This window comes from Balaenoptera musculus, chromosome 1, assembly GCF_009873245.2.
Source record: "Balaenoptera musculus isolate JJ_BM4_2016_0621 chromosome 1, mBalMus1.pri.v3, whole genome shotgun sequence".
Classification (NCBI taxonomy): domain Eukaryota; kingdom Metazoa; phylum Chordata; class Mammalia; order Artiodactyla; family Balaenopteridae; genus Balaenoptera; species Balaenoptera musculus.
The window spans coordinates 34317992-34382994 of record NC_045785.1 but is presented as its reverse complement, the minus strand read 5'-3'; the positions used below and the strand labels follow the sequence as shown (position 1 = coordinate 34382994).

At 45.5% G+C, this 65003-nt stretch overlaps 2 protein-coding genes and 1 pseudogene across 3 annotated transcripts; 1 reads left to right on the top strand and 2 right to left on the bottom strand.

The window, feature by feature from the left end:
• Positions 1-4493: 4493 nt before the first annotated feature.
• GUCA2A (guanylate cyclase activator 2A) lies at positions 4494-6439 on the top strand. Of its 2 annotated transcripts, none has more exons than XM_036868143.1 (3): positions 4494-4598; positions 5655-5844; positions 6302-6439. In XM_036868143.1, exons 1-3 carry the CDS (start codon positions 4524-4526, stop codon positions 6346-6348), a joined length of 312 nt encoding a protein of 103 aa, XP_036724038.1. In that variant the 5' UTR covers positions 4494-4523; the 3' UTR covers positions 6349-6439. The 2 variants fall into 2 exon arrangements, with proteins under 2 accessions (XP_036724038.1, XP_036724029.1); XM_036868134.1 differs by having other exon boundaries at positions 6198-6439.
• A 2234-nt stretch (positions 6440-8673) lies between these two features.
• On the bottom strand, positions 8674-12123 carry GUCA2B (guanylate cyclase activator 2B). The gene is made up of 3 exons (XM_036823999.1): positions 12010-12123; positions 10686-10872; positions 8674-8974 (listed from the first exon to the last, which is right to left on the bottom strand). Exons 1-3 carry the CDS (start codon positions 12100-12102, stop codon positions 8913-8915), a joined length of 342 nt encoding a protein of 113 aa, XP_036679894.1. The 5' UTR covers positions 12103-12123; the 3' UTR covers positions 8674-8912.
• Positions 12124-23887: 11764 nt separating this feature from the next.
• LOC118896280 lies at positions 23888-24330 on the bottom strand (annotated as a pseudogene).
• Positions 24331-65003: the final 40673 nt, after the last annotated feature.

The window sequence follows — 65003 nt, the reverse complement described above, 5'->3', positions numbered from 1 at the left end:
TTACGTATCCCCAGAGCTATTGGGAGGTTCACATACATCGTGATGCCTTCCTCAGGCAGTTCTGGGCTCTCAGAAGAACCTCCAGGACATGTTTGCAAGCAGGAGGCGGAGGCTGTAAAATGTGGGCCACACCCTCTTCATGGTCACACAGATCAACATGGGAGTCTTCAGACTCCCGCCTGGGCTCTGTTCAGGCCTTTCTTCCTAGGGTCAGCTGAGGCCTCCAGCCTGCAGGGAAGCAGAGCCAGGCCTGGGAGGGCTGGGCCTCAGTGGACCCAACTTTAACAGGCACACTGGAACCATGACGAGGTCACCCAAACACAAGAGTTCAACAATCTCCAGGCCAAAAGGGATGGCATCAGCATCCTCACAGAGAACAGAGGGCAGCCTGACAGCAGGGGAAACCCAGGCAGCTGCCAGCAGTGGGTGGCTGGGCTGCAGGGCTGGCTCTGGTTTTCACAACTGTAAAGCACGTAGCCTAGAGCGAGTGCCTGATAAACGTTCGCTGCTATTATTAATGTTAGGATTATTACTAATACCACAGCCTTCCTGGTCTCCTGAGAGATCAGGGGTACCCACTAAGTGCCAGGCCTTGTATGGGTACTGGGGCCACGATGGAGCAAGACACAGGCTCTGCTCTCAGAAGCTCGTAGGAAAGTGGGCAGGACAGATAGTTTGGTAGGTTTTATAAGGGGAAAGTATAGGAGGCTGGTGGAGATGGTCTTAACACAGGCTTGCTGGGGCTGGAAGTCAGTGAGGAAAGTTTTCTAGGCAACCCAAAATTCACAGTGTAGTTGTTATTGTCTCCATTTTTCTGACGCAAAAACTGAGGTTCAGAAAGGGCACACAGCTGTTCACTGATGGAGCTGGGACTCTAACCCAGGGCTGCCTGGCTCTAAAGCTGGAGCTTTTCCACCTACAGCACCCCAGGTATGGGCCCCTTCTTCCTGGCCCACTCCTAGGGAGTCTTTCGGGATCCTGGGCAAAGGGTGAGCAGGGGCCTGACCATGATGGGCCTTGAATGCCAGGCCAGGGAGTCTGGGCTTCCTTCTGAAGGTTTTGGGGCAGCCACTGATGGCTTTTCAGGTGGGGAGGCAGGTAGAGGTGGCATGGCCTGGGAGGCTATGGAGGTGTGAGAGTTTGCCAGAAGAGGTGGCCTTGGATGTGAGGCGCCCAAACAACCCAGACCCACTCGCCACCCGTAAGAAATGATGAGGGGTGTTGGGGTGCTGGGGAACCAAGGCCACAGGATTCAGGTGGGGGCCCGGGGCGATCCAGAACCCCAGGCTTCCAAGAGGACCCCAAGATCCAGCAGCTTTGATGCAGGAGAGGAGGGAGGGGGTCTGAACTCACACCTGGGCCCAGGCTGGGCCAGGGAATTGGCAGGGGAGGGAGGGGTGTTGGTTCCCATTTCCCAGGGGAGAAGTCAGAGGTAGGGTTGGGTAGGGCAGGGCCCAAAGTGCTAATGCCTAGGAGCCGTTTCCTCTTTCCCACAGTGTGGAGCTACATCACTCCCACACACCCACTCCACCCCAGCCTTGCAGCAGGTAAGCCCCGGCTAAGGGGTTATGGGAGAAAGAGGCTTCAGGAACCAGAGGCCCCTCCCATTACCCCCAATCCCACTGTAACTTAGGAGGGGAAAGACTGAAAAGCCAAAGGGAGCCAGAAACAGGGCTCCTGCAGCCCACAGCGGCCGCGCCGAACCCCATCCTTCATGCTAAACCAAATCCCAGTGCAGCCCGAGCCCTGCACTTCACCCCAGATCCAGCCCCAGTCATAAACCTGACCCCACCCACACCTCCAACTTACACTGCAGACTCAGCTCCCACCTTAACCCTACCACAGAACCCTAAGCTAACCCCAAACCAACCTCCGTGTCAGCTACAATCCCCACATCGACCCACTCCTAGCTGCACCCCTGATTCCAAGCCTAACCGTGACACTTACCCCACGCCCGAGCTCAGCTCCATCCTGACCCTGACCCAAACCCCAATCTGAGTCCTAACTTGAACTCCTATCACTATCTGCTACTTCATCTTGCCCTAATGTAACTCCAGTCCCAGTTGGTAACCTAAGACTGATCTTAACCCAGCTTTCACCCTAACCCAGCTCAAGTCCACCCAACCCCAATTCCAACCCCAGCACCAGCCTCAACTGCACTCCTGATCTCTACCTGTGCTCACCACCACCCCAATCACAATACATTCTACCCTTATGTGTATCTCTAGCCTCACCCTCAACCCAAACTCCATCCATAACCCTAAGGTATCCTATCCCATCCCTAACCCTCTGCTGGGGCTCATTCCCACCCAGCTCTCAGCTAGCAGCGGCCACCATGTGGCTGGACTGGACTGGACATGTAGGTTTCAGCGTACACATACACACACCTCGCATATACTAACACACTTCAACTTACACACATTCCTCAGTGTACACACACACACTAGAAAAGGGAGGGAATCTTAGTCTGGTTCTGAGGACTAGCCTGAGAGGGCAGGTTGACCAAGTGTTTCCTGCCCCTCCCTTGGGCTGAACCCCTTTGAAGGTCCCTCCAATTTCCCCGGCAGTGACTCTCCCCATCCAGGGATTCCCACCCCCATCCCTTTCTTTGGAGCCATCCAGGCTTGCAGCCAGATTGGTTTGTAGATTAGAACAAAGCAGCTCCCAGGGCTTCCCTTCCTCCGTGTCCTGGAGGCTCTGCTCACAAAAGAATACAATGAACACACACTATGCGGGGTACAGTCCTCATGGGGGTCAGAGTCTAGAGGGGCAGAGACACACACCCAAGTAATCCAACTCAACAATATCCCCAGTAGGGGAATGTATCTGGTTGTGTGAGAACAAAGAGAGGTTATTTAGCTGAGGATGCAGCGGGGGTTATTGGATCTGGGCCTTAAAGTTTAAGTAGGAGTTCACCTAGTGACAAGGAAGGAAAAGCCTTCCAAGCAGATGGAGTAGCATATTCAAAGGCAAGGGTGCTGGGAGAGCTGAGCCTGGCAGGAAAGGCCAGGGTGGGGTAGATTAGGCTGAGTTAGCTGGGGGAAGCAGAGCAGAAAGAGGAGGGACACGGTGCGGGCGGGGGGTGGGGGGGATGGTTAGAGGGGCAAGGGAATCAGGAGGGAGTGGGGAGAGCACATCCGAGGATGATCTGAGGCTGCAGGACAGGCAGGACAGCAGGCCCAGCACCGGATGAGAACAGGCTATGGCTCAGATGGGCAGGTGGTCTCCAGAGGGGCCAACGGGTGCCAGAAGCTGTTGTGGCTGTTGATCAAAGTAATAATAACTGAAGGATCTTCTACTGAGTGCTTTCTGTATGCCAGGCATTGAGGTAAGCATTTTTATAACCTCATTTAATTCTCAAAATAACCCTACGAGGTACGTATTATTATATTGGTCCCCAGAGAGGATACAAGGGGGACCTGATGTTCAGAGAGGGAAACAATTTGTCCAGATTCACACACATAGGAATGGGGCAGTAGGTGGGACTCGAACCAGGTCTGTGGATGGCAGAGCTGAGCCCTTCCTCAAAGTCACAGTGGCCAAACCTAATGCCTGCCTTGGTAATCTCATTTCTTTTTTTCTTTTTTAATTAATTATTTATTTATTTATTTTGGGCTGTGTTGGGTCTTTGTTTCTGTGCGAGGGCTTTTCTCTAGTTGCGGCAAGTGGGGGCCCCTCTTCATCACGGTGCGCGGGCCTCTCACTATCGCGGCCTCTCTTGTTGCGGACCACAGGCTCCAGACGCGCAGGCTCAGTAGTTGTGGCTCACGGACCTAGTTGCTCCGCGGCATGTGGGATTTTCCCAGACCAGGGCTCGAACCCGTGTCCTCTGCATTGGCAGGCGGATTCTTAACCACTGCGCCACCAGGGAAGCCCCGGTAATCTCATTTCTTAACACTTGAAGCCCCCTGGCAACCTCCTCCTCCCCCCAGGCTGAATTACTCACATTTCCTTGATTATTCCAGGCCTATTTCACCTCCCTGCTGTCTCACATGTAGTGTCCTCTGCAAGAAATGGCCTTCTACCCTCAGCCCCTTCTCTAAGAAAATTTCCACCCATTCTCTAAAGCTCCTTTGGGAAAGCTTCTTGAACTGCCCCGCCCCTTGGCTGGTTGAATGTCCCCTCCATTCCTCATGCCCACCCACTCCCCTAATCACCCTGCATTGCCACTGGGCCTCCCTCTTTAAGGGCTGGGCTGGGTCTGCAGCCCCACCCTGGTGCATGGCCTGGCCCAGAGCCATCAGTGAGTGTGAGTGGTTGGTCCTGAATGCAGGACCCAGCCCAGCTGTGGGTTAAAGTGGGAGCCCAGGGAGGGGCTGGGGCTCTGACGGCCTCCCCCCCGACTGCTTTCTTACCAGACAGGGCTGTCTTGAGCCTTATCTGATTAGGGTTAAGTTGACAAGCAAGCAGATGAGACACTGGCAGACTCCTGGGTTACTCAGTAACCCTGCCCTCTTTTAAAGTCCCACTGTTTTCCCCTGGCATCCAGAACAAAGCACTCTTCTCTCTTAGGCGCTGCTGCCATGAACACCCTCCTGCTCTCTGCACTGTGCCTCCTTGGGGCCTGGGCCGCCCTAGCAGGGGAAGTCACCGTGAAGGTAAGTTCTCTGTCCCTACTGTGGCCCAGCTGGCTCTCTATGTCCAGGGCCCAGGGCCTGTCCCCTGATAGAGCACCCCTCTGGGGATGGAGTGGGGGGTATGTCTAAGGCGTGACTCTTCCCCAGGGACCCCCTTCTCAGTCCTGCCTCTTACGCCTTCCTCTTCAAACTTGGAGAAAGTACATCAGGTAGAGAAAAGAGAAACAATTTGGGAAAGGCAGGTGATTAGCCAATGTACAGAGTGCCTGCCATGACCAGGTTCCTCCAGTATGTCACTGCGACGCCAGGATCACCGTGGCAAGAGGGATTATTAGTCTCATTTTTCAGAGGAGTCAAATAGAGTCTCAGAGAGATTCTGTAACTGGGCATGGGCACACGGTTGGGAAGTGAAGGAGCTTGATTCAGTTCCAGACCTTCCTCCTCAGCCAAAGCCCTGGCCTGGGTCTCAGGAATCACCTGGGCAGCCTGGAGGTCCTGACGGAAGGGTGTGCCCATCGGTGTGGATGCTAGCCGTAGGCCAGCCTGGTACTCATCGGGGGCCCCATTCTATCACAGCCAGGCCCCGGGAGGCCTTTTACTGCTTCTCAAACATCAGCCAGGCAGCAGCCTGGAGCCGGGGGCCAGGGGATCAGCCCACGCTGCTCTCAGGCAGGGGTGAAGACAACTGGGGCACAGCCACGTGGATTCAGGATGCCTGAGCCTTGGTCCCAGCTCTGTGCCTCTCCCTGAAAATCAGCACAGTGGCTCCCACTAATGGGCACCTATTGTGTCCCTGCCGCTTCAAATCTGTCTTCTCCATTCCTCATATAACAGGCAGACCCCAGGATCCCAGAGTGTAATGACCTGTCCATGGTCGCAGAGCAAAACCAGAATTCAAGCCCAGTGTCTGGCTCTGAGCCCTGACCACCTCATATTGCCCCGCAGTGGAGCACCTGGCTCCCGCGTGCCGCAAACACTGTTTGAGTGCCACCGGGGCTGGAGAGGGGGCAGTCCTCGGGGAAGCGGCCAGGGAGCAGGCTGTGGCCTGGCCTCACACCCTGCACATGTCTCTCTCAGGATGGAAAGTTCTCCTTTTCTCTGGAGTCAGTGAAGAAGCTCAAGGACCTCCAGCAGCTCCAGGAGCCTGGGAGGCCTAGAAATACTGGTGGATCCCTCGTTCCCATCCTCTGCAGCTCCCCGAGTTTTCCCGAAGAACTCAAGCCTCTCTGCAAGGAGCCCAATGCCCAGGAGATCCTGGAGAGGCTCGGTGAGTAACCCCCTCTCTGAAGGGCGGGGCCCAGGAATTCCCTGATTGGTGGCACTTGAAGGAGAGATGTGTTCTGATTGGTGGGATTCCGAGGATGCGCTCTGCTCTGATTGGCGGGTTAAGCCCTCTGCTGTGCGTCCTGGTTTGTCTGGTCTCAGCTGTAACGCCTTTCTGGGTAGGCTCTCCGCCCTGATTGGCTGGCTTGCAGTACTTGTGTCCTGGTTTGGGGTGGAAAGTGCAGATGGTCCGAGAGGACAGGCCTGGGTGGCGGTTGTTCAAACTCTGGCTCAAGGGAGGGCGGGAGCTTTGGGCAGAGGAAGCTGCTTTCACGGGGCCCCGTTTCTCCTGTCCAGAGGCCATTGCCGAGGATCCGAGCACGTGTGAGATCTGTGCCTACGCTGCCTGTGCTGGATGCTAGGACGGCGGGTGCTCACTACCTTCTGTCCCTCCCCCGCAGGCCGCTCTCCCTCCTCGCAGCTCCACCTACCCAGAATGGAGGAGTGACGAGAGGGCAGCCTGGGGAGGCCCAGCCCCTGCCCCCGGTGCTTTCCAAGATCCACCCCCACCCACGGCTAATAAACCAGATTCCAGAGTCCTCCTGGTGTTGCTTTCATTCCTTCTTTCATCCCACTTTATGGATGCCTACCCTGCCCTCGCCAGCTCAGGGTTTAGTGTGCTAAGTGCAAGAACCCTGCTCTTCCTGCTAAGCCAGCATCGGTACTGCCCCCCACTCACAGACACCGAGGAGACTTGAATCCAACGACCACCAATGGAGGAGGGGGAACTTCTGCTTTTCTTTCATGATCCCTAAGCCACATGTGAGCTCCTGTACTGGTTTGGATGACCAACACAAGCACTGAGGGGCTATGAGATCAGCCCCTGGCTGGAGAGTGTTCAAGGGGCCTCAGAATCTGGCCCCGTCCTGACCACTTCAGCACTGCCTCCTGCCCTCTCCCCAGGGCCCACACCGCAAGCCATAGTTCTCACTATGTCCTCTGCTCCTCTCACCCCTGCTCACCCCTGATCTCTTGGGAGATCCCTCCTCCCAAGGTTGCAGGGGTGCTTGATGAGATGGCTGGTGGCGTAGAATTATCTAATGCTCCTACTCTGGAGCCAAACTCTCTCGGTGTCAGTCCAGGCACTGCTTGTTACCAGCTGTGTGACTTTGGGCAGGTTACTTAGCCTGTTCTCTCCCCTACTTCATAGGGGTGAGTGAAGACTAAATGAGGTAATACAGGGAAAACTCTTAGAGCTCCACCGGGCCCAGCGTGAGTGAGCACTGTGCTGATGCTATTATTATTATTATTATTATTATTATTATTATTATTATTATTATTATTATTATTATTATTATTTCTGTCTAGATGGCTCTGCCTTGTGCCTGGCACATAGCAGGTGCTCACTCAGTGGCAGTTCCCATTATTGCCTCCTTCCCAGGCAGGTGGGAGACGAGGCCAGATGGTGAGTGGGCTCAGTTTAGACTTGAGAGTTGGTACTGGGGAGGCACAGAAGGGTAAGGGGCACTGTGGGAGCAGCGCTGTAATGTTTCTCTGGCTTGGTGGGCATGGAGAGCCTGCAGGATGCAGGGCAGGGAGGAAGCTCTGGCCTCGCTGGGGAGAGAGGATGGGGACGGGGAGGGAGGCAGTGATGATAGAGGGATGAGAGGGGCCCAGAGAGACGCAGGAGGCATTGCAAAGGCGCCTAGCCAGACTTGCCTGCGGGGGGGAGGACAGGAAGGAGCCAGAGCTCTGAGGGGTGTGGCCTGGGAGGCTGGGAGGTTACAGGACGATTGAGCACAACTGGGCAGGCAGGAGGGGCAGCTGGTCTGGGGGAATCCACCATGGCCTTGGCCCTGGGAGCTGAGTTCAGAGGGTGTGGCCCCTTTGTACCTGGCTTTTCTCCTCTCTGGCTGCCCGGGACAGAGGCCGGGGAGGAAGCCACCCTGTGGAAAGCCCTTCTCCCAGGAATTCCCAGTCTGGCTCTTGGCCTTTAGTAGAGCACTGAGGGCCCCTGGGGGAATGCGGTGGCTGCAGGGCATCCTCCCTTGGGTGTCATTAGCTGCAGCTGGGCCTGGAGTCACAGGGAGGCGGTAACATGATGGTTCAGAGCATAGACTCTGGCCCAGACTTCCTGGGAAGAAGCCTGCTTTGCCACTTTGCTGAGCCTGTGACCCTGGACTAATTAGTTCTCCCTGCACCTGATCTCCTCATTCGTAAAGGCAATACGAATGGTACCTGCTTCACTGAACTGTTGTGAGGACTCGGTGAGTTAATACCTACAAAGAATTTAGAACAGTACCTAGGGTATAGCAAATGCTCAATAGATGCTGGTATTATTAATATTCCTTAGGGCCACCAGGATGGAGAGAGGGAAGGAAGGCCTTCCATATGGAGCTGGCCAGGCAGTCCTGGGGAGCCCAAGAAGGAGGGTAAAGGTGAACTCAGGCAGGCCCGGGGGCAGAATCAGCCCCGAAGGGGCACCATGTGGTTCCTCCCTCCACCCCCTCCACCGCAGTCCCACCTACGGGAGGGGGCCCCCCGTCCTCCCCCCAGACCCATCAGGAGCACAGAAGCTCTGGCTCTGCAGCTGGGCCAGGCCTTGAGCTCAGCTTGGGGGGTCAGATGGATCTGGGTGCTCTGTGGCTTCCCAGCCCTGTGATCACGGGCGACTCATTTCCACCCAGAGCCTCACTCCTTCGATATGAAATAGAGCAACTCCTCAGGCAAGGAAACCAGGAAAATACCTGACTCAGGAGTCCAACCCACCCAGCTTCCTAGGCAGCTCTGCCTATGGCTCCTGGGGGTGAACAAATGGACACCTGACTCTGTGTGTAGGTGGGGAATCTTTATTCAGCAGCAGGGCTGCCTCAGGGGCCAAACTCTCCTCCAACCGTGGGTCCAACTGCTTTGTGCCAGATCCAGCTGCTCGGGCCCTGCAGGGCGGGGTGGGGGGCGGGGATGACTGTGGTGGCGGGGACCCCCAGAGCCTGGATGGGGGTGGGTGCTGTGAAGGCAGTGGGCTGGGGTGGGGCACGGTGTCCAGGGTGGGCTCAGGGCACCCAGGCCATCTTAGCTGCAGCCAGTACAGGCAACATTCACGCACAGCTCACAGTCATCAGCAGCGATGTTCCCTGGGCAGAGGAGAAAACTGGTCAGCTGAACCTGAACCTGAAACATCTGTGGTCCAAGGAGCCACTGACCAGGCAGCCAGAGAAGGCCTGCTTCTGAGAGGATTTGAGGCAGGGGCCTGGCATCCTTCTCATAGATTAAGAGCAAGAAAGTTTAGAAGAAGCGTGAGCAGCTTGGTCTCAAGTCCCAGGTTCTGTCCTCCTAGCAGTGCCTGGGCAAGTCACTTAAACTCTGTGCCTGAGTTTTCCTGCCTGCTCGACTGTATCAGCCTGACAGAGGGGTTGTGAGGAGAGCTTGCAGGCAAAGGGATTGACCCAGGGCCTGGCACTTAGTAGGTGCTCAATAAATACTAGCTACTAGAGATTATCATACTAAGTGAAGTAAGTCAGAGAAAGACAAATATCCTATGCTATCACTCATGTGGAATCTAATTTTAAAAAGTTACAAATAAACTTATTCACAAAACAGAAACAGACTTAAGAGATGTCGAAAACAAACTTGTGGTTACCAAATGGGAAGAGTGGAGGGGGAGGGATAAATCAGGAGCTTGGGATGAACATACACACACTACTATATATAAGGTAGATAACCAACAAGGACCTACTGTATAGCACAGGGAACTCTATTCAATATTCTGTGATAACCTATATGAGAAAAGAATCTAAAAAACAATGAATAGATGTGTATGTATAACTGAATCACTTGGCTGTACACCTGAAACTAACACAATATTGTAAATCAATGATACTCCAATAAAATCAAAAGAAAAAAAGAAAAAAAAAATACTAGCCAGTTGCCGCATTCTCCTGGCCAGCTGTTTCATCCCTCACATTTCAGCTTAGATGTCACCCCGCCTTGGAAACCTTTCAGATCCCGTTATGTAACAAGGAAGAGCCAAATCTGACTACATGTTGGATCTGTTGTTTCTTTTACTTTATCCTTTGCTTTCTGCTGCTTTTGTTCACTAAAAGGATACTGTCTATACATAATGGCCTGCCTTGGGGAAGCCTGCCCCTTTGCCTGAATGTTAAACCAAAGTGCCTTTGTTCAGGGACGCATCCTGACCCTGTCCACCCTGTGGATGGCTGCAAGAAAGAAGAAATTAACACATCCCCTCCCAGAGGCTGGCCATTCCAAGGGACATTTGCAAAACTTATGGCCTTTTTACTTTACTTCCTCATCTCCTCCCCCTCTCTGTTCTATAAAAGAAACTGGCACCCAAACCCCGATAAGATGGTTTTTTGGAGACCTTAGTCTGCCATCATCTCGGTCTGCTGGCTTTCCAAATAAAGTTGTATTCCATGCCTCAACACCTCGTCTCTGATTTATTGGCCTGTCGTGCGGTTGGACTCAGTAACACTTATGCCACCGTGGACGTGAGCCATCTCTCTCCCGTGTCCCCACTGTGCCTCCCCCATCATCCCACTGCATTGCAGTCATTTTTGTGGGTCCGTTTCCTGTGTCCCCTTCCCCCCAATCTGTGTAGTCTTGGAGGTAGGCTGATCACCCCGTCCAGGTTGCCGGGGACTGAAGGAGTTCCTGGCATGCCTGATTTCAGTGCCCAAACCGGGTAGGCCAGGGGCTTGAGTTTCTTGAATCTCCCTGTTCTCAGCCACTGGGTGTTTAACAGAAACCATAAGAGGTGGAGGAGCTGGGGTGTGGGGAGGGGAGAGAATGAGGGGCAGGAGGTTTGCCAGGGGTGGGGGGACTCACTCAAGGCCTGGAAAATGCTGTCCGCTTCCCCGGAGGCACAGATGGGCTGGAGGTCCAGTGGCAGGGCCGGGTGGTGGCAGACGGAGGGCTGGGGGCTCTGGGTTTGCAGGCCAGGGCTGGGCACCCATTGCCCCTCCAATTCATTCAGCTTCTTCACCGATTCCAGTTGGACCTGGAAGCCTTTGTACTGGGGGAGGAGGGAGAGGAGATGGGAGGGCATGAAAACCTGAGCAGGAAGGGGGTGGGACACTGCCAGGAGACCAGGGTTCCTCAGGCCCCCCAGGGCTTCCCTGTTCTCACGGAGTGGGAAAGTCAAGGTCATACTCGGAAGACTGCCTGCGTGGAAGGTGGTGCCTGGCACTTCACACCCCCGTGTCACAGGCTAACTGGGAGATGAGGTCGAGCAGGGCTGTGGAGCACATTGGTTCAAGGCGTGGGCTTTGAAGGCCAGGGGACTTCGGTTCAAATCCTAGCTCTTCCCGACTGGCTGACCATCTCTTCCCCACTCTGAGCCTCATCTGACAAATGGACATAATCAAACTCCACTGCTCTCTGGTGCCTGGTACCCAGGGCACCCTCGATAACTGCATGATTGCCCTTGAACTGACATGGCAAAATGATGGCAATGCCTAGTCTAGCCAGCTGGGCTCCAAAGCCAAGGCTGCAGGGGGAAGCTGACACCGCTCCCCAGGATTTCCTTATTCCTTCCCAAGGAGGCCCCGCCCAGAGTCAGGAATGTGCCGCCCAGGAGCCCAGCGGCATCCTGCCACGCCCACAGGCAGGTCCTGTTTCCAGAAGACTCCTTCTGTCTCACAGCTGCCCTGGAAGGAGACCCAGATTCCCTGCTGTCTTCTCCCTGGGCCTTTGCATATGCTGTGCCCTCTGTCCGGAGCAGTCGGTGACCTCTGTGCCTGGCTACCTCCTGCCCATCCTGCAATGTCAGCTCGAGTTACCGGCCGGGGCAACTTTTCCTGGTGACCCTCCACCCTCCTCCCCATACATGGGTGAATACAGAGAGTTGTGGGAGCATAAAAGAAGTCTCCCTGCCCTCTGGGCTCTTCAAGGGCACGGATCACGTCTTCCACATCTGATCTCTGACTGAGAGGGACATTTGAGGAGAGCAATGCTGAATGACCATAATTTATTGTTATTATCATCACCGTCATAGCCACCATTGGCATCCCAGCTGCTCCCCCCCACCAGCTGTGTCCCTGGGCTGTGATTGGGTGTTGGGCTGAGCCCTGGGTCCTCAGCTATCCTCAGTGAATTGCCCAGCATTCCCTCTCCATCCCAGCCTCTCACCATGGGGACCTTTAGGACAAACCTGGATGTAGACTGACTGTGCGCCCTGCAGCAGTACCAGGAAAACCGCAGCAACCCCACACAGCAGCAGCCCTGACACCGCCCTGCGAGCCATCTCGTTCCCTCTGTGTCTCGCCACCGTCCACCAGGCTTCCACTTGCTTCCCCAGCTGGCAGCTCTTTATAGGCCAGGTTCCAGCTCCCTGGTCACTCATTAACTGGCCAGCCAGGGTGGGGTTGACAGCTGGCTGGCATCCTGACAAGCCCAGAGCTCATCCCCGGGAAAGGGGTTGGGGATGATAGAGGTAAGGAGGCCCAGAGCACACTGGAGCATGATGCAGTGTTAAGCGCCTGCCTTGCGCGCAAGACAGCGAGCGAGTGGGATGAGAGGGAGGCCATTTCACAGACAGGGAAAGTGAGGCTCCAGAGGTAAAGTGCCTTGTCCCAGGTGACAGAGCTAGTGGATAGCAGAGCAGGTCCTCAGGCATCTGACCCAGCTCAGCCTAGGGTTCTTTCTCAGGTCAAAAGGTGCAGACAGACAGGTTGGTCCAGGGCAAGGTGGGCAGATACAAGGCTGACCTCAGAGTTCTCCATGCCCTCAGACCCATGCCTCTCCCACTCCCCTCTCCCCAGTTCTATTTAAGAACCATCATTCTGATCAGTCCCTGCCCAGGCCCTCAACCTGTCTCTGCCTGCCATTTCCCATGGTGATGGGTACACTCAGGCCAGGTATTGTCCATCTCACCTGTCGGTGCCTTTCAGAAGCCAGTAGCCTACCCCAGTATGGAGGAAAGCGCACCTGCCTTGGAGACAGATTGACCTGGGTTCAAAACCTGATCCTGCTGCATCTGCGTGATCTTGGCAAGTCACATCGACTCTGACTGAGCCTTAGTTTTCTCTTCCATCAAATGGGCATAGTGATAGAATCCACCACAAGAGGTTGCTGTGAGAGTGATGGGGCTGGGCCCGCCTGAGCTCGTCCTCGTCTGGGGGTGACTCGTGCTGTCACAGGTCCCTTAATTTCACAGTTGCCATTCGGGGCAGTGCATGACCTACGACCTCCGTGATTGAAGGTTGGGTCAGGGAGAAGTGGGCAAAGTCTGCAAGGGCGTCATCACCACTGCCAGCCCAGGCAGCTGTCAACAGCATCCATCCCAGGGCTCTGCTCTGCCAGGCACAGAGCCTGGCATGCAGTAGGTGCCCCATGCATAACATTGAATCGAAGCCCAGATAGCCCATCTGGCTCTCCAACCTGTGGCTAAAATCTGATGTCATTGTATTCCCTAAGGCTGATCCTCCTTGCACGAGCCTAATCCCATCTCGTGCTTTTGCTGCTGCTTTCCACCTGCCTGAAATGCTCATCTCCTTCCTTCTTTTCTTGGGGGATGAAATGAAAAAAGCTTGAGTGAACTTTGGTATTTCCTTTGTCTTGCTTTGAATATGGACTTTGACCTTTACTCTTATGAGTATGAAGAATTTAATAGACTTTCTTACGTGATTTCATATCTGTAAACTGAAATAACTGTCAGTAACAATAACTCTCTTTTCTCTAATATGCAGGCGCCATGCTGTTCTATGGGCATAATCCCATTCAATCTGACGGGACAGTGTAATAATTGTCTTCATTTTACAGATGAAGTTCATTTTACAGGCCCAACAATTTCAAGCACTGTGTGAGCAGCAGGTTTTCTCTCTGGAATTCTTGCCTCTGCTCAGCTTATGGTAGAAGGAACACAGGCCTTGGATGTAAGAAGATCTGGGTTCAAGCCCAGACTCCAGCACTTCTCACCTGTGTGACCTTGGGTGGCTTCTCCAAGCCTCCATTTCTTCATCAGTAAGTGGAGGAAGTAATGGACAACCTCACAGTGGCTATTGTGAGGAAAAACTGGACAGTCCCATCCCAAAGGAACCTGTGACTCTTCCTTTCCCCAGCATGTGCCTGGCCTGTGGGGGCCATGTCGTGAGTGGTGGTTTCCCTGCCTCTCCTTCCCCATGCAGCCCTCCCTGACAGGCCCCATCTCTGAACCTGCAGATGGGACACTTCTGATCTTCGAATCCCCAGTCCTTGCTCTCTCCACCAGGCAAGCTCAGCCCCACTGGCCAGACACCAAGAGACAAGGAACAAGCCTGTAGGTTTGGAGGCCCCGGTAGCCATGGCCTTCCCTCCTCTGTCTTTCGGCTCTGCCAGCCAGGGCCCATCATGTGTCACTCTTACCCTGGGAACAAGGTGTGGCTTCCCTGTCTGCCTAATCTGACTCAGATTCATATCTCAACGCTGCTCTTCCTAATCTCTTCACCAATGGCCTACCATCCATCACGCCACAGATGCACAGACACAAACCCTCGTTGCTACCCCCGTTCAGCCAGTGTGTGTTGACGTTTCTCAGGGCGCTGCCTTCTTGAGGGACATGGGAAGTGACTGTCATGCCAGCCTCGACTCTGGTCTCTGTGTGGAAACCTCGAACACGGAGGAGAGTGGGTGGCACTTTGCCTCTGTGTGTATTTGGGCTGCTCCTCTCTCCGCACTGGACTCCCTGCCCAGTGCCCACTGGCACGGTACATCCCTGCCCCCAAACTGACCATTTCCCAGCAGCATTTGTCACACCTGACCACTCCATCTTTCTTGGAATAAAACACCTTCTCCACTTGGCTTCTGGGACACACGCTCTTCAGATTTTCTGCCAATTTCATCGGCCCATCTTCTCAGTTTCCTTTGTTGTTTTTTTCTTCTCTTCTTGACCTCTAGAGCTTAGAATGTCCCAGGGGCTCCAGGGCTCAGTCCTTGGACCACTTTCCTCTGTCTATAGTCACCCCCTTGGAGATCTTATCCAGTCTCAAGGACTTTAGTGTCATCGGTACCCTGTTCACCCCCTAGCCTGATCTCTCCCCTCAGCTCCAGACTCATTTATCTACCACCTCAGCATCTCCCAGAACAGGTGAGGGTACTACATTCACTCAGTTGCTCAGGCCAAAAATCTGGGGGGTCATCCTTGATGCCTCCCTTTGTTTTCATTGCCAAATTCAATTCATTAGCAAATCCAGTTGGCTCTACCTTCAAAATATTTCTAGACTCCAACCATGACTCATCATCTCCATTGCCACGGCCAAGGTCCAAGCTATCACCATGCATCACTGGTCTCGTGGATTCTTGCAACACCCTTGTATTAGTCAGGATTCTCCAGAGAAACAGAACCAATCCTGTTATATATTTATATATATTCTGTCTATCTATCTTCTATCTCTGTCTAGATTTATTTTTTTATTAAATTTAATTAATTAATTAATTATTAAAAAAATTTTTATTGGAGTATAGTTGATTTACAATTCTGTGTTAGTTTCAGTTGTACAGTGAAGTGAATCAGTTATATATATACATATATGCACTCTTTTTTAGATTCTTTTCCCATATAGGTCACTACAGAGTATTGAGGAGTTCCCTGTGCTATACAGTAGGTCCTTATTAGTTATCTATTTTATATATAGGAGTGTGTATATGTTAATCCCAATCTCCCAATTTATCCCTCCCACCCCCTTACACCGCTGGTAACCATAAGTTTGTTTTCTACATCTGTAACTCTATTTCTGTTTTGTAGATAAGTTGTCTAGATTTATTTTAAAAGATTGGCTCATTCAATTGTTGGAGCTGGCAAGTTTGAAATCTGTAAGGCAGGTTGGCAGGCTGGAAATTCAGATGCAGTCATGAGTCTGAATTTTGCAGGACAAGCCAGCAGGTGGGAAACTCAGGCAGGGTTTCCATGTTGCAAACTTGAGGCAAAATTCCTTCTTCTTCTTCGGGAAACCTCAGTCTTTCTAAGGCCTTCAGCTGATTGAATGAAGCCCACACACATTATTCACTTAAACTCTACTGACTGTAAATATTAATCACATCTGAAAAAATATCTTCACAACAACATCTAGACTGCTGGTTGACCAAACAACTGGGCACCACAGCCTGGCCAAGAGAGGGCTCCAAACAGATCTCTCTGTATCCACTCTTGCCTGTCTTCAGGCCTCCAGGCGGCAGCCAGAGTGAGCCTGTTAAAATTTAAGTCAGACCATGTCTCTCCTCTGCTCAAACCCACTAATGGCTTCCCACTTTACTCAGGGTAAAATTCAAAGGCTTCCACTGGCCTTCCAGGTCCCTTTGGCTCCCCTTCACATCTCTGAGCTCATCTCTAAAAATTCTGCCCTTCACCCTCTGGGTTCCAGCTACACCAACTTCCTTGCTGTCGCCCAAACTTGCCAAAAGTTGCTTACCTCGGGACTCTGCTCTTTACCCACGCACTTATATAACTCACCTCATCACTCCTTCCAGGTCTCTGCTCATATGTCACTTCCCCAAAGAGATCTTTCCCGACCATCCTACCTCAGAAAGCTTCCCCACCACTCCTGGTTCCCTTAACCTGCTTTCTTGTAGCACCTGTCATATACACACATTTCACTTCTTGCATTTCTTTCACTACTAGAATGCAAGGAATTGGTCTATTTGGTTCTTCCCAAACAATATATGGCACATAATTGGTGCTTAATAACTACCTGATGAGTTGAATAAATGAATATGAGTCAAATGTTAACTCTACCAACCACTAGATGTTTGGTGTTGGAAAATGTCCTACTTCTCTGAGCCTCATTCATCTTGTTTGGCATCTTCCTGCCACATGTAAGGGGCCTGGTGACTGTTCAAAAAATGTGAAGACATTTGTGAACTAGTGTTCCTAGTTATGAAATCATCGTTTATCAAGAAACAAAATCCTCTTTGTGTCGTATGTGCATAGCAAACTCTAGGGTATATAATAATTGAATCCACACATATTTATTGACGGCCTATTATGTTCCAAGCACCATTCTAGGCACAAGGGACACAGCAACCAACAAGACAGACAAAGCCACTGCCCACAGAGCAGTGCTGGTGGCTTGGAAATGGTGGGTGGGGGGGGGTGGTGTCAGAATAGGGATGGTGAGAAGAAGTTGGATTCTAGACATTCGTTGAAGTCAGAGCCCACAGGATTCTCTGTTCCCTTGGATGTGGAGGGTAAATGGAGAGGAGTCAAGGACAACTCAACGTTGTTCCACGTCAGATGGGGCTGCCACTTACCGAGATGGGAAGCAGGGATGAGCAAGTCAGGTGAGGGTCTGGAGAGTCCAGTTTGGACATGTTGAGTTTGAGATGCCTGCTTGACCTCTGAGTAGAGATATGGTATGGGCCACAGATATACATGTGTGGTCGTCAAGGAGGATCTGATACTTAGAGTCTTGAAACTGGATTGAGAGAGTGACTGGTTGGAGAAGAGGCCAGTCCCAGGGCCGAGCTGCAACAGGGCCCTGCAGTATTTGGAGGTAAAGTAGAGCAGGAGGAACCGGCAAAGCCGATGGAGAAGGAGCAGTAGATGGAGCCCAAAGAGAGGGTTGTGTCTTCAAAGCCAAACGAAAAAGGTGTTTCAGGAACAACAGCATGCTCCCTGGGGTCAAACGCTGGCTCAGCTCTGATAAAGTGAAGACAGAACTGCCCCTGGATTTAGCTACATGGAAGTGGCTGGTGACCTTGACAGGATCAATTTCAGGAAAGCAGTGGATGTAAACCTGATTGGAGTGGGATCAAGAGAGAAGAGGAGGACAGGAAATAGACACAGTGAGAATGGAGGTCTGGCTCTAGAGCTAGAGAACTTAACTTTCACTTTGAATTAAAGGGTAAAATGGAGAGATGACAAATTTAAAGAAAAATAGGTGTATTGGGTTTAACACATAAGCAGAGTTGATCTAGAAGACCCTGTATGGGGAATTGTATAAACTAAAGTGTGGTGGTTTTCCAGCAGCTTCCCTAATGAAATTTTGGCCCCTCCCTGAAGAAGTGGGTGACCTAGTGAATGGTTCTATTTTTGCTACGGTCAATGGGAGACTCAGAACCAAATCTGTACCCCAATATAAGTAACTACACTGAACCCCATTCAACCTATGACTTCCCTTTTGACTCAATTCCCCAGTCTACCCATATTGTACTGATCTTGACACACACACACACACACACACACACACACACACACACAGCCCTTTCAGGTTGTATTCTCCCCAGCTCCAATTGTCTTTATGGACTGGGGTTTGGGTAGAGTGTTTAAACACAAATAAGTGGATCAGGGCTGTCCCCTGGTGTCAGGCAGGGAGCACTGCAGGCAGAGAAAGCCGAGCTGCCCTTGTCCTTAAGGCATCCTTCGCTGAGCCACCCCTTGAGAGTTAATGGATGAGGAGACACATACTCTCTGATTTGAGGGGCAGTGGAAAGCCTCTGTCCCCACGTCTCCTCCCAGGGGTGGAGGGTCCTGCCAATGTGACTGTGACAGTCTCCATAAGGGGAAGCGCATGAGGTCGTTAGGGAAAAACCCCTGCTTGTTGGCTGGTGTCTGCGTCCTGTGGTCTCCAGGCAGTGGGTGCTGAGGTGAACAAGAAGACTGCAGTGGCGAGGGGAGGGAGGAGAAGGTGCAGCCCACAGGCGGGACTGGGGCTTGGGAGCAGCTAAGGGGCAGCCCGAGGCAGCGGGGAGCCTCAGCAAGGGGGGGACACCTGGGCCTCCAGGGTCTGCTGTTGCCTGAGCTGCGCTGCTGTCTTGGGAGGAGATGGTGTGCCTCTGACCTTGGCTTTTGTCGGTGTGTTTCTGCCTTCCTCCCCCTGTGGTCAAAGGTGTGTGAGCACGTGTGTGCCTGCCTGCCTGCTGTGAGCACGTGTAGATATGTGTGCACTTTGTGTCTATAGGTGAGTGTGTGTGCACACGTGTGGTAGGTGTGTGTGTGTGTGTGTGCATGCGTGTGTGAGAGCATGTGAACACGGGTAGGCTGTCTGCATCTGTGTGGGCATCTGCACGTGTGAGTGTGGGTGGTGTGTGAATAGGTACGTGTAAGCGTGTGTAGGCATGTGCGTGTGAACATGTGCATGTTTGTGTCTGCGTGAGTGTGTAAGCGGGGGAGTGTGAGTGTGTGCCGGGTGCTGGAAGGGAGGCCTCTCTCTCCTGGCTGTGGACAGGGGCCGGGTGGCCGCCAGGGTCCCTCTGAAGCAGGATTGGGCCCGGGCGCGGGGGCTCGGGGCTGGGAAGGTGGAGGCCGGGCCTTGGGGGAGCAGCCTTCGCGCAGCTGCCTGGAAGCCGGGGGATTAACGGAGGACCCGGGAAGGCGTCCAGCCCAGGGCAGCCGGATCCGAATATTCTTGCGTCTTCAACTCCCCCAGCACCCTCCGGCAGCCGCCCGGATGCTGTGGTTTTGGAGTCAGGCAGAGCCGAGGTCACACTGCTGTGGGCTCTCCAGCAAATCATTCCCTTCACTGAGTGTCAGTTCTCTCGATGGTGACATGGAATCAGCACACTGTGGCGGCGGAAGGGGGACGACGAGGGCACAGCAATGCCAGCGAGTGTTCACTGGGGACTGACGATGGGCCGGCCCTGATCTAAGGGCTCTACCAGCGCAAGCACGTGGCTTCCTCACATCCCCCTCAGTGGCAGAAAGCGTTCCTTTTACCGAGAACACCCGGGCAAGGGAGGTTTTCTAACTCTCCTGAGGACACACAGCTTGTAAGTGGCAGAGCTCCCGATCTGGTGTCATAAGCACTATACACCTGGCCTGTGCGAGCGGTAAGTGGATATAAGGCAGCCCTTGCAGTGCTGGGCACTTCGTAGACCCTCAGTAGCCGTCCCCTCGTCCCCACTACCCTCTGTCCCTCCTAGGAGTTAAAGGCAACAGTTGAGGGAGAGGGTGAGTCCTCTTCACATCCCCCATGAATGGTCCCTCTCAGAAGTTCTGGGAGTCCTGGAATTTGCCAAAGAAATGACCTGGATGTTGGTTCATGTATCCCCACCACTGGCAATGTGACAGTAACAACAACATACTGCTATAGATGTATATGCATAATGATTAGATGCAGTCCTTCATTCGGCCAACATTTATTGAGCTTCAGTTCTTTGCTGGGCACCAGGGCTCAGAAATGGATAAGACAGTCCCTGCCCTCAAAGGGCTCATGGTCCATGAGGACAGGTGAGGTCAATGCCATGTGACAGACACGGGGCGTGGGGAAGCTCAGGAGGTGCCAGGAACCCCAAGGAGGCCCCACCTGCCTCCAGCTCGGAAGCGGGGGCCCTTCCAGCTGTTTGCTTACATCTCATGCCCGGGATGTTCCTGCAGCCCTCTCCCATGTCCTGCCCCAGCACGCTTCTTCCAGGAAGCCAGCCCAGACCACAGTCCTTCCTCTTCTTCTTGGGAACTTCCGTGGCCCTTGTGCCCCCTCCATGGAACCCAGCCCCTGCTACCTTAATTGTTTCCGGTTTGGGTGCAAGGGACCCGTCTCCACAGTTAGGCTGCATCCCCTCCAGGACACAGCCTCCATCTCACATTCCTGAGAGATCCCAGTGCCCAGGTGGTCCCACACAAGCCCAGGACACACCATCTTTAGCAATGCTCCCGTTGGGGGTTCTTTGTTTGCAGCCCATGGGTTGAGCTGCTGAGGAAATCCTAACTGCTGAGTCAGGGACCCCCGCTTTGCCAAGCAGGACTGAGTTTCATTAAGTGGGGATGAAATACAAATTCCCCACAGCATTCATGGGATTGATGTCCAAGGTGCAGCTGCCATTTATGTTTTGAAATTTGCAGTTGGGGATCATTGTGAAACTTGATTGCTCTGTCTTGGGGACTTCTTAAAGTCCAACTCCCACAATAAGGCCAATCAGACTCAACCATCAAATGTCAAATAGGAGCTAATGAACCATTCATTCACAGGCTGGGGAGAGAAATCAGGCAATCTCTTATTTCAGGATTATCCCTTCCAAATATTGAATCTGAACTGTAAGCAGAATTTGCTATAATTGTGTCCTCCTCCTCACGGGTGTGGAGGATCATTGGCATTCGCTTCGTGTCTCGGCTTTCCAGAGAGAGGCTTGACAAGCCAACCCGCCGCTTTCTAGAGGCACGGGATCCTGGGGTACCGTTCGACAGGGAGCGGGCAGGGGGTGCTGGGAGTCCTCCTGTCCCCCTGGCTGAGTCGGTTGAGCTCGATGTTGGCTGGGTGTCCCAAGTGCCTGTGTGGCAGCCTCTTTGTGGGAGAGGGCGGTCAGCATCGAAGGAGGGGGACACACTCACATAAGCTCCACTGGAAGCCTGGGTGTGGCTTCAGGAGGGTCGCTGGAGCCCAGGGACAAAGGAATGTGTCCGGTCTCTACTCCTTAATCTGTTGCATTGGGATCTGCAAAGGCTAGCACCTCAGCTGCCACCCTGTCGGCTGATGCCCAAGTACATATGCTGTTCTCTGGTGCCCCTTTGAAACATCTGGCTGGGTGAGTTGGGTTATAATAGAGGGTTTGCCATCACTTCTACCTGGGGCAGCACTATGATGCAGGAGGTGTTTACTCTCCTCTTGCTTCCTTTAGGAATTGAGGGTAGCACGGTGGTGAGTCATTCCCTGTGGCAGAGATGGCTGGCTGTCCATCAAAATTTCCTCTCCTCTCTCATACTACACAGTCCTGGATGGAAAGCAGCTATCTGGCCAGCGATATGCAACTAGGCTTGGTCACATAACTGGCTTTCATCACTGAAATGTGAGAAGAAAAAATGAGGGCTACTTACAGTTCAAGGCTCTTAAGAGGCAGCGCACCTTCCCCATCCCGATTTCCCCCTTTTACTGATTGGTTTCAGATGGTGACAAGGCTCTACAGGATGGCAGAGTCACAAGAAGGAAAGAGCCCGGGTCCCTGAATCAACACGTTCAGGATAGGGGCTATGTAAATAGAGTGCACTTAATGGTTCATCCTTCCCTGTAGCTATTGTCATGTGAACTTGGAGTACCTCCTGTAAAGGTGGAGTACGTTGGTTAAATCAATGGAATATATATATATATATATATATATATATATATATATATATATATATCCCATTGCTTTGGCCAATAAAATGAGGTAGAAGTGATGGTGTGCCAGTTCCAAGCCCAAGTCTTAAAAAATCCTGCATGTTTCTATTTGTTTGCATCTTTGCCATCTCCATATGAACATTTCTGACTGGTCTGCTGGAGAAGAGACACATGGAGTGAGCCAAGACACCCCAGTTGTGCAGCCAAGGCCAGCCTAGACCAGCCTTCAACCAGCAACCCATGAGCTGGTTGAACGAGCTGGTGAATGAGCCCAGCAAGATCAGCAGTGTTATCTCGCCAAGCCCCATCTGCTTCCAGATGCCTGTGCACTAAGCACTTACTGTTGTGTGCCACTGAAATTTTGTGGTGTTTGTTACGCAGCATCAGGACACTAGATAACTGATACAACAGTCTACCAACCAGGAATGAATCTATTTCTTGGACTCTGCTGTGAGTAAGAGAGAAACTTCTATTGTGATGGAATGTTGTACATTTTGGAGTTGATTTTTAATAGCAGTTTAACTTACCCTAATTAAAACAACCCACTACTTGCATGGCTTGCCCATCGCTTTATGATGAAGGATCCGGAAAAAATCTCTCCAGGTCCATCCAGCATATCTTTTCCTCTTTCTGCACACCAGTTGCGCTGGATTTCCCTCAAGTCCTTGAGTGCCCCAGGCAATTTCCAATATCGTGACCTTATCTTATGCATTTCCCTCTGCTTAGAACCCCACTCCTCACCACATAGCATAGCTAACTCTCAGCTAAAATTCCCCACCTCCCCACCCCCCTCCCCAGCCAGCAAGTTTACTCTAATTCTCAGAGGAGGTTACTCCCCTGTTAAGGTGGTCCCAAATCCCTGTGCACGCCCTTGGTGCCTTTGAGACTCCCAGCCCAGGTACATCCTCTCCATCATGAGGCAGGACCCCATCTGGTGTGCTCATGGTGGGTCCCTCCCATCGGGCACACACCTGGCGCATTGTATAGGCTCCATGAGTAGTTTTTGAATAAATGGGTTGGTGTAGGTAACATTTTCTGGACTAGGGTTACCAAGGCTTTTCAACAGAACACCTTTGAGCTTGTGAGGACATATGAGGGACCTCCCTCTCCTTCACAGGTGCTGTCTAGTTGTATGTTTATTTTTCTCTCAACCTTCCTTCCCAGCTCAGGCTCTTAAGTGGCCATCCAGTGAGGTGGTGGGCTCTGTAGTTAGTCTGCCTGGGCCCAAATTCTGGCTCTGCTCCTTACCAAATGTGATCTCTCTGACAGGTTTCTTAATCTCTCCTTGCCTCAGTTTCCTCATCTATAAAATGGGGTTTATGAGAGTACCCATCTCATAAGGTTGCTCTGAGGAATAAGTGAGTTCATATGTGTAAAGCATATTCACAGAGCCTCACATACGGAGAAAGTTATAAAAGCATAAGCTATAATTATTCAAGGTCAGGGACTATATTTTATTCATTTTTGTATCTCCCAAATGCTTAAATCTAGGCTGGCAAAAAGAATGTGCTCAATAAGTGCCTTTAAAGAGAAAAAATTCCAGAGGGTTAAAAAAAAAAAAGACTTCATTATTATTATTATTATTAATTACTTTTTTTTTTAGGCCGTGCTGAGCGGCTTGAGGAATCTTAGTTCCCTGACCAGAGATTGAACCTGGGGCTCCGGCAGTGAAAGCACAGAGTCCTAACCACTGGACCACCAGGGAATTCCCTCATTATTTTTTTAGAGCACGTTTACCACGAAATTAAGAGGAAGGTACAGATATTTCCAATACACCCTTGGCCCCAACATGCATGGCCTCCCCCATCATCAACAATACTTACCAGAATGTTACCTTTTTTTTAAAAACCAAGAATGAACCTACATTGACACATCGTGATCACCCAAAGTCCATTGTTCACCTTAGGGTTCACTCTTGGTGTTGTGTATTTGTGGGTCTGGACAAATGCATAATGACATCCATCCATCATTATGATACCACACAGAGTATCTTCACTGTGATTATTTTGTTTTGCTTTTTTCACCTCATCATGTCATGAGTTCATAGGGAATGGGTCCCAGCAGCTCAGGCTCCTCTCCATTGGTCTCACAAAGCCTGCCCCTCTGGGGGGAGTGGGCCGGTGCTTCCCTTGAACCTGGGCACTTTTCTCCTTGGCTCCCTCCTATCCCAGCTCTTAGAGCATTTAATACACTCAACACATATGCTCCTTCTCTTGGCAAGAATCTTGTCCTTCACCTGTTTGTTTACAATAATGCCAGCAGCACACAGGGCCACGTCATAGACTCCTTCAGTTTTGCCATGGTGACATTCATGGGTGTTCCCTTTGGAACAGTGCTAGTCCCTGGATGTCGATATCACCTTCCTTGTAGGTTCACGTGTATGTGGCCAAAGGAACAACTTCCGGTTTTCTAAAAGGCCTGGAGAACATGCAGCGGGTGCTTCTCCTCTTTCCCTTTGTGTTAGTCATTTTGGCGAAATTACTGGAAGATGGTGGTTCCGGCTGAAAGGCCATAAATGCTTTTCAAATGAATGAATCAAAAAAAGCCTCAGAAATAGTACTGGGAAAAAAAGATCAAAACGTATAAGCTGAAATGCCTGTTCAACAAGGTCCTACTGTATAGCACAGCGAACTAAATTCAATATCTTGTGATAAACCATAATGGAAAAGAATCTGAAAATGAATATATATGTATGTATAACTGAATCACTTTGCTGTACAGCAGAAATAAACACAGCACTGTAAATCAACTATATGTCAATAAAGTAAATTAAAAAAAAAAAGAAATAGCTGTTCAAGTCCAGAGTTGGCTCCTAGTTCACATATGGCTCAAATCAGCAATCAGGGAAGACTATTCTCGTGGTGTTTCACTACATCTTATTTGGACCCCAGTGGCACCCCAGCTTGGTCCCTGCCTTCCTTCCCTTGAAGACTTGCCACTACTGGGATCCTGAAGAAGTGGCCCAGGAATGACAGCGACATCGAAAATTTTCAAGCATCATTGAGTAGTCTGAGGTGATACACTTGATGGGGCAGAGTCCATCGATACGTGTTTTGACGTGTTTATTTATAAATGCACTGTGTTGAAAGTAGGCATAGAGGGAACTTACCTCAGCATAATAAAGGTCATATATGACAAACCCACAGCCAACATCGTCCTCAATGGTGAAAAACTGAAACCATTTCCACTAAGATCAGGAACAAGACAAGGTTGCCCACTCTCACCACTATTACTCAACATAGTTTTGGAAGTTTTAGCCACAGCAATCAGAGAAGAAAAAGAAATAAAAGGAATCCAAATAGCAAAAGAAGAAGTAAAGCTGCCACTGTTTGCAGATGACATGATACTATACATAGAGAATCCTAAAGATGCTACCAGAAAACTACTAGAGCTAATCAATGAATTTGGTAAAGTAGCAGGATACAAAATTAATGCACAGAAATCTGTTGCATCCCTATACACTAATGATGAAAAATCTGAAAGTGAAATTAAGAAAACACTCCCATTTACCATTGCAACAAAAAGAATAAAATACCTAGGAATAAACCTACCTAAGGAGACAAAAGACTTGTATGCAGAAAATTTTAAGACACTGATGAAAGAAATTAAAGATGATACAAATAGATGGAGAGATATACCATGTTCTTGGATTGGAAGAATCAACATTGTGAAAATGACTATACTACCCAAAGCAATCTACAGATTCAATGCAATCCCTATCAAACTACCACTGGCATTTTTCACAGAACTAGAACAAAAAATTTCACACTTTGTATGGAAACACAAAACACCCCGAATAGCCAAAGCAATCTTGAGAAAGAAAAACAGAGCTGGAGGAATCAGGCTCCCTGACTTCAGATTATACTACAAAGCTACAGTAATCAAGACAGTATGGTACTGGCACAAAAACAGAAATATAGATCAATGGAACAGGATAGAAAGCCCAGAGATAAACCCACGCACATATGGTCACCTTATCTTTGATAAAGGAGGCAAGAATATACAATGAAGAAAAGACAGCCTCTACAATAAGTGGTGCTGGGAAAACTGGACCACTACATGTAAAAGAATGGAATTAGAACACTTCCTAACACCATACACAAAAATAAACTCAAAATGGATTAAAGACCTAAATGTAAGGCCAGACACAATCAAACTCTTAGAGGAAAACATAGGCAGAACACTCTATGACATAAATCACAGCAAGATCCTTTTTGACCCACCTCCTAGAGAAATGGAAATAAAAACAAAAATAAACAAATGGGACCTAATGAAACTGAAAAGCTTTTGCACAGCAAAGGAAACCATAAACAAGACGAAAAGACAACCCTCAGAATGGGAGAAAATATTTGCAAATGAAGCAACTGACAAAGGATTAATCTCCAAAATTTACAAGCAGCCCATGCAGTTCAATATCAAAGAAACAAACAACCCAATCCAAAAATGGGCAGAAGACCTAAATAGACATTTCTCCAAAGAAGATATACAGATTGCCAACAAACACCTGAAAGAAGGCTCAACATCATTAATCATTAGAGAAATGCAAATCAAAACTACAATGCGATATCATCTCACACTGGTCAGAATGGCCATCATCAAAAAATCTACAAACAAATGTTGGAGAGGGTGTGGAGAAAAGGGAACTCTCATACACTGTTGGTAGGAACATAAATCGATACAGCCACTATGGAGAACAGTATGGAGGTTCCTTAAAAAACTAAAAATAGAACTACCATACGACCCAGCAATCCCACTACTGGGCATATACCCTGAGAAAACCATAATTCAAAAAGAGTCATGTACCACAATGTTCATTGCAGCTCTATTTACAATAGCCAGGACATGGAAGCAACCTAAGTGTCCATCGACAGATGAATGGATAAAGAAGATGTGGCACATATATACAATGGAATATTACTCAGCCATAAAAAGAAACAAAATTGAGTTATTTGTAGTGAGGTGGATGGACCTAGAGTCTGTCATACGAGTGAAGTAAGTCAGAAAGAGAAAAACAAATACCGTATGCTAACACATATATATGGAATCTAAAAAAAAAATGGTCATGAAGAACCTAGGGGCAAGATGGGAATAAAGACGCAGACCTACTAGAAGATGGACTTGAGGACATGGGGAGGGGGAAGGGTAAACTGGGACAAAGTGAGAGAGAGGTAGTTTATATATGGACATATAAACACTACCAAATGTAAAATAGATAGCTAGTGGGAAGCAGTCGCATAGCACAGGGAGATCAGTTCCGTGCTTTGTGACCAGCTAGAAGGGTGGGATAAGGAGGGTGGGAGGGAGGGAGACGCAAGAGGGAAGAGATATGGGGAAATATGTATATGTATAACTGATTCACTTTGTTATAAAGCAGAAACTAACATACCATTGTAAAGCAATTATACTCCAATAAAAATGTTAAAAAAAAATGCACTGTGTTACTGAAACATACATCCCCAAATTGTCCCAGTTCCTCTTTCACCATTATTTGGAAGAAGACTTGGCAGCAAATCTGGATGTTGGGACCTTTCTGGAAATCGTCGCCATCACATCATCTGTCAGCAGCGACTGGCTACTTACTTTCTGCAGGCAGTTGTCAGTCCTTTAATCCTCTCAACACCTCTGTGAGGGAGTCACCCCCACTTTAGAGATGGAGAAACTGAGGCTCTGGGAGATAAAGTCAGGTGCCAAGGTGGCACAGGAGGAACTGGTACAGCCAGGATCCAACTCCAGAGCACGGTGTGGGGTAGGCATGGTATCTCCTGTGGACCACAGGTGTAGTATTGAAAAGGCTTGGCAAATCCTGCCTTAGAAATCCTACTCCGTGACAGCCCATTATTTCAAAAACATTGGTTGAGTGTCTTCGCTGTGTGAGGAGGCTCCAGGGGGGCAGGAAGGGTGTCTAACAGTTGGAGCTGGAGAAGGGAAAGGCCTCCTGGGAGGCAGGGAGCTTCTTCTCATCTGAGCAGGGCCAAAGGTGGTCGTGGGGAGTCTGTGTCAGCAAAGGGCTGACCTGGTGACCCAGAGAGTTCCTTCCATTCTTGAGCCTATGGGCCTATGTCTGACTTGTATCCAAGTGGCCCGTGAAGTGGTACCATTTCTGCTCTAGAAAGGAGCCACATCTAGAATGGGCATCCATAAGGGCAGGCTCCCCAACCTGAAATGGTCCTGGAGCTGGTCCACTGTCCTGCCAACAAGGCCAGCAGCAGAAAACCCATGTGTCTTTAGGCCCACTCTACTCATAGGTAAGGAGTTCTTCAGTTAATAGCATGGGTTTGGGGCCCAACAGACCTAAGCTTGAATTTTAGCTCAGCCACTCCCAAACGGGGCTTGGTCTTAGTTTCCTTGTGTGTAAAATGGGGATAACTATTGTACTTTCTTCTTTGCTTTGCTATGATGGGTAAATGAGTAATGCATTTAGCCCAAGACTGGCACAGAGATGAATGTTTATCAAAACAACCAGAACTGTCCAGGTATTGTGCCCCAAGGTGGTGTATTTGGCCTGCTTGGAAATCCTTAGTGTGAAGTAATAACACTAGATAACATTTATGTAGCACATACTAAGTGCCAGACACTTAGTGATAAGAGTTTTAGGTGTGTTAACTAATTTAATTCCTATGTCAACCTTATGAAGTGGGTCTTATTATTATCTTCATTTCACAGAGAAGGAAACCGAGGCACAGAGAGGTCTGTCCTGGAAATCTCTTGGGAGGTTCCATATGGCTGTAGGCTGCTCAACAAGAGGGTGGTTTGGTATGAGATGAGAAAACCTATTCTTAACATCTAGAAAAGTAGTCTTAATGATACCCCCAACATCTGTGAGACCACCTCACAGTAAAGTGAGTATTTTTTTAAGTTAAAAATTAAGAGCTCTTGTCCTTTGAAAGACTCTGTTAAGAGAATGAAAAGACAAGCAACAGACTGGGAGAAAATATTTGTAAATCCTATATATGTTAAAATATTTGAATCAGATTATATAAACAATTCTCAAAAGGCCACAATAAAACAGCTCAATTTTTTACAATGAGCAAAAGATATGAACAGATACTTCAACAAAGAAGATAAATGAATGGCAAGTAAGCACATGAAAAAAAATGTTTAACATCTGTTGTCTTGGCTTTAGTGCAAATTAGAACCAAATTACACCCCCTAGAATAGCTAAAATTAAGAAAGACTGACTTCATTAAGACTGGCAATACTAAGTGTTGGCAAGGTTGTGGAACTCTCAGATACCGCTGGTGGGAATGTAAAATGGTACAACCACTTTGGAAAACAGTTTGGCAATTTCTTAAAAAGTTAAACTCACACCTACCTTATGATCCCAGCCATTGCTAGGTAACTACTCCTAGGTATTTAACCAACAGAAATGGAAGGACATGTCCACGGGAAGACTTGTACCTGAATGCTCACAGCAGCTTTAGCTGTAATAGCTCATCAAGTAAGTGATGGATAAACGACTTTGGTACATGCCTACAATGCAATACTGTTCAGCAAATGCTATTCAGCGTGGATGAATCTCAAAATGGGCTGAGTGAAAAAAGCCTGGTAAAAAAACAAGTAGACCTCTATGATCCCATTTATATACAATTCTAGGAAATGCAAATGAATTCATAATGACGGCAAGCAGATCAGTTGTTGCCTGGGGGTGAGGGGAGACAGGGGGTGGGGTGGGGGAGGGTGTGGATTCCAGAGGGGCCTGAGGACACTTTAGGAAAGATGGACATATTTGCCATCTTGAGTCTGGCAGTGGTTTCACAGGTGTATACATTTGTCAAAACTTATCCAATTGTAAGCTTTAGATATCTTCAGTTTGTTTTTTTTTTAAAATGTCAATTATACCTCCCTAAAGCTGTTGAAAGTGAAATTCAGGTGTGACGAGGGAGGGGTTGGGGAGTTATTGGAGGCCCTGAGCGATTCAACTCAGGCTCCCTCTAGGTTGCTGCCTTTTAAAAAATTATTTTTTAAAATTAGTTCTCCAGTAAAGGGCAGGCCCTGTACCGGGCACTTTCACTTTGTTCTCACGGGACCTGGGTAGAGCCTGTGCCAGCAGTGTGCCCCGTAAAGGGCATGGGGTGGGGGGGCTGCTCAGAGGATGCACGGGGAGAGCTTGGGGAAATCCCTTCACATCTCAGTCCAGCGTTCTGCTTTCCAAATGTGTAGTTTTGACCCTTTTAGGAAGCGACTTCTGTGGAGCTGTTACCAATCAGGGTTCTTGGCCTTCCTTAATCAATAGAAATTGATAAGAGGCCAGACAAGAAATTCATGCAAGGCTTTATGAGAGACCCTGCTGCAGCAGCGGGGAGCGAAGACAAATAACAGGTTCCCTCGCTTGCTCCCCAAGGCAGGGCGAGCTGGTTCTTTTTTTTTTTTTTAATTTAAATTTATTTATTTATTTTTATTTTTGGCTGCGTTGGGTCTTCGTTGCTGCACGCGGGCTTCCTCTAGTTGCGGTGAGCAGGGCTACTCTTTGTTGCGGTGCGCGGGCTTCTCTTGTTGCGGAGCACGGACTCTAGGCACGTGGGCTTCAGTAGTTGTGGCCCGCGGGCTCAGTAGTTGTGGCTCGAGGGCTCTAGAGCACAGGCTCAGTAGTTGTGGCGCACGGGCTTAGCTGCTCTGCGGCATGTGGGATCTTCCCGGACCAGGGCTTGAACCCGTGTTCCGTGCATTGGCAGGCAGATTCTTAACCACTGCGCCACCAGGGAAGTCCCCGAGCTGGTTCTTTACATGGGGTGGGGGTAGGGGCGGGTCCAGGGGCTGGGCTGGAGGGGTGGCTGAGGTGATCTGCCCACCCCCTTGGTGGTGCTGAGTGCAGGGGACATGCGCAGTACCCTGTTTTGCTCCTGGCTCTTCTGAAGTGGGCGGCGGGTTTGGTCTTTTTGTATCTTATGGTCCATAATTTGCCCCAACTGCGAACGCACGTGGTTATTTTTAGTCCCTTGTAGTTTCTTTGTATTTTGTTGCTCAAGGTGATGTTTGTCCAGGTGCAAGCACTGCAGCAAAGAGTCCCAGATTCCAGGTGCCAGCCGGTCTCAGAGCTGTGTTCCTTAAACTTCCTTCTAAAACGATGGGGGTGGGGCTGGGGGCTGAAGGATCGGTGTGCTTCTGAGATGCCCTCAGTTGGCGGCACCAGCTTCCCGGCTCAGAGATAAGCCAGGGAAGCAGTGTCTCGGAGGAGGGCAGGGCCCTGAGTGTTTTCTCTGCCCCAGGCTGCGTGCTCATCCTTTTCAAGCTCCCCTGGGGCTGTAGGGCTGTCTCATGCATATTCCGGCTCCTCTCCTGAGGAGGCAAACTCTGCCGGCAGACCAGGAAAGGCGGAGACAGTGCTTCTGTTCATGGTCTGGTGCTCTCGCCCTCCTTTCACAAACTCAAGTGAAGATTTTAAAGGATGCTCAGAAATGGTTTGCAATGGAAAGCACCACTGGATCCCATCCCCAGAGTCTTGGTGTGTGTGTGTGTGTGTGTAGGATACAAACCCAAGGCAAATGCCACTTGGCTCCCTACCCCTTTCCAGGAGGCAGGTGTGAAAGGCCCCCCTCTCCTGGCTTGGCAGTCTGTTGGGAAGGAACTGCTGGACTGATGGATAAAGGCTAAGGCTGGCTCGGCAGGAACTGAGGCTGTGAGTCTCAAAGAGGCACAGTTGCCAGTGCAGACAACAGAAGGAACAGGTTCCGGAAGCAGGAGGGAAAGAGGGGACGACCAGTGAACGCATGCACACGTCCTAGAGCACACACCTAGCCCTGGGCACTACTGACATCTTCTTTATTGTGAAGGGCTGCCCTGCGCCTTGTAGGATCTTTGGCAGCATCCCTGGCCTCCACCCTAACCTCCCACCCCGGGAAAGTCATGACAATCAAAACTGCCCCCAGCTGTCCCCTGGGGGAGAAATCACCTCTGGCCAAGAGCCATGGGACTAGCCACTTTGGATCTCAGTTGTATCACCTGTGAAATGGCCATACTTGACCTCCTTGAGGGGAGGAGACTGGACTAGACTTGCACTGTCCGATGCAGGGGCCACGAGTCACATGTGGCCTGAACACCTGCAACGTGGCTAGTCTGAATTGAGATGTGCTGTGCGTGTGAAGTACAGGCTGGATTTTGAAGACTTAGTAGGATAAAAATGAGGTAACATACCTCACTAATAATTTTCATGTTGCTTACATATTTTGGACACAGCGGGCTAAATAAAATATATTATTAAAATTAATTTCACTAGTTCCTTTTTACTTTTTAAAATGTGGCTATGAGAAACTCTGAAATGACCCATGTGCCTCCACCACTTCTATTAGATGGTGTTGGTGTAGAGAAGGGACAAACGTTAATGAAAGAATCACTCAGTTGGTGAGAGGGTACACTCATGGGGAAAGTGATGTGGCAGATAAGAGCATGGACTGGGGGATGCTCAGGGGTCAGGGAGGGCGCCCCTAAGGCAGTGATGATAGAAGATCCGCGGGAAGAGTTGGAGGGGGAAGGGGAGGAGGGGGAGGAGGGGGAGGAGGAAAAGCAATCCGTGCAGAGGAATCAGCCAGTGCCAAGGCACAGTAGGGGGAGTGAGCACTGTGCCCGAGACACAGCTAGCAGCCAGCATGGAGGAGTACAGGGCTGGACCACACAGGGCTCTGTGGGCTGGGTGAGGAGCTGGTCTCCATCCTAAAGGCAGTGGGAAGCCACAGAAGAAGGGATTTTAAGCAGTGGGGTCACGCCATCTGATTTGTTTTTTAAAGAGCTCACTCTGTCTTTGATTTTTTTTTAGTTTTATTTATTTATTTATTTATTTTTGGCTGTGTTGGGTCTTCGTTTCTGTGCGAGGGCTTTCTCTAGTTGTGGCAAGTGGGGGCCACTCTTCATCGTGGTGTGCGGGCCTCTCACTATCGTGGCCTCTCTTGTTGCGGAGCACAGGTTCCAGACGCGCAGGCTCAGTAGTTGTGGCTCACGGGCCTAGTTGCTCCGTGGCATGTGGGATCTTCCCAGACCAGGGCTCGAACCCGCGTCCCCTGCATTAGCAGGCAGATTCTCAACCGCTGCGCCACCAGGGAAGCCCCTGTCTTTGTTTTATCTCCATCCCTAAGAAGTCACAGAGGGCTCTGGAATGGGACTGCTGGGTCCAGATCAGAGCTCTGTCACTCACGAACTCGGTAGCCGTGGGCAAGGAACTCAAACTCTCAGGGCCTCAGTTTCCACATCCGGAACATGGGATGATGATAATAAGAGCATTTACTTTACAGGGTTGTTGTGATGATTAAATAAGTTATCACGTGAAGACCATGGTAGAACAGGGCTGGACACATAGTAACCACTCGGTGTTTTTCAATATTAACTTCCTGAGCAGGGAAGACTCCATCTTAGAAATCTTGGCTTTCCTCATTCTGGGTGCATGTACAAATATGCCTTGTATTTTTATGTTTCTCTTTCCCTTGAGCCTTTTTCCTCTTCCTTTTTCCTCTCCCAGCTCAGTTAGAATTTTTGCCTTCCGTTCCTGGTTTCTGACACATGGAGGCCCAGAGACCACAAAGGAAGGAGTTGAGAGGCAGTCAAGGGACACAGGAAGAGAACGCTACTCAGGGCCGTGATTTCAACTTCTCTCCAAAAGCAGGATCCCTTACAGTTTCTCCCACTGTTACTTCCTTTTAAAGTCAGTCTGAAAAAAAGGTGCTATCCCAGCAGGAAAGAAAAGAAAAATGAGCTTCCCTTGGCTCCTGCCTATTGGAGAGCCCCAGCTGCTGGGCCAAGGCGGGGAGAAGGTACAGCTTTCACAACTTTATGCACATATTTGGAAAAGTCCTTGATTGTTGAGTTCTTTGACCACATTCCAAGAACCCAGCAGCGCCTCCTCAGAGGGTGACCCCTGGGAGCCAAGACTGGTCTAGGATATGTTGCAAATTGCCCAAGGGTTTATAGCAACTTTGGCGGCGTGACATGTATACAGAAGAGCTCAAAGTCTTGAAAATCCATCTGGGTACTGAGCTGGGTAAATAAAACCACGTACTTCTGCAGCTCTGCAAGTTAATTCAACCTGAAGTTTCTTAACAGTGCTCGGCCATGAGCCTGACCTGCCATCAGTGGACAGCTTTGGTGACTATCCATTGAGTTTGTCCTCTGGGAGGAGAGTGTGCTTGATGTGCACACTGAGGAAGGGAAGAGAGGCTCCTGTCAGCCACAACCCAGGGAGACTGGGACCCGTCCATCCATCTTCCTGTTCCCTACACAGTCAAGAGCTGAATTTGGTCCAGCTTTCTTAGAAACTTAGCTCACCCTGGGTTAAAGCTTGGGCACTTGATGCTTCAGGGCTCCCAGGGGATTCTGGATCAACTTCATTCTCTCTAAGGTAGAGCCTGGGAGTGGTATGATCCAGTATGTTCCTGCAGCTCCAGGCATCACATCCCCATATGACAGTTTCCCAAGCAGAAAGGAAGGGGCTATGGACAAACCTTCTCCTTGCTTGCTGTGGCGTAGTCAGAGATATATTTGTGTTTGTCTCTGGTTCCTGGTATAGAGCTCCTAACTAACACCCTGGTAATTTCCTGAGTGATGGGAGGTTAGGAACATCTTTTATTCTAATATTTGGTCTTTGACCCTGGTTCTTGACATAAGACCTTCTAATACCCTCGGAATCTCCAGAGTGATGAATGTCTTTTTGAATGCTAAGGTGATGACTTGTGACTGAGGGCCCCTAGATAGCTTCAGAAGTCACCAGAAAGACCAAGCCATGATGAGAAACTTGGGACTTTCGGCCCCACCTCCCAACGTCTGAGGAGCTAGTCATTGCTCTGAGGATGTTGAGCTAGTCATTGATTATGCCTACATGATGAAGCTTCCATAAACATCCCTAAACTATGGAGTTTGGAGAGCTTCCAGGTTGGTGAACACATGGAGGTGCTGGGATGGTGCTGCGCCCAGAGATGGCATGGGAGTTCCACTCCCCTTCCCCGGGTATTGTCCTATGGACGTCTTCATCTGGCTGTTCATCTGCATCCTCTGCAATATCCTTTATAATAAACAGTAAACATAAGTCAATGTTTCTCTAAGTTCTAGCAAATTATTGACCCTGCAGGGGGGTGTGGTGGGAACTCCCCATTTATAGCTGGTGGTTCAGAAGTACAGGGGACCACCTGGAATTTGAAACAGAGTCAGAAGTGGGGGGCTGTCTTGTGGGACTGAGCCCTTAACCCTGGGGTCCGTACTAACCCCTGGCATTTAGGGTCAGAATCAAGTTAAGTTGCAGGGCACCCAATCAGTGCCCACTGAGAACTGGAGAATTGCTTGGTGTGGAAAATTCCACACGTTTGGTATCAGAAGTGTTCTGAGAGCAGAGGAAAACATAGTTTTCTTTTACATGCTCTCTCATCACAGAAGAACTTTCCCCAGAGTCCCCAGCATACCTCTTCTTGTGTCTTGTTGGCCAGAACTGTGTCACGAGTCCACCCCCAGACCAGTCATGGTGTAGGGTTGCCGTGATTGGCTTTGACCAGCCATGATTCACGCCCTGGGGCCAGGCACGCTGGGCTTGGTGGTGAGGAAGAAGTGGGCCGCTGCTGGGTAGGAACTCTGTTGTCCTGCAGAGCCTTTATCCTAAGAGCAATGGGGAGCCATTGTAGGGCTTTAAGTAAGGGAGCGACATGATCAGATTTGTGTTTTTAAAAGACACTCTGGCAGGACAGTGGAGAATGGGTTGAAAGGAGGCAAGAATAGAAGGGAGGAGATTAGTTCCAAGCTGTCCAAGCTTGTATAACATGAATAAAGTCAGATAGGATTTCATTCTATTTGCTATAAAGACTTTTGTTTTTTTTTGCATTAATATGTTGCAGGAAAATGCTTTGAAGAACCTCTTGACATATTTTCCCTTCTTAGTAATTTACTTTTCACTCCCTTGCTGCCCTTAAAGCTGGTCCAGGAGACCAAGCTCATTGCCCCAGGAGAGAGGAGGGAGGATACTACCTAGAACAAAGAAATCATCGCCAGCCGTAAATTTCAAACTAGACTTTCTAAATCCACAGACAGACAATAGTCTAGGATAGGAGTCAGCAGACTACGGCATTTGGACCAAATCTGGTGGCTGTTTCGGTAAAGCTTTATTGGAGCACAGCCATGCTCGTTTGTGTACAAATTGTCTATGGCTGCGTTGGCACTATAGCAGCAGAGCTGAGTAGCTGTGATCAGAACTATATGGCCTGTGAAGTCTGAAATATTTACCATCTGGTCCTTTATAGAAAAAAGTTTCTCAACCCTAGTCTAGAAAGGCAGACTTTGGAGAGAGGAGGCATTTTCTTGGAACTTCTGAAGCTGAATTTTTCATCTCAAGATCCAAAGCTTGGAAACTTACTGCAAAGTAGGAAGGACAAGGGTCTGTCATGAGGGAAGTGTTGGCCACACAGGACTGGGGAACGTTCCTCTCATGCTGAGGCAGGCAAGGCGGGATGGGCTTTAGATGTGACTGTCCTGGCTTCCCCTTAAGGTCAGAACTTCCAACTGCCCAAGGGCACAGCTTGGGGAACTCCAAGGCATCCAGAAAAGCCTTGCATTTTCATGATGCAGCTCCAATGTGGTTCAGTGACAGCAAGTCAAGGTGGCTGAGGGACTCCTTAGAAAGGTGCCCGAGAGCAGCCTCACCTGGTCTCCCACAAACTCTAGTCTCTGCTTGGACAACTATGACATGTCAGGAAGGCCTTGCCCGATTGCATGAAGTTAGCTCCCCGCTTTATATACTTACAAAGAACTCCAGACTTCCCCTTTTCAGAACATTCATTATATCTGTAATTATTCATCCAGTATCTACTTAGCTGACCTGACCATTAATTCTACAAGGAAGGGACCGTAACTATTGATGGTTTTATCGTCATCATGTAACTCAATGGTAACACTGAGTGAAGTGGTGAGCAATGAATGAATGAATGAATGAGCAAGTAACTCTAAAGACCACTCCCTAGCTTATCCCTGTCTCTTTGGTGTTTTACTGTCTAGTTGCTCTTGGCACCATCATTGAGAAAGGCAGGATCTCCATTTAAGAGAGGAGATGAGAAAACCATTAACTTTGTGGCTGCACTTGCATGTAGCACTCAGAAACCAGAGAAGACCTCAGAGCTAAGATGTGCTCTTGACATTGAAGTGTCTGCACTGACATATACCCATTCCTGGGTGCTCCAACAGGCTGTTGCAGGTACCTGCAGGGAACAAAGATTTTTCTACTTCAGTTTCTAGGTTGGAGAAGTGAAACCAACTGGCCACCGTTTAACTGAACCAATTAGCTCAAGGTGTAACAACTGCACAGATGTTCAGAAACAGTATGTTGCAGGGTGGACCATGTGGCAGAAGTGTCTTTAGCCAAAGAGAAGTGGGGGGGGGATGCGGCCAAATAATTCAAATAATGTTGTGCTTTTATGTATATATGTTAGATTTCAATAACAAGTAAAAAAATGAAAAAAAGGAAAAGAAAATAATTTTGACAATTTGCTTCCCAAATTAATAATAATCAAAGGCAACATTTGCTTTGTGTTCAACAAGGGCCAGATGCTTTGCTAAGCACTTCACGTGCATCTTCCTGTTTAATCCTGACAACAACCCTAGGAGATATTCGTCATTCTTCATTCATTGCAAACCTATGTACCGGGCACCTCCTGTGCCAGGCATTGCCCAGGCCCTGGATACAGCAATAACAAGAAAGATGGGTCCCTGCCCTCACGGGGCTTACATTCCAGTGAATATGGATCACTATTAGCCACAACTTGTCATTTTAAAAACTGAGGTTCTGGAAAGTCCAGTAATTTGCCCAAATCCTTTGTCTAGGAATTGATCGGGCCAAGATTCAGTTCCAGATATCTCTGACCCCAAAACTCCTAACCACTCGGCCATGCATTTTCTTCATGTTGATTCCCCCCAAAAGGTTGGGCAGACAGTGCTCTACACCAGCTCAGGAGTTCTTCAGTACTTTGTAAGACAGACACATTCTTTTTATTGATTTATTTTTAAAGCATAAAAGGTTCGTGTACTGAAAAGTCCAAGAGAGGATGGACTGAGGTGCTCCAACATTGTCTTGAAGACACCCCCAGTGTCAGCTTCTTTCTCTGGCGGGACTCTGCATAGCAGGCGCATGCTTGCAGGGATGGCCCTTGTGACTGGCCATCCTGAGAGGGTTGGCATGCCTCTCTCTTGGGCTCCAGGAAACGTTGGGACAGTGCTCAGTTTGGGGCATATGCCTTTCCCAGAAATGCTCCCAAGGCCAAGGGTGTGGGTATTCTTTTTACAATCATATTTTTTTCTTTGAGTATTCTATATATTCACATGGCACAAAGTTCAAGAAGTTAAAAAAAGGTTTACAATACCGAGGTGCCCCTCCCACCCTGTTCCCCAGTTTTCCTTCTTGGAGTTCCTTGCTTCTCATGTGTGCGGTGGAGAAGATTCTAAGCCAAAGGGAGTGCAGATATCACGGGGTAGCCATGCTTAATAGATAAAGAAATATGGAGGGACTTACCCTGAGGCTCCTACAACTGTGCTGCTAGAGTGTGAGGTGATCCTTAAATATTTCCCCAGTTTGGACTGAACTACCTTTACACAAGCTACCTTCTTTCCATGAAGCCTGCATTCCAGAACCTCTGGGAAGCCAGGCCAATGACTGCCTTGTTTTCAAGTCCTTTTCGATTATTTACCCCAAGACGTTTTCCGGTGATAGGTGTCATTTACAACCCGCACCCTAACTCTCAGGAAACAAATAGATTGGTGTTCTGGGCCACATTCTGGGTTCTTGTGATTTGGTTTACTGAGTGTCCACCTTGGAGCTGGTGCTCAGGCAAGAGTGTCCCCAAATGGGGAGAAGACCGAGGAATGGAGTGACCACTCTAAATCACTATGTCCTCTAAGCTTCTGTGAGCAGCCAGTTCTCCTCTCTCAGTGCTTATTTCTCTTCAACAAACGACTTTTTAAAACATTGGAGTTCTCTGTTATCCAGTTTTTATTCAGGTAAGAGACAGTTGAAATATTGAGCTATTGGTTTTAAGAAAAACCAGGGTAGTCCTGGCCAGAGCAATTAGGCAAGAAAAAGAAATAAAAGGCATTCAGATTGGAAAGGAAGAAGTAGAACTGTCACTATTTGTGGATGGCGTGATTTTATATATAGAAAACTCTAAAGACTCCACCAAAAAACTATTAGAAATAATAAATCAAATAGTAAAGTTGCAAAGTACAAAATTAGCATATAAAAATCTGTTGTGTTTCTATAGGCTAACATTGAGCTATCAGAAAGAGAAATTAAGAAAACAATCCCATTTACAATCACAACAAAAAGAATAAAATACCTAGGAATAAGTGTAACAAAGGAGGTGCAGGACCTGTACCTTGAAAACCATAAGACACTGATGAAAAAAATGGAAGAAGATAAACATGAATGGAAAGATATTCTGGGCTCATGGATTGGAAGAATTAACAGTGTTAAAATGTCCATATTACCTAAAGCAATCTCCAGATTCAATGAAATCCCTATCAAAATCCCAAGGACATTTTTCACAGAAATGGAACAAACAATTCTAAAATTTACAGGGAACCACAAAAGACCCTAAATAGTCAAAGCCATCTTGAGAAAAAAGAACAAAGCTGGAGGTGTCACTCTCCCTGATTTCAAACTATATTACAAAGCCATAGTAATCAAAACAGCATGGTATTGGCAGAAAAACTGATATATAGATCAATGGAACAGAATTGAGAGCCCAGAAATAAACTCACACATATATGGATGACTAATATTCAACAATGGAGCAGAGAACATACAATGGAGAAAGGATAGTCTCTTCAATAAATGATGTTGAGAAAATTGGACAGTCATATGGAAAAAATAAAACTAGACCACTATCTCACACCATGCAAAAAAAATTAACTCAAAAGGGAGTAAAGACTTGAATGTAAGACCTGAAATCATAAAATTATTATAAGAAAACATAGGCAGTATGCTCTTTGACATCAGTCTTAGCAATATCTTTCCAGATATGACTCCTCAGGTAAGGGAAACAAAAGCAAAAATAAACAAACGGGACTATATCAAACTAAAAAGCTTCTGCACAGCAAAGGAAACCACCAACAAGACAAAAAGACAACTTACTAAATTGGAGAAGGTATTTGTAAATGATACAACCAATAAGAGGTTAATATCCGAAATATATAAAGAACTCATACAACTCAATGACAACAACAACAAAAAACAACCTGATTAAAAAAATGGGCAGAGGAGCTGAATAAACATTTTTCCAAAGAAGACATACAGATGGCCAACAGGCACATGCAAAGATGTTCAACATCACTAATTATTAGGGAAATGTAAATCAAAATCACAATGAGAGATCACCTCAAGCCTGTTGGAATAGCTATTATCAAAAGGGCAAGAAATAACAAGTGTTGGAGAGGACGTGGAGAAAAGGGAACTCTCATGCACTGTTGGTGGGAATGTAAATTGGTGCTGCCACTGTGGAGGACAGTATGGAAATTCCTTAAAAAATTAAGAATAGAACTACTATACAATCCAGCTATTCTGCTTCTGGGAATTTATCCAGACTATGGAAACACTGATTTGAAAAGATACATGTACCCTTATGTTCACTGAGGCATTGTTTACAACAGCCAAGATATGGAAGCAACCTAAGTGCCCATCAAGAAATGAATGAATAAAGAAGATGTGGCGTATACATACAATGGAATACTACTCAGCCATAAAAGAGGTGAAATCTTGTCATTTGTGACAACATGGATGGACCTTGAGGATATTATGCTAAGTGAAATAAGTCAGACAAATACTATATGATTTCACTCACATGTGGAATATAAAAAACAAACAAACAAACAAAATAAATGAACAGGCCCCCCAAAACCCACACTCAGGTAAATACAGAGAACAGAGTAGTGGTTACCAGAGGGGGAAGGGGCAGGGGGAGGGTAAAATGGGTAAAGGGGATCGACTGTATGGTGATGGATGGAAACTAAATTTTTGGTGGTGAGCACACTGTGGGGTACATAGAAATAGAAATATAATGTTGTACACATGAAATTTATGTAATGTTATAAACCAATGTTACCTCAATTAAAAAAAATAAAGTAAAAACTGGAAAAAGGGAAAAAAAACCAGGGTAATCAGTCTTCTGAATCTTAGAAAATACAGATGGATTCTACTCACCAGTAGTAAGCCATCTTTTAGGATTGCGTGGGCTTGTGTGCATTCCACAAGCTCACTGATGGGGGTTGATTTACGTTACCGTCAGGCCATTTGGCAGGACAAAGCAATTATTATTTTCAGTATCTGCTGAACTTATCTCTTTCCTCTGTTCCAATAAGACCAAGAATATGTGTCGGAAATGGATATCCTTGACCATCCTTTTGAGATTATGCACAGTATTTTAACTCCAATGTATAATGAAATAAGAAATATTCAGGGTCATAAAGTTGGCATGCTGCTTTGTTTTATCTTTTGCTTAAGTGGATGTTTTCCTTTGCAATGAAGTGTTCTGTGGCCAGTGACCATTTGGCCCATCGAATTCTCTAGACTCTTGCTAACTCAGACCCAATGTGAATAAATATATGTATATTGGCATTCTATGGGAACTGGGGTCACAACAAAAGCTGTCCATCTTCCTCTTGTGTCAATCCTCGAAACACTCTCTGAATTCTCTGCCTATGGCTGCAAGCTACTGGCAAAGGAGCATAGCGTTGGCCCATAGCAAGAGTGGATGACAGGTCAAACAGTGACCTATTCTGGCATTCACCAGGCAAGAACCAGTGTTTAAGATCAGAATTATTCAGAGACTGGCTGGAGATCTGGGGATCTCACAGGGTTGGCTGAAGAGTGTTGGTAGTTATGGAAGATAAAATCCAATGTGCTGGGTTAAGAACTGAGGAATATAAAGATGACTGAGACATGGTCCCATGTTGAGCATCCTAGTTTCGGATGGGAGATGGACATTAACTTGAGAAATATTTATTGCACATCTACTATGTGCCAGGCATTATGGAAATAGAGACAGTAAGATGGGGGAGGGGCCTATTCACTTGTAGCCCATAACTTGATGGGGAGACAGACACGTGAACAGAGAATTGTGATCTCAAATGAGAAGTGAATGCCAGGGGCATGAAGGATTAGAAATAGCCTCATGGAAGAGGTGACAGAAGCCTTGAAAATAAATAGGAATTTGTCAGGCACATGAGATGGGAAGGACATTGGGGTCGGGTGGCTGGGAGAGCATAGAGCAGGAGAGTTTGGGAATAATAGTAACAATGATAACACTAGCAAACACTTATGTAGCCACATCCTCAGACTGTTCTTAGATTTTAGGTTTACTGGCTCACTTAATCCCCACAACAACCTTAGGTACAGATGAGATTGGGTCACTTAGCCATGATCAGTGTTTGTTAGTGGCAGAGCTGGGATTCAAACCCTGGCAGGCTGGCTGTGAGTTTGTACTCTTCGCCACCACACTGTGTCACCATGTAGCCTGAGCACACGACACAGAGGTGGAGGGAAGCCATGTAGACGAGATTGGCACATATGTTGGGGCTGATTGGTGGAGAGCTTTGTCTGCCCAAGGCTGGAGCTGAGACCTTACCCTGTAGAAGAGGATTCTGCATAGGAGAGTTTGCAACCGGACCTGTACTTTGGAAAAAATCACCTTAGCAGCTGTGATGATGAACTAAGGCAGAAAGACCTGGAGGTTGGCTTAAGGCTACTGCAATTGCCCAGGTCAGATGGGTGAGGCCTTAAGGGCAGGAGCCATGGGCTGGAAAGGAGGGGTGAGATTTAAGAGCTACTTAAGGAGTAAAATGATCGGGATTAGGAGAGCAATTGCATATGGCGTGGTGGTGACAGAAGTTGTCAATGACTGAGGCTTGTAACTTGGGCACCATTTGCAACTGCCAGCTCTGAACTGCTGCTCTGGGTTTGTGGAATATGGAGGTATGTTCCTCCATTGAGATGCTGCTACACCCCAGGCTGTCCCAGTTGTGGACCAGTCAGTTCCCTTCAGTGCCGCAGACACCAGGCTGCAGAAATAACAAAGAAGCGGAGATGTGAATGTAGCACAGAGGAATTACAGCACAGGACTGGCCGTGCCCTCGCATAGGGGGTCTAAAGCTCTTCCTGCTTCAGAGTCTGCTAAACCCAGAATCCTCCTTCTCCAAGATTTGGGGCCCCAGATTCCTGTTTATTCCCACCCAAGAAAGGAAACATTTAGTTTGCCTCATTGTAAATTCTGCACCCCAGGAATATTTTATGTTTCCTGGCAGTGCAGTTATCTCTTCAGTGTCTTGACCTCTCCTTCCAGGCTAATTTCTGGGCCTCACCTTTGCATCCTCAAGAGGCTCATTAAAGCAATTTCCAAAACAAAAGAACAGTCTCTCCCAAAGATGAATTTTGCTGCCACCACTAGAATGCAGAAACAGCTGCAGCACCTCTGAAAATTGCAGCGTTTTCATTCCTCCCGTAATATTTAAATATTGCAAAAAGACCAAGAATGAAGACCATTAAATTTATCCAGCGTCTCATCGAACAAATATTTATTGAGGGAGCGTGTCCACCTTTGGTAATAGAAGGTCAATCCCCTTGCTAAAGACACAGAGAAAAGCTGGACATATTAAAATTAGTCTGTTGTATCTGAGAGCTAAACCAGCTCTTTTTTTTTGAATTTTAATTAACTTATTTTTATACAGCAGGTTCTTATTAGTCATCCATTTTATACATATTAGTGTATACATGTCAATCCCAATCTCCCAATTCATCCCACCACCAACCCCCCCCCCCTCCACTTTCCCCCGTTGGTGTCCATGTTTGTTCTCTACATCTGTGTCTCTGTTTCTGCCTTGCAAACTGGTTCATCTGTACCGTTTTCTAGGTTCCACATATATGTGTAAATATACGATATTTGTTTTTTTCTTTCTGACTTACTTCACTCTGTATGACAGTCTTTAGATCCATCCACATCTCTACAAATGACCCAATTTCGTTCCTTTTTATGGCTGAGTAATATTCCATTGTATATACGTACCACATCTTCTTTATCCATTCATCTCTTGATGGGTATTTAGGTTGCTTCCATGTCCTGGCTATTGTAAATAGTGCTGCAATGAACATTGGGGTGCATGTGTCTTTTTGAATTATGGTTTTCTCTGGGTATATGCTCAGTAGTGGGGTTGCTGGGTCATATGGTAATTCTATTTTTAGTTTTTTAAGGAACCTCTATACTGTTCTCCATAGTGGCTGTATCAATTTACATTCCCACCAACAGTGCAAGAGGGTTCTCTTTTCTCTACCCCCTCTCCAGCATTTGTTGTTTGTGGATTTTCTAATGATGCCCATTCTAACCAGTGTGAAGTGATACCTCATTGTAGTTTTGATTTGCATTTCTCTAATAACTAGTGATGTTGAGCAGCTTTTCATGTGCCTCTTGGTCATCTGTATGTCTTCTTTGGAGAGATGTCTATTTAGGTCTTCTGCCCATTTTTTGATTGGGTTGTTTGTTTTTTTAATATTGAGCTGCATGAGCTGTTTATATATTTTGGAGATCAATCCTTTGTCCGTTGATTCATTTGCAAATGTTCTCTCCCATTCTGAGGGCTATCTTTTCATCTTGTTTATGGTTTCCTTTGCTGTGCAAAAGCTTGTAAGTTTCATTAGGTCCCATTTGTTTATTTTTGGTTTTATTTCCATTTCTCTAGGAGGTGGATCAAAAAAGATCTTGCTGTGATTTATGTCAAAGAGTGTTCTTCTTGTGTTTTCCTCTAAGAGTTTTATAACGTCCGGTCTTACATTTAGGTCTTTAATCCATTTTGAGTTTATTTTTGTGTATGGTGTTAGGGAGTGTTCTAATTTCATTCTTTTACATGTAGCTGTCCAGTTTTCCCAGCACCACTTATTGAAGAGACTGTCTTTTCTCCAGTGTATATCCTTGCCTCCTTTGTCATAGGTTAGTTGACCATAGGTGTGTGGGTTTATCTCTGGGCTTTCTATCCTGATCCATTGATCTGTATTTCTGGTTTTGTGCCAGTACAATATTGTCTTGATTACTGTAGCTTTGTAGTATAGTCTGAAGTCAGAGAGTCTGATTCCTACAGCTCTGTTTTTTTTTCCCTCAAGATTGCTTTGGCTATTAGGGGTCTTTTGTGTCTCCATACAAATTTTAAGACTTTTTGTTCTAGTTCTGTAAAAAATGCCATTGGTAATTTGATAGGGATTGCATTGAATCTGTAGATTGCTTTGGGTAGTATAGTCATTTCCACAATATTTTTCTTCCATCTGAGAACATGGTATATCTCTCCATCTCTTTGTGTTATCTTTGATTTCTTTCATCAGTGTCTTATAGTTTTCTGAATACAGGTCTTCAACCTCCTTAGGTAGGTTTATTCCTACGTATTTTATTCTTTTTGTTGCAGTGGTGAATGGAATTGTTTCCTTAATTTCTCTTTCTGATCTTTTGTTGTTAGCATATAGGAATGCAAGAGATTTCCGTGCATTAATTTTGTATCCTGCAACTTTACCAAATTCATTGATTAGCTCTAGTAGTTTTCTGGTGACATCTTTAGGATTATCTATGTATAGTATCATGTCATCTGCAAACAGTGACAGTTTTACTTCTTTCCCAATTTGGAATCCTTTTATTTCTTTTTCTTCTCTGATTGTCATGGCTAGGACTTCCAAAACTGTGTTGAATAATAGTGGCGAGAGTGGACATCCTTGTCTTGTTCCTGATCTTAGAGGTAATGCTTTCAGGTTTTCACCATTGAGAATGATGTTTGCTGTGGGTTTGTTGTATATGGCCATTATTATGTTGAGGTAGGTTCCTTCTATGCCCACTTTCTGGAGAGTTTTTATCATAAATGACTGCTGAATTTTGTCAAAAGCTTTTTCTGCATCTATTGAGATGATCAAATGGTTTTTATTCTTCAATTGGTTAATATGGTGTATCACATTGATTGATTTGCATATATTGAAGAATCCTTGCATCCCTGGGATAAATCCCACTTGATCGTGGTGTATGATCCCTTTAATGTGTTGTTGGATTCTTTTATTTATTTATTTATTTTTATATTTTTATTTTTGGCTGTGTTGAGTCTTCGTTTCTGTGCGAGGGCTTTCTCTAGTTGCGGCAAGCGGGGGCCACTCTTCATCGCGGTGCGCAGGCCTCTTCACTATCGCGGGCTCTCTTGTTGCAGAGCACAGGCTCCAGACGCGCAGGCTCAGCAGCTGTAGCTCACGGGCTTAGTTGCTCTGTGGCGTGTGGGATCTTCCCAGACCAGGGCTTGAACCCGTGTCCCCTGCATTAGCAGGCAGATTCTCAACCACTGCACCACCAGGGAAGCCCTGTGTTGTTGGATTCTGTTTGCTAGTGTTTTGTTGAGGATTTTTGCATCTATATTCATCAGTGATATTGGTAATTTTCTTTTTTTGTAGTATCTTTGTCTGGTTTTGGTATCAGGGTGATGGTGGCCTCATAGAATGAGTTTGGGAGTGTTCCTTCCTCTGCAATTTTTTGGAAGAGTTTGAGAGGGATGGGTGTTAGCTCTTCTCTAAATGTTTGATAGAATTCACCTGTGAAGCCATCTGGTCCTGGACTTTTGTTTGTTGGAAGATTTTTAATCACAGTTTCAAGTTCATCACTTGTGATTGGTCTGTTCATATTTTCTATTTCTTCCTGGTTCAGTCTTGGAAGGTTGTACCTTTCTAAGAATTTGTCCATTTCTTCCAGCTTGTCCATTTTATTGGCATAGAGTTGCTTGTAGTATTCTCTTAGTATGCTTTGTATTTCTGCGGTGTCTGTTGTTACTTCTCCTTTTTCATTTTTAATTTTATTGATTTGAGTCCTCTCCCTCTTTTTCTTGATGAGTTTGGCTAAAGGTTTATCAATTTTGTTTATCTTCTCAAAGAATCAGCTTTTAGTTTTATTGATCTTTGCTATTGTTTTCTTTGTTTCTATTTCATTCATTTCTGCTCTGATATTTATGATTTCTTTCCTTCTGCTAACTTTGGGTTTTGTTTGTCCTTCTTTCTCTAGTTCCTTTAGGTTTAAGTGTAAGGTTAGATTGTTTATTTGAGATTTTTCCTGTTTCTTGAGGTAGGATTGTATTGCTATAAACTTCCCTCTTAGAACTGCTTTTGCTGTATCCCATAGGTTTTGGATCACCATGCTTTCATTGTCATTTGTCTCTAGGTGTTTTTTGATTTCCTCTTTGATTTCTTCAGTGATCTTTTGTTATGTAGTAATGTATTTTTAGCCTCCATATGTTTGTGTTTTTTACATTTTTTCCCCCGTAATTGATTTCTAATCTCATAACATTGTGGTCAGAAAAGATGCTTGATATGATTTCAATTTTCTTAAATTCACTGAGGCTTGATTTGTGACCCAAGATGTGATGTATCCTAGAGAATGTTCTGTGTGCACTTGAGAAGAAAGTGTAATCTGCTGTTTTCAGATGGAATGTCCTATAAATATCAATTAAATCTATGTGGTCTATTGTGTCATTTAAAGCTTGTTTTTCCTTATAATTTTCTGTGTGAATGATCTGTCCATTGGTGTAAGTGAGGTGTTAAAGTTGCCCACTATTATTGTGTTACTGTCAATTTCCTCTGTTATAGTTGTTAGCAGGAGCTCCTATGTTGCGTGCATAAATGTTTACAATTGTTATATCTTCTTCTTGGATTGATCCCTTGATCATTATGTAATGTCCTTCCTTGTCTCTTGCAACATTCTTTATTTTAAAGTCTATTTTATCTGATATGAGTGTTGTTACTCCAGCTTTCTTTTGATTTCCATTTGCATGGAATATCTTTTTCCATCCCCTCGCTTTCAGTCTGTACGTGTCCCTAGGTCTGAAGTGGGTCTCTTGTAGACAGCATATAGATGGGTCTTGTTCTTGTATCCATTCAGCAAGCCTGTGTCTTTTGGTTGGAGCATTTAATCCATTCACATTTAAGATAATTATCGATATGTATGTTCCTATTACAATTTTCTTAATTGTTTTGGGTTTGTTTTTGTAGGTCCTTTTCTTCTCTTGTGTTTCCCACTTAGAGAAGTTCCTTTAGCATTTGTTGTAGAGCTGGTTTGGTGCTGCTGAATTCTCTTAGCTTTTGCTTGTCTGTAAAGCTTTTGATTTTTCCCTCGAATCTGAATAAGATCCTTGCCGGGTAGAGTAATCTTGGTTGTACGTTCTTCCCTTTCATCACTTTAAGTATATCATGTCACTCCCTTTTGGCTTGTAGAGTTTCTGCTGAGAAATCAGCTGTTAACTTTATGGGTGTTCCCTTGTATGTTATTTGTCATATTTTCCTTGTTGCTTTTAATAATTTTTCTTTGTCTTTAATTTTTGTCAGTTTGATTACTATGTGTCTCAGCATGTTTCTACTTGGGTTTATCCTACCTGGGACTCTCTGCGCTTCCTGGACTTGGGTGGCTTTTTCCTTTCCCGTGTTAGGGAAGTTTTCGACTATAATCTCTTCAAATATTTTCTCTCTCTCTTCTCCTTCTGGGAGCCCTATAATGTGACTGTTGGTATGTTTAATGTTGTCCCAGAGGTCTCTTAGGCTGTCTTCATATCTTTTCATTCTTTTTTCTTTATTCTGTTCCACATCAGTGAATTCCACCATTCTTCTTCCAGGTCACTTATCCGTTCTTCTGCCTCAGTTATTCTGCTATTAATTCCTTCTAGTGTATTTTTCACTTCATTTATTGTATTGTTCATCTCTGTTTGTTTGTTCTTTAATTCTTCTAAGTGTTTGTTCTTTAATTCTTCTAGTCTTTGTTAAACATTTCTTTCATCTTCTCAATCTTTGCTTCCATTCTTTTTCCGAGGTCCTGGATCATCTTCACTATCATTATTCTGAATTCTTTTTCTGGAAGGTTGCCTATCTCCACTTCATTTAGTTGTTTTTCTGGGGTTTTATCTTTTTCCTTCATCTGGTACATAGCTCTCTGCCTTTTCATTTTGTCTATCTTTCTGTGAATGTCTAAACCTGCTCTTGCCCAGGCTCGGCAGCCCACCTCCAAGACCCTGAAAATCTCAGTTCCTGCAACTGGGTTCAATGGTCCTGGATTCCTGGTGCCCTTCATCCTTTTCCCCTTTCACCTGGTGAAAGCAAACGTAAATCTTCTTAGTGGAAGTTATCGCCACCTGAGACCTTGCATTATGCCTATAACCAATTTTTCTAATACAACATTCGAAACCAAGTAAACCAGGCATCAGAGTGAACTTGATAATATGACTGACATTCATCAGAAAAAAAAAAAGAACAGAAAATAAAAACACAGAAGCTCAGATAGTAAAATTATCAGACCCAGATTTAACATAGTTACTGAGTAACTATTAACATGTCAGGCACTTGTGCTTGGCATTGAGGATAAAATAGTGAACAAACAAAACATAATTCCTGCCTTTATAGTGCTTTATAGTTTCGTGAGGGAGACAGACATTAATCAAATAAATCACCCTGTGGTAGATTGATTGCAAAAATGGGCCCAGTTCCAAATGTGAAATGGTACAGCTGTTGTGGAAAACAGTATGGAGCTTCCTAAAAAAATTCAAAATAGAAATACCACATGACCCAGCAATTCCACTTCTGGGTATATGGTCAAAAAAACTGAAAACAGGGTCTCAAAGAGATATTTGTACACTCTTGTTCACAGCAGCATTATTCACAATAGCTACCCAAGTGTCCACTGACAGATGAATAGATAAGCAAAATATGCTATATACATATAAAGGAATATTTTCCAGCCTTAAAAATGAAGGAAGTTCTGCAATATGCCACAACATGGATGAATCTTGAGGACATTAGGCTAAGTAAAACAAGCCAGTCACACACACACAAAAACCACTGTATGATTCCACTTATATGAGATACTTAGTCAAAATCGTAAAGAGAGAATGTATAATGGTAATTGCCAGGGGCTGGGGGGAGGGGAGAAGGGGAAGTTATTGTTTAATAGGCATTGAGTTTTAGTTTTATAAGATGAAAGGAGCCATGGGGGATGGATTTTGGTGGTGGCTACACAATAATGTGACTTTATTTAATACCACTGAACTGTATATTTAAAAATGGTTAAAGGTAATTTTTATGTTATGGGCATTTTATCAAAATTTAAAAAAAGTAAAAAACAGGGCTCAGTTCCCACCCTTCTCTGTATCCAACCCTTTGTAATGTGACTTTTCAGCCATCCCAACAACTGATGAAGTCTATTTCTCACTTCTCAAATCTTAGCTAGCCTTGCATTTGCTTCAGCCAATAGACTGAGACAAAAGTGATGGTATGCCAGTCCTGAGCCCAGATCTCCAGAGGCCCTGTGCCTATCTGCTCATTCTCTTGGAACGCTGACACTAAGAATCGTTTTGGGCTATCCTTTTGGAGAACGACTGTCCCAGCCAAGGCTCCAGGCTTGACAAAGAGTCCAGTCAAGATCAGCAAACCTGCCTACCTGACTTGCAGCTGACCACATATGCATGAGTGAGTCCCACCACACATTAGTTGAACTGCCTCAGAGAACAAATATTTATTGTGGTGTACCACTTACATTTGGTGATGGTTGTTATGCAGCATTATTGTGGCAAGGGTGACTGATACACATATGAATAACTATGATCAGAGCAATTATTTTTCACCTTCTTTTGAACATTTTTGCATCTTTTGAAGGTGCAGTGAACTAGTAGCGTATTTAATAGGAGAATCTGATCTAATCTGGAGAGTATAGGAAGGCTTCCCTAAGAAAGTGAAGCCTGAAGTGAGATCTGGAGGATGAAGATTGTTAAGTGAGCAAAGAGGAAGACAGAGTGCCAGTTGTCCATGACTCACACTTGAGCAGAGACAGTGAAGACACCTGAGGTGATGAAGGAAATCAGGAGGCAATGCAAAAGAGTGTAAGACTAGATTAAGGAAGTAGACAGGGACTAGATCATGGAGGGACATGTCTTTATTTCTTGTTCTATCAAATAGAGGCAGTACCTTTTGATTCCCCTCTTTGTCAGTGTCTGTACTCTTCTCTTCACCTCCTTTCCTTATTCCGTACCCCAGGTTCTGCCATTTATATACTTTCATGTTTATATTGCCAAAATCACTGATGTTTATGGTAAGTTCTATAATTATAATATTCACACTTTAGCTCTAAGTTGATTCTAGAAGCTAAAGATCAACAAACTCTTTACATATCGAGACTTTATATTATTATGACAAAGACCTTGTTCTCTGCACAACCAAGTGATGTATTATGATTTTAATTTTCTCACCTGAATTTAAATTTTAAAAATTGCTTTTTTCCCCTGTTATTCTATCTTTCAAAACTATTAGTAATTATCAGACATACTACTGAGGAAAATGTTTCCCAGGAGAATTCCCTTCTGGGACCTCAGTCCCCCTACTCCAATCTAGAGTGGTTGTTCTGATATCATTGTGGAACTTCTCTTCACTGTATTCATGGGTTACATTGCTATTTCTAGAAACCAATGTTTCTTCTTGTTTTACTCCTATCTTGCCGAAGCATATCTTCAAGAAACTTCCTTGGAAAGGGGTGCAGAAGGTAAATTTATTTTCATTCATATATGTGTGAAAATATTTTTATAATACCCATATATTTGATAAATAACTTGTCTGATTATAATAATGTAATAATCTACGTTGAAAATAATTATCTCTTAGAATTTTGAAGGCATTGCTCTGTTATATTCTACCATCCAGATTTCCCGGTAGTGACAAACCCCTTCTACCCCGGTAGAAAGTTTAATGCTACTCTTTTTATTTTACTCAACATTCTTTATTATAGAATATAATGCACATGCAAAAAAAGTACAGAAAAATACAGAACTCAGTGATTTATCACAAATCAAACACTTGTGTAACTACTGGCTTTGTCAAGAAAATAAAACATCTTTAGTGTCCCCAGCCACTGGCCACCCCCACCAACCCCCTTGCCAGTTACTCTTCCTTCCCTTCCCCCAAAGGTAACAATTATCCTGACTTTTATGGTAATTATGTCTTTGTTTTTCTTTATAACTTTACCACTTAAACTCGTATCCCTAAATCCTGTAGTTTAGTTTTGCCTAATTTGAAAACTTAAATGTATGAAAGAAAAGAATGTGTTCTTTGAGCCATAATTTCTTTCACTTGACATTATGTTTGTGTGATTATCTATCGTGTATGTAGCTGTAAATTTTTCATTTTTCAATACTGTGTAATACTGCCTTGTTTGAATATACAACAAATGCATTTATCCATTCTATTGTTGGTGGACATTTAGGTAGTTTCCAGTTTGAGGTCATTACAGGTAAAGCAGCCAAGAACACTGGTGCACCCGTACATATTTTCTGTTGGGTATATATCTAGGCAGAGTAGAATTATTGGGTCATAGGGCATGTAGTCTCATTGTAATTTTAATTTGCATTTTCCTAATTATCAATGATGTTCAGCACTGTTTCACGTGCTATTGCTCATTTTTTCCCCTTTTGTGATGTACCTGTTCAATTTTGGGGGGCCCGTCTTTCTTTTTTTAATAAATTTATTTATTTATTTTATTTTTGGCTGCGTTGGGTCTTCGTTGCTGCGTGCGGGCTTTCTCTAGTTGCGGCGAGCGGGGGTTACTCTTCGTTGCAGTGTGCGGGCTTCTCATTGCGGTGGCTTCTCTTGTTGCAGAGCATGGACTCTAGGCACGCGGGCTTCAGCAGTTGTGGCACGCAGGCTCTGGAGGGCATGGGCTCAGTAGTTGTGGCTCGTGGGCTTAGTTGCTTCGCAGCATGTGAGATCTTCCCGGATCAGGGCTCGAACACATGTCCCCTGCCTTGGCAGGCAGATTCTTAACCACTGCGCCACCAGGGAAGTCCCAGGGCCCATTTTACAATTCTAGTTTTTTCTTATTAATTTGTAGATGTTCTGGATGCAAGCCATTTTGTCACCTATATTGTTGCAAATAATCTCTCCCTTCTTATGGTTTGAATTTTTCACTTTCTTTTTTTTTTTTCACTTTCTTAATGGTGTCTTTTGAGGATATAGGGGAGCAAAACTTACTACCCCAAAATGTCTCTTTGGCATGCAGATTATTTTGAGCTAAAAACAATCAAGACCCAAAAGACTCAGGAAGAAACTTGGACCTTCCCCAACTGCCTAGAAGAATTTAGGTAGTGGGCCTGTTCCTGGAATGGAGTTATCACCAGAGATATCTGCAAGGAATATGGGCTAGGGGTGGTGGGGGAAATTTTTAGAGATCAGAGTCCACTCTGTGTCCCATTGTCTCTGCATGGCCCAGCAAACATTTATTTACCAAACATTTACTTTTCCATCTTCCTGTGAATTGCTTTCCTCCCTTTTGACATCCTAGACCACTACCCCCAACATCCTCTTTCGTCTTTAGCTGAAGATGGCATTTAAGGTGAGGGCCTTGGCCATTTTGGCAAGTTACTCAGCTTTTCTGGATCTCTCCCATGTATACATGTTACTAAACTTTCGTTTGATTTTCTCCTGTTGATCTGTCTCTTGTCAGTTTAATACTTAGATCAACCAGAAGAACCTAGAAGGGTAGAGGAAAATTTCTTCCTCTCCAACAAGGAAGAGGTGCTCTTAAATAAATGTAATCAAATTATAAATCTTTTCTTTATAGTTAGTCCTTTTTATGTCCTATTTCTTAAGCTTTTCTCCACCCTAATATTGTGAAGATCTCCTGTATCATCTTCTAAAAGTGCTATTGTTGCCTTTTACATTTAGATCCATAATCCACTTGTAATTCATGTTGTGTATACAATATGAGGTAGGGATCAAGTATGACCTTTTTTATATGAATATCCAGTTAACTGAGTACCATTTATTTAAAAAAACTTATTCTTTCTCCGATTCTCTTCAATATTATTTTCTCTGTAATTGTCATCAATCACTTGTGTGTATGTGCATTTTTGTGTGTGTGTGTATTTCTGGGCTCTCTCATCTTTTCCATTGGTTTATCTAATCTTGTACTAATACCACACTCTCTTCGTTGCTAGAGGGTTATAATAAACCCTGAAATCTCATAGAATAAATTTTCACACCTTGTTCTTCTTTACAAGTGACATAGATACTTTTGGCTCTTGACATTTCCAAATAATTTTTAGAATTAGCTTGCCACAAAACTAACCCACTGGTATTTTTATTGGAATTGTATTGAATCTAAAGATCAGTTTGGTGATAATTGACGTCTTTAAAATATCTAGTCTTCAATCCATGCACATAGTATGTCACTTCCATTGATTATCTATTTCTCTATAACAAACCACTCTAAAACTTAGTGGCTTAAAATAGTAATAATTTATTATTGTTCCTGATTCTGTGGGTTGGCTGGGCTGGGAGGTCCAGGACGGCCTCACTCATGCATCTGGCAGTTGGTGCAGGCATCATTTGAGGTGCCTTGGTTCTCCCACACGGGCCTTTTACCCTCTAGTATGCCAGCAGTTTTTTGTTTTTTTTTTTTTAACATGGCAGCCTCAGGATGGTGCTCCAAGGGGCCTACACTCTGAAACTCTCACAATATCATTTCCATTACATTCTGTTGGGCAAAGAAAATCACAGGGCCACTCAAATTCAAAGAGTGGGAAAAATAGAGTCTACCTCTTAATGGAAAGAGCTGTAAAGAATTTGTGGAATATTTACTATCCCAATTCATTCTTATATTTAAGTCTTTAATTTTTCTCATTTATAGTTTTCAGTATAGAGGTCTTGCATCTGTTTGTTGGATTTATTTCTAGGTATCAGATTTTTTTGATGCTATTGTGTTATCTTTTTTCTTTTTCAAAGAACTTTATTTTAGTGAAATATAAATACAGTGAAATGCACCCATTTTAATTGTACCATTTGATGAGTTTTAAAAAATGTGTAACTACCACCACAATTAGAATGAAGAACATTTCCACCATCCACAAATATTCCTCATGCCCTTTGCAGTCAAACCCCTTCTACCCTGGCCTCAGGCAGTCACTAACCTGCTTTTCATTCCTATAGGTTAGTTTTGCCTTTTGGAATTTCTTAGAAATGGAATAATGCAGCATATACTCTTTTGTGCTTGGATTCTTTTACTCAGTACAATGTTTTTGAGATTCATTCATGTTGTTGCCTGTATCAGTAGCTCATTACCTTTTATTCCTGAGTAGTGTTATATTGTATGGATATGCCTCAGTTGTTTATCCATTCTCCAAAGGATGGGCATTTGAGTTGGGTTTGGTTGTTTCTAGTTTCTGGCTGTTATGAATAAAGCTGCTATAATATTTGGTTACATATGTTATATATTTACATTTATCTAGGGTAAATAATAAGTAGAATAACTGGTTTGTAAGGTAAGTATATATCTAATTTTATAGTAAAGTAACAGACTGTTTTCCAAAGCAGTTGTATCATTTTTCAGTCCCACCAGCCACATATAAGAGTTCCACTTGCTCCATGTCTTTGACAACACTTGGTATTGTCAATTTCTTCATTTTTTTTCTTGAATTTCAGATTATTCATCTAGGATCACTTTCTTTTTGCTTAAACTACAACCTGTAGGGACTTCCCTGGCGGTCCAGTAGTTAAGACTCTGCGTTTCCACTGCAGGGGGCACGGGTTCGATCAAATTAGGATCCCGCATGCCACGTGGTGTGGCCTAAATAAATAAGTAAATAAATTTCTCAAAAAAAAACTTTATAAAAAAATAAGTACAACCTGTAGAATTTCCCTTAGTGTGGATTCTCTGCTTTTGTTTATTTGAAAAATGTTTTTATTTTGACCTAATTTTTGAAAGACATTGTCATTGGCTCTGTAATTCTAGTTTGGCAATTCTTTTTTTCAGGCCATTAAGATATGATTTTACTGCTTTTTGGTTTTGACTGTTTCTGTTTAGAAGTGAGCTCTCAGTCAAGATGAGTTTTTTTTTTTTTTAAAGTAGTAAGTCTTTTTTTCTCTGGTTACTTTTAAGGTTTTTTTTTTTCTTTGTCTTTGGTGTTTGGCAGTTTCATTATGATGTGTCTAGCTGTGTATTTATTTTTATTTGTGCTGTGTGGCTTTTGTTTGGCTTCGTGAATACGTGAATTGGTATTGTTTATCAGTTCTGGAAAATTATTAACCATTTCCTCTTGAAATATTTCTCTGACTCATTTTCTCTCTTCCTTCTCTTTCTGGAACAGGAAACACATAGTAAACATATTATATGTTTATTACATATAAACTTGTAATAGATCATCTCATTTTATCCTTTATATCTCAACCTATTGAATATATCTTCCATATTTTGTCTCTGAATGTTGCAAGATGGATAACTTCTTTCAACATATCTTTTTTTTTAATTTAATTATTTATTTATTTATTTATTTTTGGCTGCGTTGGGTCTTCGCCTCTGTGCGAGGGCTTTTCTCTAGTTGCGGCAAGTGGGGGCCACTCTTCATCGCGGTGCGCAGGCTTCTCACTATTGCAGCCTCTCTTGTTGCGGAGCACAGATTCCAGAAGCGCAGGCTCAGTAGTTGTGGCTCACGGGCCCAGTTGCTCCACAGCATGTGGGATTTTCCCAGACCAGGGCTCGAACCTGTGTCCCCTGCATTGGCAGGCAGATTCTCAACCACTGCACCGCCAGGGAAGCCCCTCAACATATCTTCTAATTCACTTAATTCTCACGTTAACCTGTCAAATTCTTTCTTTAAAAACATCTTTATTGGAGTATAATTGCTTTACAATGTAGTGTTAGTTTCTGCTGTATAAGAAGGTGAATCAGCTATATGAATACATATATCCTCATATCTCCTCCCTCTTGCGCCTCCCTCCCATCCTCCCTATCCCACCCCTCTAGGTGGTTGCAAAGCACCAAGCTGATCTCCCTGTGCTATGCAGCTTCTTCCCACTAGCTATCTATTTTACATTTGGTAGTGTATATATGTCCATGCCAATCTCTCACTTTGTCCCAGCTTACCCTTCCTGCTCCCTGTGTCCTCAAGTCCATTCTCTACGTCTGTGTCTTTATTTCTGTCCTGTCCCTAGGTTCATCAGGACCTTTTTCTTTTTTTTTAGATTCCATATATATGTGTTAGCATACAGTATTTGTTTTTCTCTTTTTGACTTACTTCACTCTGTATTACAGACTTTAGGTCCATCCACTGCGCTACAAATAACTCAATTTCATTTCTTTTTATGGCTGAGTAATATTCCATTGCATATATGTGTCACATCTTCTTTATCCACTCATCTGTAGATGGACACTTAGGTTACTTCCATGTCCTGGCTATTGTAAATAGTGCTGCAGTGAACATTGTGGTATATGAACATGTCAAATTCTAATGTATCTAAACCTACTCATTATTTTGTATTTGTTATAAATATGTTAATTTTAGTTATTTTGTATTTTCTTTCTCAAAAGTTCTATTTGGTCATTTTTCAGTCTTCTAAAGTCACTCTATATTTTTATCTTCCAAGTCATTCTATATTTTCCTCCTTCCCACCTATGTCTCATACATGTTGTCTTTTATTAAAAAAATTAATCATAATTTTCTTTGAGTTTTCTGGTATTTCCAGTTCCAGAAGTATTTGTGGGTCTTGTTCTGTTGTCTGTGGTGTCTGCTGATTTTACTCATGGTACTCAAGGGTGTTTTAACCTATTTAAGCAAGAAAGAACAAACACAAACAAGCCAATGAGGCAAGAATCCTGGAAAAAATCAGAATGGTACCAAGAACAAGAAGGCCTGTTGGAAACCATGGGCCAATTGAGAGAACCAGGTCAATAGGGGTCGGCAGTTGTTCTGCATCAGTGGTCACCTGCAGTAGGAGCAAAGTGAGTTCTGAGATGATGAATTATCCAGTCTGTTGAAGAGGAGAATGCACAGATTCTACCTCTCATTTAGAAATTCTTGCTAATTATAGTGAGATTCTTACAAGGCTCTCTTAAAATTTCAATAATACTAACAGAATAGGTCAATAGATCACAATAATAATCGTTGAGTCAGGTCATTCTGAGTGGTGAAACTTAAAGAGGGCAACATATCTGGGAAAGAGATGAAATGTCAAAAACCTGAATCTTATGTGAAATAAATCCCAGTGATGTAATGAGTGAAATTTTATTCTAAAAGAAGCTCAGGCCAATGATTGGGGGCTCAGGTTTGAATCTTCTTGGACTGTGCAACTAGGTCCTGTGTCTCAACCAGGAGCTAATAGGTTGATATCCTGAACCTTGTATATTTAGCTTTTCCGAGGCAGAATCTGTTTCTTCTTTAGAGTCAGATAAGATGACTATAACCCAAAGAAGGTATAGAACAGCTTTATCCAAAAGAACCATCTGCAATTGTGCAATAATATTCTATGTCTATGCTGTTCATACAGTAGCCACCAGCTACATGTAGCTATTGAGAATTTGAAACGTGGTGAGCAGGAACTAAATTTTAAATTAATTTAAACTTAAATAGTCATATAGGCTACTGGCTACTATATGGGACAAAGCAGGTATAGCTATCATATCTGGTAAAATTACTACAATATTAGGAGGTAACCCCATAAAAAGGGAAAATTATTTAAGTTTAAATTTGTGGTATTAGTATTTTTAAATGGTATCTAATATAACAGTAATAATCAGATCTTAAACATTGTGATATTTTAGGGGTGCTTAAGTTATCTAAGAAAATCTGGTGAGAGAGCTATGATCCTAAACACTCAGAAGAATAATTAAATAAGTTAGTAATCAGTTTTTTCATGTTTGTGGAAACCTAAGTTGTTAAATCCATCAGCTGTGATTTGTATTTTGTATAAATCATGCGTGACTGAGTCATGCTAATGGTTTTAATGTTTTAAAATATGCTAAGTTCTTGGTAGGATTATAAGATCAATAACCTGGATATTAAACAAAGTTCAGGGAGTAGTGAATGTTCCTCTCAAAAGCTCCCTGGGCAAGTCTCTTTCTTTGAATTTACCTACACTCACTCTCTACATTTTATATTTCTATGTATAAATGTGCCTTGATTTAAGAAAATTCAAGATGGTGTTATGTGCAATTACCACCCTGAACACTTTTATTTATGGATTGTAAATTTCTTCAGGAAGGTCCAAGGTTTCTAAACAGACAGTATACTTTTATTCTTTCCACTTTTATTTTTTTATTCTTTCCAGCCTTCATAATCATGCCCAGCTCTGTCCACATGGTGCTCATCCTACCAGTAAGTTCTGCTGAGTATCAACACTGTAGCTTCGCATGTGATTTCCAACTAACAGGTTGGGAGAGCTTGGGAGCGGGGACTCCAGAGCCAGACAGATGTAGGGTTGAATTCCTTTAGCAGGATTTGTCACTGTTCATCTCTCCCTTCTGAGACACTTGCCTTCCAGGACACCACAGTCTCCTTACATCCTACTAGCATCCCATTCTCAGTTTCCCTCACTGTAACTCTGCATCTCCCAACCTCTAAATGCTGCAGTGTTCCAGGGCTCAGAGCTTGGAACTTTTCTCCTTTCTTCACTCACTTGCTTGGTGGTCTCATCAGTGGAATTTAAAATGCCATCTACACATTCCCAGCTCCCAAGACTTATCCCTCACTCAGACCTCTTCTCTGGACTCCAACATAGTAGGTCCAACTTCCTACAAGATGTTTCCATTTGGATGGCCGTAAAACATCTCAAATATGAAATGTCCCAAATGAACTCTTGGTCTTCCTCCTAAAACCTGCTCTTTCTTATCTTGGTAAATGCTTACTCCATCCTTTTGATTGTTCAGGCCAAAATCTTTGGAGTCACCCTTGTCCCTTCACTTTCGCTCATATGCCACACCCAGTCCTTCAGTAAATCCTGTTGTCTGTACCTTCAAAATACACCCAGATGTGACCGCTTCTCACCACCGTCCCAGCTCCCACTCTGACCTCACCTCCACTGTTTCCTGGGGGGTATTCTTGCACGGGACTCTTGCCTGGTCTCCCTGTTTCCACTCTTGCTTTCTAGCACAGAAGCCAGGGTGACCTAGTTGAAACCTCACTCAGATCTCATTGTTCCTTTGTTCAAAACCCTCCAGTGCTCCTCTGTCTTACAGAGTGAGAGCTGATGTCCTTGCAGTGACCTGTGTAGCCCTATGCAGGCTGGTCTCAGTTATGCCCCAACTGCATCTACTGCTTGTCCTGTCCCCACTCTGTTTTGTTTTTTTTTTTTTTGTAAGAGAATCATATGGTAGCTGTGGCTTTCTTCTTGCTACTCAACAAAAAGGTGATGTAATGGCCATGATGGTCAACATCGTATGGGGAGGACCAAGTCCACACTTTGTCATGAATCAGCTGCTATGACATGAGTCTTTTTGATTAAGTCATTTGAATCCACAGTGACAACATAGGTCCTTGGATATATTTCTACGTAGAGGTCCTCAGAGATGCTCTCAGAAGGCTAGGATGCCTGTAGAGCACTCTCATGCTTGATAGATGCCTCCAACATCAAGGGATATGTCTTTTCTCTGACCATTCCCTATGTCTGAGCACAAGTGCTGCTCCAACTACCCTCTAGGGTAGTGGCAGATGTGGGTTGCTTTTCCTTCCTTTGGTGCTGATGAATATCTCTCTCTGGGAGAAGGCACTGGATGCCAGCTGCCATCTATCTTTCCTGGTAGGGCAGCTCCTCGAAAGGACCTCTGTGCTGCCTCTGGCGTCCCTGCCGTTTTTTGACCTGGTAGATGATACTCCATCTTGGAAATTGCCTCTCCCACTCATCTCTCCAGCTCTCGTCTTTGTGTCTCTGCTCCATCTGCATTGGCTTGCTTCTTGACCATTTCTTCAAGGCGCCAGGCTCACTCCCACTTCAGGGCCTTTGCACTTGCTATTCCCATATGACTTGCCCATGTAGAGCAAGGTTTACAGGTTTTTGGTCTCAGTGAGGCTTTACCTGACTCTGGTATTTAAAATCAGTACTCTCATCTCCTGATGCTTTGTTTTCCTTTACATCATTATTTGTTTATTATCCATGTCTCTCAGCTCTCATCCCTGCTAGAAGATAAGGTTCACGAAGGTTGAGATATTTAAAATCTCTGTATGTTTTAAAAATAATGATCTCTAACACCAAGACACACAGTAGGTACTCAAAATTAAAATACTCATTGATTAAATGAATGAATGAATGAATGAATAAAGTTAACTAGGCTTGATTAGCTTCAGTGAAATGTAAGAATTCTTTGAAATATAATTATTTTCAATTAGTTGGTTAAAACTCAGAGTTTCAAAAGCTGTGTTTAGTGTTTGATATAATTAATGTTCCTTTTTGACAAGACCTCTCATATGATAGAAAAGGATCACATTTTTGTGAGATAAAAATGGCTATAAAGAAACAGTCTTTTAATTTTAAGTTGGTGAAATAAGAGTTCTCAAATCCTGTATTAGACTGCAAATTGTTTTAAGGGAAGGATGGTGAAATTAATATTTCATTTGAATTCCTGAAGCTGGACACAAAGTAGCATAAAGAATTTTTGTAGTTTGAGCACACGGTGATAAGTTAAAGCTTTCTCGCAGCAGGGGGATGGTTTGCCTGAGGTCATGCTTTCAGGCAAGACCACTCAGAGGTCCAGAATCATTGAACTTCAGAGGGAGAGAAACTCTAAAGATACCAGGGATGAGGGAACTAAGTTTGCGTAAACGCCTACCTTGTTCCAAGATGGGGCAAGACTGCTGTGTTGGTCTTCATGACCACCCTTGAGGGGGTGGGGTGGTCCCATTTCACATATGGGAAAACTGAGGTTCAAACAGGGTCACTTGCCCGAAGTCACTCCTCTAGTAAATGGAAGAATCGGGATTTGAATGCGGGTCTGAGCTTTTCCCGGAAACTTATACTTGCCTCCAGTCTTTTACAGATAAGGAGACTGAGGGCCAGAGAGATGGAAAGCCTTGCCCAAGGTCAGAGGAAAGAGTAAACCCAGGTGTGGTCACCCTCCTTGGGAGCCTCTTGACCATTTATCAGAGCTTCCCTTTTATCCAACTTGCCTTAATTTTTTTACTGTTTTGCATGTCTTCAGATGCAATAATACATTATGATTCAAATATTCCAGAAATGCCCCCCATAAAAAGAGAAAGTTCCCCCCAATTTCCCCTCTAAAGAAAGTCACCATCATCAGCTTGAAATAATCCTCCATATTTTTTTGCTCTAGACACACACACGTGTGCACACATCCACACACATGAGTCACACTACATGTACAATTTTGTAACCTGCTATTTACACCTCACACTCTCTTTTGGGGATCTTTTCATGCCAATAAATGGTACAACCTCGTTCTAACTGGTGCACAATATTCCATATACAGATGTACCGTGTACCATACTTTATTTTTGTAATTCCCTACAGCTGGACATTTAGGTTGTTTCTTTGGGATACATGTCTATAAACTTCCAAAATATGGAAAATTTACTTTTTTTTTTTTTTTTTTAAATATTTTATTTATTTATTTATTTATGGCTGTGTTGGGTCTTCGTTTCTGTGTGAGGGCTTTCTCCAGTTGCGGCAAGTGGGGGCCGTTCTTCATCGCGGTGCGCGGGCCTCTCACTATCGCAGCCTCTCTTGTTGCGGAGCACAGGCTCCAGACGCGCAGGCTCAGTAGCTGTGGCTCACGGGCTTAGTCGCTCCGCGGCATGTGGGATCTTCCCAGACCAGGGCGCGAACCCGTGTCCCCTGCATTGGCAGGCAGATTCTCAACCACTGCGCCACCAGGGAAGCCCTGGAAAATTTACTTTTATAAATATTTACAATTTTAATTTTCACCACCATGTAGACAAAGCCCGTTTCCTCACACTGTCCCCAATAATGTGTAATAATGTGGGAAGAGAATTATGACTCCGGGATCAGCCTGGGACTCATGATACTCAGCAGGGAAGCTGGCAATGCTGGGCAGAGCACTTGAGGGACAGCGTGAGGACACGGATGTGCCGGCCACCTGGCTATTCATCCAGCCCTCGCAGAAAGCACTCCGCCTCCAGCTTCTTTTCACACCGCAACGCCAGGCTCTCCCGTGCTTAAAACCCTCCACCGGGCTGCTGCTTTATCAAAAGACATGTGCCTTAGTGGGGTCTACAAGGCCCTCTGGTGTGGCTTCCATCTCTCCATCCCTCCACCTGCACCCTTTTCCAGCCACACCGTCCACCTTCGTGTTTCTCAACTGAGCGCACAGGGGCTGGTTTTACGACTTCCCTCTCCCATCCCAGTGCAGCTAAGGGTTCTGCCTTCTACACCTGCCCCAGCCCCTCTGGGAGCCAGGAACACCACCCTGTGTTTGGGAGTTGATGTGTGCCCTGGATTGCTGAGCACGGGGCAGCTCCAATGACACTCAACACAACTTTGGGGTCTGGGAGAGTGTCACCTTTCTGGTTCATCATGGGTGACCTGCAGGAACTGTCGATGAAAAGTCCTCTTCAGAGAGCAGTGATGGCACTGCTTATGTGGCCCCTCAGCTGGGGAGACCCCTGGAGCCCCCTGGATGATGGTCTATGAGCACTGCCTTGCCTTCCACGCAGCCTCCTGATGCTGGAGAGAGGTGTGCTCTTATCTCCTTCTGTCCTCGCTGTTCCCCTTGCCCAGGACCCACCAGTTTTCTTCCTGGAGGATCGTTCTTCATCCAACATACCCATCCACTGCCCAGGGAAGGGTGTGGTTGATGTCTTCTATCCTCTGTCCATTTGGCAGATAAGGCTTAAATTTGACATCATTTCCCTTTGGAGTCTCAAGAGATGTTCCTGTTCTCTCCCAATAAAACCTAGTTCTTGCAAATTCAAAACTTTGGCTTTCAAAACTATCGTTTCTGACATGGGGTTCAACAGAGAAGCCTATTTTAAGAAATTGAAAAATAGAACATTAAATATTTATCTTTTGCCTTCCTGATACGAAAATCCCAATTATCTTTGCAGCAACCCAGGATGCTTCTGACTGAGTTTTGAAACCTTGACAGGTAAGGAAATGTGGCAAAGAAAAAGACAAAGACAATTATGTCTTGATGTTATCATGTGATAGGCAACTTCCCTCTCACCACAGGACCTTTGCTCATGCTCTGGCCTCTGGCTTGACCAGGTCTCTCCCCACTCTGCATGATGATGCTTCAACTCAGTGATCACTCCCTCAGGTAAGCTGACCCCATCCATCCTCCAGCTCCATGACCTCTTGGCACCATATACTGCCCCTCCTTAACATTTATCCCAGTTAAAATTTTACATTTTTTCATACTTTTATGATTGAATGTCTATCTTACCACTAGACTGTGAGCTCCAAGAGGATGAGGACCATGTTTCCTTTTCCTTCCTATTAATTTCCTGTATCTAGCACAATGTCTGGCTTATAGTAGCCAGACGTGGTAAAAAAAAAAAAGAAAGAATAAGTAAATAATAAGGTAGCATAAATCTCATTATGGTGTGTGGTGTGTACTGGAGCTGCTTCATACCTACTCGTGGACCCAGTTCTCCACATCTTTCCCCATTTCTGCGTTCAGTGATGTCACAGTAGCTTGAAATCAGCCCTGGTGGCAGCATTTACACCACAGAAATCAGCAACTGCTACAAGCCGGACCTCCTTTGCCCCCCTCCCCACCCCCACCCTGCCGTCTGTTGTTAAGACATTGACCAGCTCACCACTGGGTGACCTGATTTCTGAGAGTTTCTCCCTAACATCTATATATTTACTTCCACACGTTTGATGTGATGTTATGTAACCTTAATATACCTATGGTCAGTTCTTTGCCAGATTTTCTTCTAATCAGCAAGCATTCTTTATTTTATGCAGGCACGTAAGGTAAAATCAATAAGAACTGAAGCATGTGATATTCAAACTGCCATAATAGGACCTAAAGACTTTGCTGCGGATCATTTCACCAAAGCGTGTTAGAATTTCAGGGAGCACAAAGGCAGAAGGAGACTTTAGTTTCCTTTACTAAGGAACTGTGGAGGCAACAGAGAAAATGTACTTATTTGGTGACACGAGAGAGGCTGTGAACGGGCATGCAGATGTCAACTCCCTGCTTCATTCCACCACTTAAGGGCTGTGCAGCTCTGGAAAATCATCTAGACTCTCTGGTTCTTTTCCTCAAGTGGCACATGGATGGGTGGAATTTAATGATTCAGTGATAGGCTTTACTGAACAAGGTGGGAGGAGGCTGACCGTGCAGCCCCCAGGTAGTGGAGAAAAGCTGATGGATTTGGGCAATCAGACCTCATATGGATGAAGCTATTTGTTCACTTCTGTTTTCGACTGTCA

What these genes read in the sequence shown, in the direction of transcription:
- GUCA2A (XM_036868134.1), top strand. Translation starts at nt 4,524, where the DNA reads ATGAACACCCTCCTGCTCTCTGCACTGTGCCTCCTTGGGGCCTGGGCC. An exon ending in CAGGGGAAGTCACCGTGAAG is followed by an intron (nt 4,599 to 5,654) that starts GTAAGTTCTCTG and finishes TGTCTCTCTCAG; the next exon opens with GATGGAAAGTTCTCCTTTTC. An exon ending in GGAGATCCTGGAGAGGCTCG is followed by an intron (nt 5,845 to 6,197) that starts GTGAGTAACCCC and finishes TCTCCTGTCCAG; the next exon opens with AGGCCATTGCCGAGGATCCG.
- GUCA2B (XM_036823999.1), bottom strand. Translation starts at nt 12,102, where the DNA reads ATGGCTCGCAGGGCGGTGTCAGGGCTGCTGCTGTGTGGGGTTGCTGCG. An exon ending in CACAGTCAGTCTACATCCAG is followed by an intron (nt 10,873 to 12,009) that starts GTTTGTCCTAAA and finishes CTCCTCCCCCAG; the next exon opens with TACAAAGGCTTCCAGGTCCA. An exon ending in CAGCATTTTCCAGGCCTTGA is followed by an intron (nt 8,975 to 10,685) that starts GTGAGTCCCCCC and finishes TCCTCTGCCCAG; the next exon opens with GGAACATCGCTGCTGATGAC.